The sequence below is a fragment of the Schistocerca cancellata genome, chromosome 6 (genome assembly GCF_023864275.1).
Source record: "Schistocerca cancellata isolate TAMUIC-IGC-003103 chromosome 6, iqSchCanc2.1, whole genome shotgun sequence".
Lineage (NCBI taxonomy): Eukaryota > Metazoa > Arthropoda > Insecta > Orthoptera > Acrididae > Schistocerca > Schistocerca cancellata.
In genome coordinates, this window is record NC_064631.1 from 95,121,394 (window position 1) to 95,193,482 (window position 72,089).

General features: G+C 43.8%; 1 protein-coding gene across 1 annotated transcript; it reads right to left on the reverse strand.

Moving 5' to 3' along the window:
• Positions 1 to 12,982: 12,982 nt before the first annotated feature.
• Positions 12,983 to 30,104, reverse strand: LOC126088167 (vasodilator-stimulated phosphoprotein-like). Its single transcript, XM_049906290.1, has 3 exons — positions 29,968 to 30,104; positions 18,472 to 18,641; positions 12,983 to 13,218 (listed from the first exon to the last, which is right to left on the reverse strand). Exons 1-3 carry the CDS (start codon positions 30,102 to 30,104, stop codon positions 12,983 to 12,985), a joined length of 543 nt encoding a protein of 180 aa, XP_049762247.1.
• Positions 30,105 to 72,089: the final 41,985 nt, after the last annotated feature.

A 72,089-nucleotide genomic window follows, 5' to 3' on the forward strand; every position in this document is an offset into this window, starting at 1 on the left:
ACGGACCAGTAATGCATGTTCCGTAGATTCACTGCCCCGTGGTTTGTGAAACCCGCTTCATCGGTAAACAGGTAGAACTGCAACGCATTCTCGGTTAATGCCCATTGACAGAACTGCACTCGATGATTAAAGTCATCACCATGTAATTGCTGATGTAGCGACACATGAAACGGGTGAAAGCGGTGACGATACAGTATGCGCGTGACACTACTTTGACTCAGTCCACCGGCTCTCGCAATGTCCCGTGTACTCATGTGTGGGTTCATGGCAACAGCAGCTAACACACCAACTGCACCCGCTTCTCCTGTGACGGGCCTGTTACGGACCCGTTTGCGTGCTACGACCATACCTGTTGCATACAGTTGGCGGTAGATCTTTTGCAATGTGCGGCACGTTGGATGCTCTCTGTCCGGGTACCGTTCTGTGCATACACCGTGCAGGCTTCAGCTGCATTTCGTCGACACTCGCCATAGATGAGTATCATCTCCGCCTTTTCACAGTTCGAATACACCATGGTCACAGTTCCTACAACACTACACTATCACAGACGTCTGGTAACACGGTGTACTACAGTTGGTCTGCGTGCGGAGACGAATGCAGAATAACAATAGCAGCAAGCGCTGCATGCGGACACTGCGACAGCTAGACCAAACCACAACAGTGCACTACAGCCACACTCGTAAACACGGTCGTCATCGTAAACACGTCCCTGCAGATGCTGCTCGCCGACCGTGGCCCGTGTTTGTTACAACACGCAACTGAACGTCGGAGGTTTCAAGCGTCAACTTTAGGTTATCTCCGGATGTAATTAACACTTTACAATGCAACAAACGGCACTGATTTGTTTATATGTTCAGATGTGCTAACAAAACTAACGTGGTTCCATTTAAAAAAACGTAGGTTTGTGTTAAAAAACATACTTCCGTGTATTTTTGGTTTGTATTCAACAATTACACTAGCCCCTCTCCTCACGTTCGGTCTGTGGAATCGGTTCGTCAGTATTTGATGTGGTTTACGAAATTGTTTTTCTTTTCTGGTTCGTACCTGTTCATTAATATTCTAATTAATCAGCTCTTGGTAGTAAATATAGCCGTAACAATTGTACTAAGGCACAGGTTGCCGTTAAACAAAATAGGGACCTTGTGGTTAGATTTAGCTGTTAACCGGTTCAATTCTTTGATTGTAATTTTTCTTGGTCATTAGTTATAATCTGAACAACCTGTTGTATTAAGTTGTTCGTTTCTGTATTTGAAAGGCCCGGTATTATTGGTTTCTTTTAGCTGGATCTTGTGGTTCCGTCGAGTGAGTTCTCTTGTAATAAGTGTTCACAAGTAATGTTTTAAGACGTTCCTTCAGAGCGGGCTTAATAACTGACAATCAGTTTAACTTTGAAAATATTAACAGAAAACTGTCATCAGGGCTTTAGTCAAGATAAAATTGTCAGAATGGACGGGTCGGGATCCAGTCGCACCTCTGTTGCCGATTGAATTTAAGAGAACGGTTGCTTTCAAGTAAGCCGTATCATTGTCATATTGTTTGCTAACATGTTTAACCTTTAAGCACAGGTGCGCATCTTAAAGCTAAACCTTTCGAGATAGCTTTCAAATTAAAAGTCAAGTCATCTGTTTTAAATAATTGAGTCACTCTTGTCATCGGTGGTGCGTATATAGTTCTCATGTGTTTCACAAGGGCATTTAATAAGAGAGACTGTGATCAGCGTGGAAGTAAACACCGCTGTTTCACCGGACAACGGGAGGACTGCAGGTCCGGCCGTCTTGTGATTATTGTCATATTGTTTGCTGTTTTGCAATACAGCACTTCAGTGTTATTTTGCAAAGATTAAAAGCTTATTCAATTTAAGGTTCAAGGTCAAAAGAATGTTCCAAATTTGTTCATTTTGTTAAAGGAAATTTTCTGGTTAAAAGCTTCGATTATCTGTAAAACGCAGTATATACGTTGTTAAATAAACAGGTTGTGTGAAAAGAAAGTGGGTCCTCCCATGTTTTCCTTACTTCCAGTAAGTACCTGTATATTGAGTAAGTAGTAAAAGAAACAAAAGAAAAATTAGGAGTAGGAATTAAAATACATGGAGAAGAAATGAAAACTTTTAGGTTTGCCGATGACATCGTAATTCTGTCAGAGACAGCAAAGGACTTGGAAGAGCAGCTGACCGGAATGGACAGTGTCTTAAAAGGAGGATATAAGATGAACATCAACATAAGCAAAACGAGGATAATGGAATGTAGTGGAATTAAATTGGGTGATTAGATTAGGAAATGAGACGCTTAAAGTAGTAAATGAGGGAGGAAAATAACTCACGATGGCCGAAGTAGAGAGGATATAAAATGTAGACTGGCAACGGCAAGGAAAGCGTTTCTGAAGAAGAGAAATTTGTTAACATCGAGTATAGATTTAAGTGCCAGGAAGCCTTTTTCTGAAAGTATTTGTATGGAGTGTAGCCATATATGAAAGTGAAACGTGGACGATAAATAGTTCAGACAAGAAGAGAATAGGAGCTTTCGAAATGTGGTGCTACAGAAGAATGCTGAAGATTAGATGGGTGGATCACACAACTAATAAGGAGGTATTAAACGGAATTGGGCAGAAGAGAAATTTGTGGCACAACTTGACTAGAAGAAGGGATCGGTTGGTAGGACATATTCTGAGGCATCAAGGAATCACCAATTTAGTATTGGAGGGCAGCGTTGACGGTAAAAATCGTAGAGGGAGACCAAGAGATGATTACACTAAACAGATTCAGATGTATGTTGCAGTAGGTACTGGGAGATGAAGAAGCTTGGACAGGATAGAGTAACATGGAGAGCTACATCAAACCAGTCTCTGGACTGAAGACAACAACAACAACAACAACAACCATGTATCAGGTGGTAACACAGCACAGTCTAGCGGCGCAGAAGGCACAGGTGCGCGGCTGCATGGCGCGGGACATCGGGAGAGATCGGCCCGCGGCGGGTCGGTGCTAAAAACGCGCGGTCCGCAGCTTTTGTTGCGAGCGTGTCGGCGGCGGGTGGCGCGACGGTGGCGCCGCTCGGCGGCGCTAGATTAAAGCGGCGGCGGTTAGGCCGGCAGCGGGAGAAGCAGCGGCAGCGCACAATGGGGATTGCGTGACAATGCGGGCGGCGCGCCATCCATCACCGCGGCGCCAGCTAGAGGGTCCTCCACACCCACCCCCTGGCGTCACGGCCGGCCCGCGCGTCCGTCTTGCAAGGGCCCCGACGCCGCCCCTGTTGACTCGCCCCAACACGCCTCCCCGTGTTACGCCATAATAGCCTCATAGATAGTGCCACCGCCCACCACAATGGCAGCCTTGTAACAACAATATTCCGTGCCGTGGCGCACGGGCCCCCCTTACAGTCTTGTCGGTGTGTCAGATCAAACGCCCCCTCTTTACGCAAAGTGATTAAACGTGGCACACGTCGTATCACCCTGGAGTTTGGACTTTGTGTCAACACATGTACATTGCAAGTGAAAGGGTGTGTGCTGTTACTATTCTGTATAAACGATTTAGTAGACAAGCAGTGACCGCTACACCTCCACCGGAATCGATCTCAAATGTATAAAACAGCTTTGAATTAAGTTATTTGTTGGAAATCGCTAAGTGCTCACATTACGAAACAATTGGAGACTAAGCTCTGGGTAACTTGTGTCCCACTGAAGAAAACATACACTACTGGCCACTAATATTGCTACACCAAGAAGAAATGCAGATGATATACGGGTATTCATTGGACAAAAATGGTTCAAATGGCTCCGAGCACTATGGGACTTAACAGTTGAGGTCATCAGTCCCCTAGAACTTAGAACTACTTAAACCTAACTAATCTAAAGACATCACACACATCCAAGCCCGAGGCAGGATTCGAACCTGCCACGGTAGCGGTCGTGCGGTTCCAGACTGAAGCGCCTAGAACTGCTCGGCCACCCCGGCCGGCTATTCATTGGACAAATATATTATACTAGAACTGACATGTGATTACATTTTCACGCAATTTGGGTGCATAGAACCTGAGAAATCAGTACCCAGAACAACGGCCTTGATACGCCTGGGCATTGAGTCAAACAGAACTTGGATGGCGTGTACAGATACGGCTGCCCATGAAGCTTCAACACGATACCACATTCATAAAGAGTAGTGACTGGCGTATTGTGACGAGCCAGTTGCTCGGCCACCATTGACCAGACGTTTTCAATTGGTAAGAGATCTGGAGAACGTGCTGCCAGGGCAGCAGTCGAACATTTTCTGTATCCAGAAAGGCCCGTACAGGACCTGCAACATGCGGTCGTGCGTTATCCTGCTGAAATGTAGGGTTTCGCAGGAATCGAATGAAGGGTAGAGCCACGGGTCGTAACACATCTGAAATGTAACGTCCACTGTTCAAGGAGCCGTCAATGCGAACAAGAGGTGACCAAGACGTGTAATCAATGACACCCCATATCATCACGCCGGGTGATACGCCAGTATGGCCATGACGAATACACGCTTCCAATGTGCGTTCACCGCGATGTCACCAAACACGGATGCGACCATCATGATGCTGTAAACAGAACCTGGATTCATCCCAAAAAATGATGTCGTATCCTCTGAACGATCTGCCGTGCAGTGATATAATTTTGCAGGTGTATTCACTGGTAATGTGCATACCGGGTGCAAAATGTGTTGCGAATAGTCAGTATTACAGAAATGATAAATTTAAACGTCTTGCCTGAATCTCACGCTTGCGCAGTAAGCGATAAACATTTTTCCTTTCATTATGTGCTGGGGAATGACACTAAGAAAAAGCTGCGAGAAGATTCTGATTTGTGTGTAATGTTTGTTGGAAACTGCTAAGTGTCCTCTCTTAAATGTTGGATAAATACAGTCTCAGAAATTTGCGCCCCATGAGTTGCGCTGCCTGAAGACATATGCGCTGTTTCTAACTTTAATATTTCAACCTCTAATCCGTAACGAGCTGTCGTGCACAGTGACCGTAGACTATAAGGAAGGAGACGCACACAGCAGTCAGTCGCAATTGCGGCCTTTAACGTAAGAGTATCGCTCTTAGTAAGTAGATAACGATAGCATTTTAAATTCAGTGTGTAATTGTGGGAAATACTGAAAATCAAATTTTTTGTTGTCGTTACAAGCTATTAGACAGCCAACCTGTTGTTTAGTAATATAGAGCTGGACAGCGCTGCTGCATTGTTTTCAGATGGTGCGTGCTGTTGTTTACCGTCTAGTGACGTAGCAGGACATCAAAACGAATGACAAATTGATTTATACTATATATGTGTTTGATGCAAAAAGTGGCAATTGACTCCAAATAAGAAAAAAAAAGTATGTGGTCCTCCACACAAGGAGTAACAAAACTGTTACGCAAAGTCCAACAAAAAGCATCATCCGATTTAAAAAGAAATCATAACTATTATGTTATTTGAGATATGTGCACGAATATTGTACTGTTGGAAAGAGCAAATTCTCGAGTTTTACACGGTTCGCCCTTGGCTGCAGCAGTATACGCCCACTTCAGTACTAATAAAAATCAAAAGATTACTGAACGATGGATTGGTATCACTGGGCCAAATGATTTAGCCTTACATCACTAGCCTCCAAGGTGACAGAACTCAGCTGCATGCGATTATTTCTTGTGCAGGTTTATAAAAGACTCTGTTTGTGGCCTCCGTTACCAACAAAAATGGATGAACTGTGACATCGCATAACAGCAGCTGTTGGAGCTGTAACTCAAGACATGATCGCTGCATTATGGGAACAATGTGAATATCGCAATGACATATGCCGTACATCTCACCGGGTGCATATTGAACGCCTGTGAAAAGATATGAAAAAAAAGTTTTTCGTTGAACAAAAAACGAAATTATTGTATGTATTTATTAGTTTCACAAATATAGACGTGCCAAATCGGATGATTCTTTTTGATACACCCTGTATTTCCGTTGCACGATAAACCACACAAATTTAATGATTGTCAACTGAACCTAGAGATTGCATTTACAAAAAATTAAACTGAACCATCGCATGAAAATGTTGTGAGGAAGGCTTTTCATTGGCGGTACACTTAGAAGATGCAACAAATCGGCTAAAGAGACTGCCTGCAGTACGCTTGACCGTCCTCTTTTGGAGTACTGGTACGCGGTATGGAATAATTACCAGATACATTAACAGAGGACGTCGAAAAAAGTTCAGAGTAATGCATCACGTTTTCTACTATCGCGAAAAAGGACAGAGTGTGAGAAATCATTAAAAGGAATGCGTTTTTCATTGTCGCGAGATCTTTTCAGAAATATCAATCAACGAGTTTCTGCTCTGAATGCGAAAATACTTTGTTGGCTCCCATCTACACAGGGAAAAATCACCATCGTGTTAAAATAAGAGAATTCAGAGCTCACGCGGTATGTTTGGGCGTTCGTTTTCGTGACATGCTATTCGAGAGTGAACAGTCCGCCGCTCGTGGTCTCGCGGTAGCGTTCTCGCTTCCCGAGCACGGGGTCCCGGGTTCGATTCCCGGCGGGGTCAGGGATTTTCACCTGCCTCGAGATGACTGGGTGTTTGTGTTTGTCCTCATCATTTCATCATCATCCTGGAAAGTGGCGAAATTGGAATGAGCAAAGATTGGATAATTGTACGGGCGCTGATAAGCACGCAGTTGAGCGCCCCACAAACCAAACATCCTCCATCCATCGAGAGTGAACAGTCGATATATAGTCTGGAAGCGGTAGCATAAACCCTCTGACGAGCACTTCAGTAGTCGTGTACATGTCGATACGATTCATCGGTGACATTCCTGTCCTCCGTGGATGTGAGAACGAATTAGAGGACTTCTTGAGGAGGGTACCTGTTTTATTACTTGGCCTACGGCACGAATACATTAATTAGAAATCAAAATTACACTATTGCGCCGTAAGATAAAAAATAGGGTAACAACATATCAAATAACGTATTACTGTAAAGTAAACATGTTTTCACTGTTCAGAAAAAGGAAAACTTCGCTAATTTGTAAACACAAAAGCAACAATTAAATTTTTCTTTACACAATTTTTTTAGAAACAGGTTTGCAAAGTAATTACATTTTGAGATACAAAGAATTCTATATTCAACCAATCAAATGATGATTACACTTTACTCGTATGCGCGTGGTCACGTCTTGAAACTGTTAACTAAAATAAATCTTATCACATACCTAAGGACTAACTTATTTTTTAGTGAAAGACTAGTAATGGTTCTAGGTAAAGTTATCCTAAACTTTGTCAATTATGAGCTCAGTTATTGCCTGTGATGTTGGAACTTAGTAAAACCGAAGATTAAATGTTTAATATCTTAAGGTCTGTATTATTGAAATCATAACTGTGATTTACGTATTTTTATTTGTCGAGCTGCTAGGGTTAGTGAAAGAAGTTACTTTGGTAACAAGAATGAGCATGTTTTTCGTGCTTGAAAGCGCCCCTGCATATTCTAGCTGTCGCCTTTCACACAATCTAAAACTAATAATCGTCCGAAGATGATGCGGTATAAATGCTCGCACTTCTTGTCACTAATGTCCCGGATCATGCCCTATTGGATTTTTGCCTGTGGGGGATACTTGGATAGAGAAGTCAAGAAGGGAAAGGAATCACAAGAAATTACTTATTGTTTCGGTTATAAATAGTAATGCCATCATAAAAGAAAGCGATGACGACCTCAGAAGAGCTACACATGGTGATTTCAAGAGGAACTGAAAGTGCGTTCAAGTCGTAGGTCGAATTTATGAAAATCAACTTCGAACTCAATCACTTGGAATTGGTTAACACCTGGATTTGTTTTGGTTACATTCTAACAGCCATATCTGGGTTTGGTTTGAGGGTTGTTTATTGTACGATGACATTCAGTTTACCGTGAACACGAACCAGGATGTTTATTGCAACATTAACGATGATTAATGATTGCTGCCGATTCGACACCTTCGCGACGACTATGCGGAAGAGACTTTCGTCTACCAAGACGACAATAGATGTGGGCGCAGGGCCGCACACAGGTGTTCCTGCATTTTCGAACACTCAGACCTCGAATGGCTTCCTAAATTGCCTATCAGTAACATAGGAAATGTCAGGGACTGTAACAGCTAGTGAAACGTGGTAATCAACACTCCCTTCCACCGCCCCTTCCCCCCCCCCCCCCCCCAAATCCCCCTGTCCCCGCTGTTTGGTAGCTTGTTGGGTTTCGATCCCCAATGACTGACCCGATATGACACACATGTAGAGAGTTGTTGACTCTATTACTCGCCGGATTGAGGCCACTGTCAGCTCTGGATGTGGCGTTGCACATGTCATAATGTCGGAGATGCAAGCTTCGTTATCAGCCAGGATGGTCGCTTCTGTCCCAAAACTGCATTTGCAGGACGATGGGTTGTGTTCTCTTAATACCAGGGCGAGCATGGAATTAGGAGAGCTCAGTAACGACCTTCTTTTTCCTGCAAGACTACCCTACAGAGGTTGTTAACCATTCTCGGTGGCGTGTACGGTTACCCCGGGAACGGTTGGTACTCCAGCGTAATCCCAGGGACGCGCTCGGCTCGCGACAACTGCTGCTCTTCTGACGTTAAGACAGGCGACTCCGTCAGCCAGCGGACTTACGCGGCAGAGGCTGTGAGTAGCAGATGCCCTGAGCTCGAGATACGGAACCATCAATCTAGCGAAGGGTTGCAGACCGGCGGATAGGCTCACGATGCTGCTGTGCAGAGTTCGAGCTGCGTAGTCCACAGGGTACTGTCGGCTGGCGTGGAGACTGTTATTACGCCGACTGTAGTTGGATCTGTCACGGAACTGGACGTTATACGAATACAAATGCTGATAAGGGCTGAGCAGCGAGTGTTTATAGTCGCTCTGCGAAACTGTGTTGTGACAAGAGTCCGCCCGTGGTGGCGAAGGTGACCACCGAAGTGCAGTGTTTTGTCACAAGAAGTGGAAACTGGCCCACCGACACCGCAAATTAGCTGCGTTGCAGGGTGCTGTACCAGCAGCATTTTGGCACGTGGCAACAGGATTTCGCACATGTTGACAATTGTGAACTGTAGTTGTTGCTGCAACATTCGCTATTGGGGTTGGATCTCTTTGGGACCACTTTTTGTCCAGTGTGTGATATTACGTATTGATAGCAACCCCAACAGGGGTCAAAGTTGGCAACGGAATTGCACGTTTCAGGCAGACGCCGGTAGTGGGCCTGCGGAACCTGGCGGACTCAATGGAGCACGATCGCTAACCCACGCCTCCGGCAGCTCTGGAATACGACCGACCTCTGCCGCCCGAATATAGGACGGCCGACGACAGCCAGACGGCTCTCTCGCACTTGCAGCCTCTTAGCAACATGACGCTATACAGACGCCATCTAATCGCGGCTCTGACACTGTCAATCGTACTTCACATCAGAGAGCCTCTTCCTTGTTGACAATGAGAGCTGAACTCTATTTCTTGCGGCATTATTTGCAATGAGTCTTTATGCGCCCGAAGAAATACAAGTTAAGTAAATTTTCTGTGTACTGTGTTACTTGTTTGTTAATCATTTCTGTTCCTGTCCTGCATTCCTAAGAGCACAGCTGCCACACAGAACGCGTACCACGCATAACGGATCACTTTTCCGCTTGCCGTTGGTTTGAATAAAGATACATCACAGGCATTTCACGGAAAATAGTTCCAAATAATTTTCCCTTTTATTTATTGTTCGTTTTCTTTTCTTCTTTTTTACTAAATTCACTCATCAGACATACAATTAGTATTAGAGTAATAGGGACAACGTTATACTTTGGAAAACATGCGTGTAGTAATTTTCTGTGAACATGGGCAGATACTCGTAAATGCAAAATAAAAATAATAATCGGGTTTCTAACATAGGGCACAAAATTGTAAGGCCGTGACGGTAACCACTGTGCCACCGCTTCGGCTGGATATTTTACCCGCTGGAAGGCACTTAGACAGTCGTTTTCTAAGAAACTCGAGTATCTAAAGGTAAGCTGTGACACATGTTCGTTTATCCTGAGCTCTCTTCCACTGAGTGAAGTTTCTGGGAAATCGGGTTATGGCACTTGCCACGTTCTCCTCGTAAACGGAGCGAGGGAGGAAGAGAGAACGAGCTGGAGAAGAGGAGACTGACAGGGAGAGGGGAGCAGAGGAGGTGTACAGAGAGTTGGGTGAGGTGGGGACAGGTAGAGGAACGAGGAGGAGGAAATATACGTTGAAAGGGGTTGATGCAGGACGCGTGGAGGGGGAGAGGTGGGAAACGAAGAGAGGCAGGAGGATATGGAGAAACGGGGCAGAAGGAAAATGTGGTCTGAGAGAGGGGTCGAGGAGATTAACAAAGAGAGGGGAAGGACATGGGAGGGGGAGGACATGGACATACAGAGAAGGGAGGATGAGGTGGTCAGAGACAAGGGAAGGGAGAAAGAGGTGAACACAAAGAAGAGGAGAAGTCTACAATGGGTGTATTGAATCAATATCCGAGTGATACTGTGGCAAAAAGTATAGTCTCTATACATATAAAGCAAAGTGTCTGTGGCACATATCTGGCATCTCCTCCCAAACACCAGGATCGATTTCAATCAAATAGGTACAGGAATATCAGGCCTCACTATCAATGCTGTGGATTTTATAATCTCCATGATCGAATAGGATTAGAGGAGATGGAGAAGTGGGAGAAGGACAGCAACAGTGATGGGAGGATGAGGGGATGCTCAGAGATACAGACACTGAGGAGCTGGTCAGAGACAGGGTGAGGTGGTAGTGGGCATTGAGCGTGAGGGGAGAAGAGGGAGGAGAGGATATGTGTGTAATGTCTGTGTTGAATGCATCCGTGGGCAAAGCTGCCCTGACTCTGCCCATCGTCTATTGTACCCAATCTCACTATCTGCATTGTGAAGTGATGTAGCGAAAGGATTGGTGAACCCAACCTCTGCTGCTGTGTAGGTTGCCCAGTAAGGCATGTTGGTAGTGTGGAATGAGTAACAGTCTACTTAATGATCCATCAACGATGAGGCATATCCATGGAGTCGAAAAGTACACCACCGTAACTGGCATCGTACATTGCATATGGTTGTGTTGTACTGCCCTCTCCTCAGTGATCCCGTGTGTCTGCGATGGCACAAATATCAAGTTCATTACAATTATTACATACGCCAATACAGCCCTATAACTTCAATGCCAGAGACGTGCAATATGCACCACTGGTCCTTAAAATTGCTACACCAAGAAGAAATGCAGATGATAAACGGGAATTCATTGGACAAACATATTAGATTAGAATTGACATGTGATTACATTTTCACGCAATTTGGGTGCATAGGTCTTGAGAAATCAGTACCCAGAACAACCAACTCTGGCCGTAATAACGGCCTTGATACGCCTGGGCATTGAGTCAAACAGAGCTTCGATAGCGCGTACAGGTACAGCTGCCCATGCAGCTTCAACGCGATACCACAATTCATCAAGAGTAGTGACTGGCGTATTGTGACGAGCCAGTTGCTCGGCCACCATTGACCAGACGTTTTCAATAGGTGAGAGATCTGGAGAATGTGCTGGACAGGGAAGCAGTCGAACATTTTCTGTACCCAGAATAGGCCAGTACAGGACCTGCAACATGCGGTCGTCCATTATCCTGCTGAAATGTAGGGTTTCGGAGGGATCGAATGAAGGGTAGAGCCACGGGTCGTAACACATCTGAAATGTAACGTCCACTGTTCAAAGTGCCGTCAATGGGAAGAATAGGTGACCGAGACGTGTAACGAATGGCACCCCATACCATCACGCCGGGCGATACGCCAGAGCGTTCACCGCGATGTCGCCAAACACGGATGCGACCATCATGATGATGTAACCAGAACCTGGATTCATCCGAAAAAATGAAGTTTTGCCATTTGTGCACCCAGGTTCGTCGTCGAGTACACCATCGCAGGCGCTCCTTTCTGTGATGCAGCGTCAAGGGTAACAGCAGCCGTGGTCTCCGAGCTGATAGTTCATGCTGCTGCAAACGTCGTCGAACTGTTCGTACAGATGATTGTTGTCTTGCAAACGTCCCGATCTCTTGACTCAGGGATCGAGACGTGGCTGCACGATCCGTTACAGCCATACAGATAAGATGCCTGTCATCTCGACTGCTAGTGATACGAGGCCGTTGGGATCCAGCACGGAGTTCCGTATTACCCTCCTGAACCAACCGATTCGATATTCTGCTAACAGTCATTGGATCTCGACCAACGCAAGCAGCAATGTCGCGATACGATAAACCGCAATCGCGATAGGCTACAATCTGACCTTTATCAAATTCGGAAACGTGATGGTACGTATTTCTCCTCCTTACACGAGGCATCACAACATCGTATCACCAGGCAACGCCGGTCAACTGCTGTTTGTGTATTAGAAATTGGTTGGAAACTTCCCTCATGTCAGCACGTTGTGGGTGTCGCCACCGTCGCCAACCTTGTGTGAATGCATCTTCTTCCTGTCGATTAAATTTCGCGTCTGTAGCACGTCATCTTCGTGGTGTAGCAATTTTAATGGCCAGTAGTGTATGTGTCAAAATCGTATGCAGGTGAAGTGGGGAAATTCCATTTTCCTCTCTCAAGACAATTCTGAAACCATGTGAATTTTAACTTCAGGTTTCTCAAAACAGTAATGTCACCACATGTCATAAAGAAAGCATGTAAACCGTCTGAGGATGAATCACAACGATTCGAAACCTGTAACCGTACCCTATGAATAAAGGAACTGAAAGTAATTTTGTGGCTGGTGGCTGTCCCAACACCATCAATAAGAAGTGTACTTATGCCCCTTCGATTATGACCACACATCTACATTCACATGCATATGCGGAAGATATTTGGAGCTGGCTGTGATTGGACTGGTTTCAGTCTAAGTACAGTTGCGTGCGCCGTACAAGGATAGGCACTTCGTGAACAGCGCGAGATTCGGCGCACAGCTGAAGAAGAGTCGGCGGCCGGCGACATTAAGTCGGTCTGCGGCTGCTGGCTGCGGGTTCCCACGGCTGCGGAGTGGCGGCCGATGTCGCCCGCCGCGCGTTAGCCGCGCCGCGACGCTCCCGCGCCTCGCCACGCGCCGGCAGCCGCGACGCAGCGCAGCGCGCGCCCCGTCTTCCCACGTGCGACGCCAGGCGCGCCACTGTGCCCGTGGCAGCGTCGCGACAGCCCCGGGCTCCCGCCACAGCCGCTGCGGGCGACTGCACTTGGGATGGCCAACGTCATACGCTGAGCAGACCGTTAAAGCCTCTTTCACACGATCGATTTTCCCGTCTGAGAAGGATCTTCAAACTTATCTCGTCAAAGCTTGAGAAGTTCTCAACTAATCGAAATACGCTTACGGAACAAAATTAAGGGGACCACACCATGGTTCAGGTCTAAACCATCGATTTCCTGTTTTCATCATACTTCGACAGATTAAGGTTTTATTTAAGTACTCTAAAAAGGATTTTGCTGAAAAATTTTTTTCGAGCATTTAAAGAGCATTTTCCTACCATGTTTGTTTATGTGCCACGCCCACTTTTCTGTCACCCACTATTCCACATATATTTTAGATCTTTATATCCCTAACGTGCAATGTAAGGGACTTCTTTTTATTTTACTCCCGAGTGTGTTGGCTATCCTTGGAATGCAACGGACGGTATTCTTTTGTTTCTGTTGTTTGTAAACAACGCGCTTTAAAACACGCGGTTAGTTTTGCTCACGTGTGATTGCGAGTAGTTGTTGTAGAAAACTTGCTAGTATACTATGGGCAGGCAATTAGGAGAAATAAAAAATATCTGGAGGCAATGAAGAGAGATGTTTGGGCCATATTCTTCCGTACGTCCTCTACTGATGATAAGCCATGTCATGAATTGTCTCCATCAGGAGAAAATTCGTGGTGCAAATACAATAGGGCTCAGGAAACTGGAGAATTTTATTCTCACCAGCATTCTCTTCCTGATGCTGTTATTGCAGCAATTAAACCTATTTTCAGAGACTTCTCTGATCCTGACCTTCTAAGGAAATGTATGCATTGGCAGACACAGAACGCAAACGAATGTTTCAACAGCATAATTTGGAACCAGCTTCCTAAAACTGTATTTGTAGGCATGCATACAATGAAACTAGGAGTTCATGATGCTGTTATTACATTCAGTTGTGGTAATATTGGAAATAGTTGGATACTGAAAAAGCTGGGAATTAATCTTGGTGAAAATATGATCACTGGACTGCAACATTGCGATAAAATGAGGATAGCCAATTGAGACAGGTCTGCATCTAATATGGCCAAGAAAGCAAGACAAACATCAGGAAGGTGAAAAAGGAGCTGTAAGACCTGCTAGAGCCCAAAGAAGGGCCACCATATGCAGCAGGACAGTTGTAATTAACTGTAAGTAACAAATTTCAGAAGTTTTTTCCTTAAAGTCAATTTCCCACAAACTAAAATTTTCAGTACATATGCCCCATTATATCAGAAACTATCAGATAAATGAATGAAATTTTCAGAGACTCTGCATAGCATAAAAAGCCACCTCTCATAATACATTCATTAATATTTTCATATTAGGAAGTTCACAAAAAATATTGTCTGCAGAAAAAAACTTAATAAAAATGTTCAAATGTGTGTGAAATCTTATGGGACTTAACTGCCAAGGTCATCAGTCCCTAAGTTTACACACTACTTAACCTAAATTATCCTAAGTACAAACACACACACCCATGCCCGAGGGAGGACTCGATCCTCCGCCGGGATCAGCCGCACAGTCTATGAGTGTAGCGCCTAATACCGCTCGGCTAATCCCGCGCGGCAAAAAACTTAATATTTTTTGTTAATAAATTTAAGAATGTATTTCTTAAAAACTATAAAATGGATGAAGTATATTTTAACACAGTTGAATCTATTAGCATCATGTAACACACCTCTATCAAATAGTTTCTTCAGAAATGGGTCAGATACTTGCCTAAATTAACATGGGTTAGATAGGCTGGGTGTGGTCCCCTTAATGCAGAGTAATGAAAGTTCGGGAATACATTTGTCTTGGTAACATGTTTAGTGATTAACATTGCAAGGGCACAGGTTAATGTAAGTGCGAGATAAAAAATCGCAAAAGTGAAATGCTGATACATTAGTAACCGGTGTAACCGCCAGAATCTTGAATACAAGCACGCAAACCGTGCATACACTGTGTTGTACTGGTGCCGGATGTTATTTGTGTAATGTTCCACGCCTGTTGCAGCTCGTTGGTCAATAAAGGGACTGAATGGTTGTGGATATCTCACTGGAGTTGTAGTCCGATGATGTGCTCGACTGAAGACAGATCTGGATATCGAGCAAGCGAAGGCAACAAGTCGACACTCTGTAGAGCACTTTGGTTTACAGCAGCGGTATTTGGGGGAGCGTTATCCTGTTGGAAAACACCCCGTAGAATGCTCTTCATGAATACCAAAACAACAGGTCGAATCGCCAGACTGACGTAATGGATTGGCAGTCACACGAAATCGCAACTCAGACCGTAACTCCACGTGTAGGTCTTGGGTGTCTAGCACGCAGACAGCTCGGTTGCAGGCCCTCAACTGGGCTTCTGACGAACACACGGCCAACACTGGCACCGAGCCGGAATCAGCTTTATCAGGAAACAAAACAGATCTTCACCCTGCCCTCCAATGAGCTCTCGCTTGGCACCACTGAAATCGCAAATTGCGGTGGTTGTAACATTATGTGATTGTCTTATCATTTTAAATCATTCACTAATCGAGCAGTCGCTCGGCAACAGCTACAGTTAGCAAATAATGTTGCGAGAATGTAAAAGGTGAACGACCTGTGACGTAACTTGTTTATTGTCGAAGCGCCGTCAGAGATGCAGTGAGTTATTGACTTTAAAAACCGCGGCGCGAGAAAACGGACAGAAGAAGAACACTTTTACACATTTTTTTTTTTTTTTTGAGGTACGAGATATTCTCGATGAACAGTTACTCATTCTTCTCTTGTCTTCTGTAACTTGTGTCGGACGCGCATGTCTTGCCGCCGTATTATTATTGTTAAAATTAATATTGTTCTAGTGTAAAGTAAATGTGTAATACTAAAAGTGCCTAGCAGTAGATTTATTGTGCGACGTGTATGTGAAAACGTCAAAGGAATTGTTTTCATTAAGAGAAGAGCCAGTCAAAACGGCATCCATGTTAAATCCGTCATTGCAATGTAAGTTTGTCTATTACTTGCCATAAATTCAGAGTTAAATGGAACTGGTGTATGGACTATTCATTTATTATAGAATCTATGTCGCACTTCTTCATGAAATTATTTAATTTTCTATATGTTTCTGCCAAATAGAGAGTTCACAGTCACGAATTCTTTCGTCGAGTTCGGACGGAAGTTGCATGCGGCGAAATATTTTCTCCGCGCCATATTCTACTGGTAAATGCATGATAATCTACGGTCCCTTAGGAAATTCATGTTGAGCTATCCAAAATAATTATATTTTGAATAGGCATTTACTCTCCTCTGCAATGCAACTTCCGACTGATCAGACGATAAAAGAAGAATCAGCCGCACACGGTCGGCGTTCGCAAATATGTTTCCACCGCTGATTATAGCTATATGTTACAGCACAAAAGTAACATATTGTTATAATTAGAGACTACGAACGGGGACATTTATAACTATATGTTTATGTATACACATTACGTAAACATATCGTTATATGGTCTGGGTCAGTGGAAAACACGCTACAGGGCGTCTGGCTCGGAGCTGACCTTGAAGAAACCGATTTTTAACAGTTCGTTGTGGCACCGGGGTTCCAACTGCTGCTCAAATTGCTGCTGCAGTTGCAGGCTATGCTTCAGAGCCACAAACCATACACGATAGTCTCCCATCTCGGTAGTATCACCGTACATTATCGTGACCACCGCTGCCAGCAGCACGTGCAGTGGCTACATTCCTGCCAAGTCTTTCTGCAGTATCGCAGAAGGAACATCTAATTTCTCTTAGTCCTATTACAAGCCCTCGTTCTAACTCAGTGAGGTGTCCACAGTGACGTCCTTTGTCACCTTATAGTTATGCTTGACTAACATCGAGCCGGCCGTTGTCGCCGAGCGGTTCTATGCGGTTCGGTACGGAACCGCGCTGCTGCTACGGTCGCAGGTTCCAATCCTGCCTCGGGCGTGGATGTGTGTGCTGTCCTTAAGTTACTTAGGTTTAAGTAGTTCGAAGTCTAGGGGACTGATGACCTCAGATAGTAAGTCCCATAGTGCTCAGAGCCATTTGAACCATTTGACTAACATCGACTAACCACGTCCAATCTTAAAGGTAACTAATGCTCATGACCATTACACCGCGTATTTAAAGCAAATCTGATTTGCATCCTCATAATGGTGCTACTAGCACCCCTTTTAACCGTCTAGCACGAAATTTGAATAGACCTCATCTTTCAGATGCAAAGAGATTCTTACCACCTTTCGCTTATGTTGCACAACTCCTTTTTGAAGCTGCGATTTTTTTTCGTTCAGAATATTTCATTTATCTGTTACCAAACGACCGTCTGCAGCAATATATCTATCCAAAGGTTCGTATCGCATTGTTTGCTGCTTAGAAGCTTCGGAAAACGGTATTTTTATGCAAATTTTTCATTATTTACCTCTTAGCAAGTATTTGAACGCCGTATCGCCCAAGAATGTTCTGAAATTCACATGTGGTATGGGTCTGTACAGTCTCTCTAATTTTTCTTAATTATAGGCCGGCCGCGGTGGTCTAGCGGTTCTAGGCGCTCAGTCCGGAACCGCGCGACTGCTACGGTCGCAGGTTCGAATCCTGCCTCGGGCACGGATGTGTGTGATGTCCTTAGGTTAGTTAGGTTTAAGTAGTTCTAAGTTCTAGGGGACTGATGACCACAGATGTTTAGTCCCATAGTGCTCAGAGCCAATTTTCTTAATTATTATAGCTTAGTGACTTTTTTTTTCTTAAATAGGAGACAGTTTTGCGGGGAGATACGTCTGCTGCTTGAGAACAGACAATGTTCTGCACAGCCGAAAGTGAGAACTGACATTGCCCATTCAGCACTCGCTTCTGTGCTGCTGACGGTGATAGTCCAGCGCGCTAGCTTTTGAAAGCGGACTGCATCAAATTCAACTGCAATCCTCCGCACGCTACAGTTTTGGGAGGAGCAGCCCCCTCAGTTTGGAAACAACGCGGTCTGTCGCCGCCTCGTGCAGGAGATGGCCGTACGCCGGTGATTCTGCTTCCCTTTTCCCACGGCGCCGGCACTTTTAGTGTTTTTTTTTTTTTTTTTTTTTTTGCAGAATGCTTTCTCGCGCACACTCGCGCGCCGCCAGACAGATTGCGACAGCAATTACGAAGACAAACTGAATCACTGCTCACTTAGCGAGCGCGCCGCGACGAGGGCGCAATAAATGATCTAATTATTCTCGGCCGCCCTCTGCCGTGAGTCAGCGCGGGTAACGAGAGAAAGGTCGCAATTACTGCCCCGTGTTATGCCTCCCAAAGGAGGCGGCGCTCCTTCCAGCAGAGCGCGCGCGCCGGTCCGGAACGCCGCTCCCTCTTCCCATCTGTGCCCTCCGCCTCCTCCTCCTCCTCCTCTTCCTCCTCCTCCTATTTCGCGGTCCACTGGTTGGTCAGCTGCCGCACACCGCCTGTCACAAGGCCGCTCCGAGCGCGTTAACTAGCCCCGCTAAGTTGGTAAATATTCAGCACGCCGTTCATTAACGCTCGTTTACGTCTGCGGCTACGGGTCCGAAAATTTCCGGATCGCTTCTTTGTCCTACAAGATTGGACGTCTGCTGGCCTGGAAAAACAACGTTGCTGATTGCTGAATCCTGACACTGACGAACACGGAATGCAGGGCGAGAAGAAAGGGAACCGACAATGTGCCCTACCCATAGTCCATCATCATCACCATAACTACCATCAGCCATTTGACATCTATTGCGGTAGAAATGCTTTTTCCATATATCGTGGTGTTCAGTGATACACACTGAAACCTTCCCGTCGAATACGCAAAAGAAATAAAGATTGAACTTAATGCGTTTAGACGACAACCTTCCCCTCTAGAATCAAATAATTTCATTACATGGGAAGAAAAGGAACTGAACTTTTTGTGCCTTGCAGTTTTCCTGCCTGGACTTGCTTTTGACACCCTGTCTAATCTGATAGTCTTTAGCGTACACAATATTGTATGCCTTGTGCCTTTATTGGGAACAATATTAATGTGACTGATCAAAAGAAGATTATTTCGACGTGAGCACATAAGCTTACGCCGTGGCGCTTCGTACTGGTTGTCTATGCAGTGAACCTGAAAACATACATATATATTTTCCTTACCTTTTATTTTACTGGGTCGCCTCTGGATGACGTCATCTGACTGTATGTCTCAATATACTCACTCTGATCTATTGTTGATAATTATTTGGGTTGGCATTCATTTACTAGGATTGCAAGTATGTGAGCTACAACTGTCCTTATTATTCATTTACTTTTTTGATTGAGTTACTGTTGCAACATACAACGTCATTATTAAATTTAAAAAATTGAGAAAACTCAACAAAAGTTAAATGTTGTAGTTATTTGGTTCGACGAAAAATAATACGATATAGATTAAGATAAACTGATCTGTTCTCAAAATGATTTAATATAATTTTAACTCTTTATAATGATTCAATTTCTTTAGTTTGGGGATCGTTTACATAAAACAGATTAAAAATGTAACAACGAATTTACAATATGCAGTTAGCGCTTAAATAACTTTGATGTCTTAATGACGTCGATTTTTAATAATTCATAAATGATTACCAATTATACAATTATAGTATTCTTCAAGTAGTACATAGCTGGTGGTGAACAGGCGCACCGCTCTGTCTCTACACACAACTTCACTGCACACAGGTTGACTCCAGAGTGTTCTATCGACAATGATGCGCGCTTCTCGCCACGCTCCCTATGTACCAATGCGCGGGCTCTCCCGCCAACAAAGAGCTTGGTGCGGATACTTCACTGTCACCATCGATATGCAAAGAACTTAAGTAAATTGTACAAAACTTTTTTCTTAACATTTATCTTACACACCATAATTGTTATTTACCACTGCGCCATCCGGACACTGTGTGCAGTGAAACTGCAAGGACTATCTTCGCACGTCTCCCATCGGACCCAAATTCTCAGTTTATCCACACTCTACTAATGTAGTGTCCCTCTCGCATTATTCTCCTTACTCACGGCATTTCGCCAATTCCCGTAAGGGTTTGAGCGTGGTTTGTATCCACAATAAAGGGACCATTGACCGTCCTCGCCTTAATTATACACTACCGTTTGTGAAAACTGCGACACGAAGAAGGAAACGCATGAATTCAATTAATTTAATACCACAGGTTAGGTACATGACAAGTAACAAATGATTACCTTTTAAAATCTGTACATGTCCTATGAGAACTACTATTCATTATGTCGTGTGGCCACCATGCGCTGCAATTAGAGCTGCTATACGCCGTGGCATTGAATCAATAAGATTCTGAATACTTCCTGAGGGATTTCCCTCCACGCAGTTGGTATCAGAGCCCGCAAATCCGTGACACCAGTTACTGGAGGACCGTGACGCACCAGGTGCCGACCAATAATATCCCAGACATGTTGGGATGGTTCCTTTGAAAGGGCACGGCCGATTTCCTTCACCATCCTTCCCTCACACGAGCTTGCGCTCCGTCTCTAATGACCTCGTTGTCGACGGGACGTTAAACACTAATATCCTGCTCCTCCTCCCACACATGTTCAATGGGCGACATGAAGGCCAGGGGAACAATAGTACCCGTCGCTCTTCGAAGAAGGCCTGTACATTCCTCGCAATATGTGGCAAGGCATTCTCCAGTTGAAATGTGGCTTGTGGAGATGCCTGAAGCAGGGGGAGTACATCAGGTCCCACAACCTCCGTTTGGTACCGGTTGCTGTTCATAGCGCCCGCAATACGTTGCGGTTGTTGTAACCAATGGCACCCCAAACCATCACACATGGTGTTTCTCCGCTATGTCGCTTCACAATGCAGCCTTCCATGTTGCGCTGACCACTGTACCGCCGGACACATATGCGGCCATCACTCTAAGACACGTTGAAGCGGGACTCATCCGAAAAGATTACAAGTCGCCACTCAGCACCCCAGTGACGGTGTTCACGTGGCCACTGCAGTCGAAGGAGCTTGTCACTTCTGGACAATGAAAGTCGACGTAATGGCATGCGTGCAACCAGTTCAACTTGCAGCAGACGTCGTGAACCGTCGATGCAGACAAGTTCACACCTGTTGCAGTGCTCCAGCAACGAGCCAACACTGTGGGTGACGCTGTACGATCCATAATGGCCATGCGGACAAGATGACGGTCATCCCGTGCTGTGGACATGTTCCGTGATCCAGTTCTCGCTCGTCTCTGCGTACGACTTTTCCCATACGCCACACTGTCGTAGCAGCATGCCCTGTGCGAGCCAAAATGTCACGGTATGACAACCCCTTTTCCCGGAGACCGATCATTCTGCCCCGTTCTAAATCGCCCACATGCCGATATGACGTCGACGAGGCATCTAGCACTCACTGTATTGTTTCCACCTTGTGTGACAGCCTTCTAGGCGCTACAGTCTGGAACCGCGTGACCGCTACGGTCGCAGGTTCGAATCCTGCCTCATGCATGGATGTGTGTGATGTCCTTAGTTTAGTTAGGTTTAAGTAGTTCTAAATTCTAGGGGAATGATGACCTCAGAAGTTAAGTCCCATAGTGCTCAGAGCCGTTTGAACCATTTTTGAACAGCCTACAACACGAGGCGCAACGCCGATCCTATCGGACCGACACGAGAGGGTTGTGCGCAGCCTACGTGTACCTAATCACGTTGCAAAACGCGTCACGTATTGCTTGTACACCCTTCACCACTTCCACCAAGTGTCGCGTCATTCGGGTAATTCCTTCTCGGTGTTGGACTTTTCACAAACGGCAGTGTATATATTGTAAGTAGGCTGTTTATGTTTTCTTATTGGCAACGTTACGTAGCGCTCTGTATGAAAATCACTGGCTGTGCTGTGTGCAGTCTGTGGCTAGTTTGAATTGTTGTCTGCCATTGTAGTGTTGGGCAGCGACAGCTGGATGTGAACAGCGCGTAGCGTTGCGCAGTTGGAGGTGAGCCGCCAGCAGTGGTGGATGTGGAGAGAGAGATGGCGGAGTTTTGAAATTTGTTATACTGGATATTATGAACTGCTGTATATATTATGACTATTAAGGTAAATACATTGTTTGTTCTCTATTAAAATCTTTCATTTGCTAACTATCCCTATCAGTAGTTAGTGACTTCCGTAGTTTGAATCTTTTATTTAGCTGGCAGTAGTGGCGCTCGCTGTACTGCAGTAGTTCGAGTAACGAAGATTTTTGGTCAGGTAAGTGATTTGTGAAAGGTACAGGTTAATGTTAGTCAGGGCCATTCCTTTGTAGGGATTTCTGAAAGTCACATTGCGTTGCGCTAAAAAAAAATATTGTGTGTCAGTTTAAGCACAGTCTTGTATAAATGTTCAAAAGGGGACGTTTCATAATATGTGGTGCCTGTTCTATTAGACATGTGCAAAAGAAAAGGTATTACACACATATATAATATTTGCCTTATTGTGTTAAACTGTAAGTGTACGATCATATCACTTAATCAGAACAATATGATAGGAACTTAAATTTTTAAATCCGGACAATAATTACATGGAACATGAAAATCACACTTTTGTTGTCCTTGTTGTCTTGGTTGTGTTGTTGTCCAGGTGGAGTTTTAACCATTCATCATACTAATATAGATAACCCATTCTGCTATTTATCAAGTCAAAGCGCGCAAAAGTCTGCAATGGATAATATACACTTTTCTTGGTTTCGACCGTTCAGACTGGATGTTTATGAAAAACTTACATTACTGTCCCCTTGCGTTTACACAGTCCCTAATTTGTAAGGAGTCTTACGGCTGTTAACTTTGTTGAACGACTACTGAGGTTACTGTGCATCAAATAGATACGAGTATTGGAACTTTAATAGTGACAACAATTTACTGACAGATCGTGCAAAACAGATACGTGTTTCAAAGGTTACTGATCTTCAAAGTAGTCACTAGCATTGTGTATAACCCGTTACCAGAGCTGTGGAAGTCGTAAGATACTCTTAGCTGTGCCAGTTGTGTTGACAGTTCGAGCGGCGCGGTCTATTGCCCGACGAATCTGTAGCAGTTCTGAAGCGAATGCCGTGAAGTGTTTCCTTCAGTTTATAAATCGAGTTGAACCTACGAGGGCTTAAGTCAGGGGAGTGCAGTAGGTGGTATAGCACTTAGCAGCCCCATCAGTGAAACAAATCAGTAACAGCTTGCACTGTACGCGCTTGGGCATTGTCCTGCAAAGTGATGGTCAGGTGCTGCAGAAAGTGTCATCATTTCTGTCGCTATGCTGTTCATTTTTGGAACACAATCTACGACCAGCTGTCAACACAACTGGCACTGCTAAGAGTATCCTACAACTTCCACATCGCTGGCAACAGGTTATACACAACGCTGGTGACTACTTTGAAGGTCAGTACAACTTTGAAACATCTATTTTGTACAAACTGTAAACAAATAGTTGCCACTATTAAAGTTCCAACCCTCGTATGTTCTGAACGGGTTATGCTTTGAGCAAATATAATTTCTTTCTTTTCTAACCAAAGATGTTTCTGTGAAATTTTACCATCAGTGAGTCTCATCTGTTTTTGTAAATATTTCATAATGCTGCTGATGTACGAACAGTTGTTGATCATCTGCCGTGCAGCTGATATTTCGGTAAAGTCAGACAGTTTCTGTGGTTTCCACTTTGTCAAGGTTATATGCAACTGTACCGAAAAAACACACTGTAATATTGTTTTGTCTTACGGAAGAACAGTTTAATATTTCGCACCGTGCATGTAGCGTGGCATCTACATGTCTTCTCGTGTGTTACATGCGTTTACTGGCAGAACTAGAATAAAAAGTGGAAAAGGCCTTATTACAATATTCTGGATCCAAATTGTAACAGCAAAATCCTGGTAAAAATTTAAACAAGAAATATTTCCTAAGAAAAGGGACACAGTGTAACACTCGAAAGCAACAACAAGTGTGATGGTATATGAAAGTTAAAGCTGATCTAGAGGAAATAGGGAGACAACCAGAAGACGCACAACACCGAAGGATCTTCAGAACAACCGTAGTGAGATTCGTCTCTGGCTTAAACCAAAGAAACAACAAATGAGAACAACTGACGTAAAGGTTGTATGATTGGCATTGAAAAGATGCTATTGCCCTCCTCTTCGCCCACCTCCACCCCAGCTCCTCTTGCTCAATCATCGCATATATCATTCTATCAAGGGAGACACGCTTCTTCACACTTCTACTCTCTGAGCCTGTGGCTAGCGTGGTGAGGCACTAAGTTCTTTAATTGAATGCAGCTTCGTGGTAGTTAGATAATCTGTCACTGTTATCCTTAACCGTTAGCTGTAAAGGTAGCGTAGCGGAGTTCGGTGAGGTCGCAGCAGCCAATATGCATAGCCGAAGACTGCACAGGTTGGAAAGTGTGTAGAAAACAAATTAACTTTGTTGATTTTGTTGTTTGCAATTTTTTAAATTTGTTGTACTGAACATACAAGTAGTGCACGTATGTTAAATTTGGAATGATAAGGTCTACGCAGTATCAGAGAGGAGAAAATTCCATCAATGCGTTCTCAGTTTAACAAATCTTCTATTCAAGTTGCGTTATTCACTTTTTAGAGGCAGTGTTTCTACTTATTGGTACTTATTCCTTCAGACTAGCAGAGCGCTAAGCGCATACTCACCTTCTATAAACAAAACAACAAACTATATATACAGGGGTTGGACAAAATGTATAAACACCAAAAACAGCAACATATTAGAACGCTTACTAAGGCTTGGGAAAGTCTGTGACATCCAAAACAGCTTGCAGTCCTATCCGAACGAATACACACAAGTCCTGTATGGTTTTGAAGCTAATCTTACATCTTTCTTCTCGCAAAATAGTGGTACGTTCAGGTAATGATGACTGAGGCAATCACGCACCGTTCTCCCAAAAGTAGACCACGAAAGCTCAATAATAGTCAGATTTGACGACTGTTGGGCTCAGACAAGAGCGACAAATCATCCTTGTACTTACAAAATTAGTCATACACGGTATAAACGGTGTTAAAAGTGCCCTGTCGTCTTGGAACCCAGCGTGACTACTGCGGAAGCAAGACTGTGCCATGGGATGAACACGATCAACCAAAATGACCACATACGAATAATATTTGGTGGTAATGGGACCTTGCAGAGTAGCGAAGTGGCCCATGTGGTGAAAAGACATGGTTGCCCAAATGGTTAATGAAACCAGCCTGCCAGCCGCTGTGGCCGAGCGATTCAAGGCGCTTCAGTCCAGAACCGGGCGGCCATTACGGTCGCAGGTTCGAATCCTGCCTCGGGCATGGATGTGTATGATGTCCTTAGGTTAGTTAGGTTTAAGTAGTTCTAAGTGTAGGGCACTGATGACCTCAGATGTTAAGAGCTTGGAGACATTTGAACCATTTTTTGAACTCAACCTTATCTGACTCTTGGGACATAAACGCGGCCAGAAGTTGGAAGCAGTGTGAAATAAGACTATTTCGACCGACTGACGTTCTTCCATTGCTCCAAAGACCAGGGATTATAGCTTCTGGAACACGTCTAGCTAATACGAGCAGTTGCATCTCTGATGAGCGGTTTTGGACATCCGGCTCGTCCTGCATTTCCAAGGTTATGGAGCTCACTTCACGTTGTTTTTTTGGTGACAGGGTACGCGAGTGTGACATTCTGTTCTGCAATGACTTCTGCAGTTGTCGTCGTCCTATTCTTCGCCAAAATCCTCTTCAGTGACCATGTGTCACCATGAATCACACCCAAACCTCCAGATGCCAGACACTCAGATCGGTACCAAACGTTGAATGCCGATAGAGTATCAACCAAATATCTGATTCTGAAAGGTCTCTGTTGGATTCCTTTCATGTTAATTTCTAAAATCTGTTGTCATTTACGGCATAAATTCCTCTTCTAAATTTACTGTGGTGTTTCTGACTATCTGGGAGGAGACTGAGCAGTGAAACGTGTTACTTTTACACATAAACAAGAACGATCTGTCACACTACTACACTTTAAAACACAGCTTATATGTAATTCATGTCACACAGTCTCATACGAAACCTACATCCGCTTTCTCTTATATGCTGTATATAATAAGATACTGTCATCCCCCTTCCCTTCTGTGTGAGAGGATGAATGAGCAAATGTATTTCTAGTTGCATGCTTGAGGGTAGCAGACAAGCCTGTCTGCTAGAGAACAGTAGGACCAACTTCGGAACAGGTAGCTACGCTTTCAAAAAGCAAAGAGGTTTCTATCCTTAGTATGGTCCTGTCTGTCCCTTGCCATGTTGGTATAGGAAGCTGCCCCTCTGGCCACTTCCGTTTGTAGTGGGGAGCCACCCTCAGGAAGGGACCAAGTCTGTCTGTCCGTGGCGAGCGTCTGAAGTGGTAAGATCTCCGGCTAAGCGCGTGTCTGCTAAGTCCGTAGGACAATGGATTTCTTAAGTTCAGCCTAACTGAAAATTTAATCACCTTTAATTCAGGTTTAGCTCTAAAATATCTAATGTTATCTTAAATTGCAGCGCAGTGTAATTCTCGTGTGAAGTTCAGAATATATTCCGGTAGTTGCTTTGTCACTACTTTGTGAGTAAAGTGGAACCACGTGTTGATCAGTAACTCTAACTAAGTTCATCAATCTTAAATGCGAATGTGCATGAGATTATAACGTCTCGTCTTGACAATATTTTTCAATATAGCGACTTTTCTTTATGTTCAACCCACGTGGGGTGTACTTTGTGAAACCAGTACCACGTGCTTATACAATTGTTTGACCCATCAGGTTAATAGTAAGACAATAGTAACCAGTTCGGGGTTTTTCTTTTGTAAATTGCTTTCCGATCTAATTTATTTTAATTATCAAAATTATTGTGGAGTTGGTAGTGGTTAATTTTCTGTTGCATATGTTTCAACGTTCTTTGTGTGTTGTTTTATGAATGCAGTGTTGTATGCAGTCTCCCAGTCTTGGCTCCATATTTGATGTGTTCCGTAAGATTACAATCTCACATTTTCACAATCCTAAATAAGGCACCAGTTTAGTTAGGAATCAAGTTTAATATGCTGAAATTTCAATGATCAATGTTAAAATAAATTTCCAAATATAAACTGATTTATTTCTATTTATTTAAATTCTCTTTTATATATATATCACCGGTTGTCGTATGACTATTAAAAGATTATAATTAATGTTGGTCTGGTTGGGAATTTGGTAAGCTAGACTGGATACCTGGTGAAACAGTTGCTCAATAATGCAAGGTTAACTTCCCCAGACAGCTCACAGCTTTTAACCCGCTTTTATTGTCGATCAGCACCGCTTTCATAGCAAATTAAAGCAACAACGTTAGAATGCATTTCGTACTACGTGCTGTCGTCCAGTAGAACGGGCGTAAACGATAATTAAAAGTAACGTCAGAACTGCGGAGCACAAGAAAAGCGTAACTGTGAATACTTGTATACCGTAGCTTCTGTGGGGAAGTTGGTAGAGCTCTGGATCGTCGTAAAAAAGGTCCTGGGTTCAAACCCCAATGAGGACTTTTTTTACTGTATTATGCGTGAAAGTGTCATAAGAGACAACATGTTTAGGCCACGTAAAGTGCTGTTTGGAGTTTACAGTGACGTTCTCTTGGCAGTCTGTATGCGAAGAAGTGTGTGAAGCAAACTGCACATAACAGTTTCACGGGTAAACAGTTAAAAAATAATTGTCACCAGTGGAGTTTGTACCACCTCAAGCCATGCCAACTTACACATTTTCTTGTGCTTCGTAGTTCTGGTGTTTCTTTCAATTACCGCTTATGCATGTTCTACTGGACAACAGCACATAACACGAACTAAATCGGAGTTTTGGTTTACCTTTGGTAACAAACTGAGTGTCTGACATCTGCAGGTTTTGCTGCTAGCACCAACTTCCGTCCGCGTAGACACTTAGCGATTGATCTTGTTCCGCTTTCCCCGCATGCGGTCTAAATCTCGATTGCGGTGCCTCACGGAACACTTCGACTATCTCGGTTGCGGAAGCACCCATAATGGCTGGTCCCGACGGAGGCTCAAGTCCTCCCTCGGCTATGGGTGTGTGTGTTTGTCCTTAGGATAATTTAGGTTAAGTAGTGTGTAAACGTAGGGAGTGCTGACCTTAGCAGTTAAATCCCATAAGATTTCACACACATTTGAACATTTTGAAGTACCCACAATACGACCACCAACAACTTGCCCACGCTGGAATTCACTTAGCTGTGACATAATGCACTCACAACTGCACGGAGCACTGTTCTGACCTAGACTGACACCTACAACGCACTGAGGACTTTGCAGAGGTGCCCTTCGTGGACAAATACAACAGCGTAAGCTGCAGGTCAGCATCTTCATTGATGTTCAGGTATTTATTTATCACAGTGTTTACATTTTTTTTCAGCCCCTGTAAATCTCAGTTGTTTAAGGGGCTCCGGAACGCCCTATACTTGCAATGTTAAAATAACGCTTATAAATTACATCTTTCCTCACAAGGTATTTGAGGTAGGAAGTTGAACTTTTTACAGATTATTTATTGGAATATGGGCTACAACTTAACACAGGGATTTTACAAAATTTTAGTTCAGTTATTAAAGATGATTTTTTTTCAATTGTAATGAAAATTCACAACATTTTTTTGCAATTTTTTATCTATATATTCAAAAATATACAGTTTTTTCGAAAAAGGCTGTGTTAAATTATGCAGAAGGTTCTGTGTAACATTTACTGAAAGTTTGAAACAAATATGTTTGGAAGATCCTTAGAAAACATGTAATTAGTATGAGAAAATAAAAGTTTTGGGAATCGAGCGACAAAGATTGGATTAGCGTTTTAGTGCATTCCAGGTCCATAGGATGGATTATCTTCATCCTCTGCAAACTCCTCCTCCAGCTTCCTCTTGTTCCTCCTCCTGTTTACTCTTCCTTGTATTTCTAGACTCTTTACAGCCCTGTCTGCAGCCCGAAGGCGTTCCTTGTCTAAAGCAAGCATCGCTCGTACCATGTTAGAACCTATCTTCATTCCCATATTTCTAAATACCTTGCACCTTACAATGTTGCCATCATTGAAAGTCGCAACAGCAACTTTACTTTTACTCATTATTATACTTCAACAAAACAGAGACTCAAGAAACAGAATTAATTACGAATATTTTCGAGATAACGACAGAGTAAATAAACATGAAACAATCGACAATCACACCAGCGATATATATTGAACATCACAGGTTAGCCACAACACATACTTTATCTCACATCACTAAAATGTACCTGATGAACACGGACGTTAATAGTAACACCATTTGACAGCAATTTAACAGCGCCACAGTGGGTCACGCCCATGTAGAACACTTTTCAAAAAAAAATTTAAATATAGTTGTAGTCTTCGGAATTGAATAAATTATATATCTATTAAAAGGTAATAGTCTGCAGATTCAGAAAACGCAAAAAAGTAAAAATTGAACTTTTCATGATTTTGAGCCTTTCCGGAGCCCCTTAAGCCAGTGCAGGACGAAGAGCGGCCGTCTGCCTGTAGAAGCGCAAGAGTCCGTGCGACACGGAGCTCGAGCAATGCTGCTCCCTGTTTCTCTGTCCCCCGCCCGTGACGCTCAGAGGAGGCGGTGGTGGGATTCGCTCCACGCAAGCGGGCGTCGGACGCCGCCGCCTTTGAGCGCCCACCCCGTCCCGGCCCGGCCCAGGTGTCTGCGGTCTCGCGTTACTAATGCCCCTTCCCGGGCGGCGGGATTTACAGGCCGAGCCGGCGCTGCCGCGCGAATTCTAATTCGTGGGGCGCCGCCGCGGGGTCTGGGGCGGCGGCGGCGGCGGCGGCGGCGGCCCCTTAATGAAACGTCTCGGCGCCACCTGCCGCTGATTTGCGGCCGCCGCCGAGCGGTGAGGCGGCGCGCCGGCCCTAACCGGGAACCTCTCCAGGCGCATCCCTGGCAAGTTCTTAGCGGCTCACCGGCGCCGTCCAGCCGTAGGACACACGCCGCTCCCACCACTCGTAGCGCTCCATGTCCTTTCGTCCCAAGATGACTCCTCTCCTGTTCATTTCGAAAACAGGCTGCTAAACCATAATGATTACCCCAGATATCTAGGCGTCACCTTTGATAGAACCCTAACATTCAAGGAACACCTACGTAATACAGCCGCAGAACTTAAAACTCGAAATAATATCATACAGAAGCTATGTGGGACTACGTGGGGCTCTTCCGCGGCTGTACTGAGATCTTCGGCTCTGGGACTTGTCTACACAACAGCAGAATATGCCGCACCGGTATGGCTAAACAGTAAACACACAGGCTTGATCGATGCTCAACTAAACTACACAATGAGGATGATATCAGGAACAATAAAGCCAACGCCTTTACACTGGCAAGACCTGAGTCGAAACAAGGCCCCCGGAGTAGACAACATTCCATTGGAACTACTGACGGCCTTGGGAGAGCCAGTCCTGACAAAACTCTACCATCTGGTGAGCAAGATGTATGAAACAGGCGAAATACCCTCAGACTTCAAGAAGAATATAATAATTCCAATCCCAAAGAGAACAGGTGTTGACAGATGTGAAAATTACCGAACAATCAGTTTAATAAGCCACAGCTGCAAAATACTAACACGAATTCTTTACAGACGAATGGAAAAACTAGTAGAAGCCGACCTCGGGGAAGATCAGTTTGGATTCCGTAGAAATACTGGAACACGTGAGGCAATACTGACCTTACGACTTATCTTAGAAAATAGATTAAGGAAAGGCAAACCTACATTCCTAGCATTCGTAGACTTAGAGAAAGCTTTTGACAATGTTGACTGGAATACTCTCTTTCAAATTCTAAAGGTGGCAGGGGTAAAATACAGGGAGCGAAAGGCTATTTACAATTTGTACAGAAACCAGATGGCAGTTACGAGAGTCGAGGGACAGGAAAGGGAAGCAGTGGTTGGGAAGGGAGTAAGACAGGGTTGTAGCCTCTCCCCGATGTTATTCAATCTGTATATTGAGCAAGCAGTAAAGGAAACAAAAGATAAATTCGGAGTAGGTATTAAAATCCATGGAGAAGAAATAAAAACGTTGAGGTTCGCCGATGACATTGTAATTCTGTCAGAGACAGCAAAGGACTTGGAAGAGCAGTTGAACGGAATGGACAGTGTCTTGAAAGGAGGGTATAAGATGAACATCAACAAAAGCAAAACGAGGATAATGGAATGTAGTCGAATTAAGTCGGTTGATGTTGAGGGTATTAGATTAGGAAATGAGACACTTAAAGTAGTAAAGGAGTTTTGCTATTTGGGGAGCAAAATAACTGATGATGGTCGAAGTAGAGAGGATATAAAATGTAGACTGGCAATGGCAAGGAAAGCGTTTCTGAAGAAGAGAAATTTGTTAACTTCGAGTATAGATTTAAGTGTCAGGAAGTCATTTCTGAAAGTATTTGTATGGAGTGTAGCCATGTATGGAAGTGAAACATGGACGGTAAATAGTTTGGACAAGAAGAGAATATAAGCTTTCGAAATGTGGTGCTACAGAAGAATGCTGAAGATTAGATGGGTAGATCACATAACTAATGAGGAAGTATTGAATAGGATTGGGGAGAAGAGAAGTTTGTGGCACAACTTGACCAGAAGAAGGGATCGGTTGGTAGGACATGTTCTGAGGCATCAAGGGATCACCAATGTAGTATTGGAGGGCAGCGTGGAGGGTAAAAATCGTAGGGGGAGACCAAGAGATGAATACAGTAAGCAGATTCAGAAGGATGTAGGTTGCAGTAGGTACTGGGAGATGAAGAAGCTTGCACAGAATAGAGCAGCATGGAGAGCTGCATCAAACCAGTCTCAGGACTGAAGACCACAACAACAACAACACCTATACTGAGCAACATTCCCCCACCGAACCTGCGCAGAGAGAACGCTCTCTTACGCGAGTATGGAAAAGTGCTGAACAACGAGAAACTGCCGATCCATAAGGATGTTCCTGCCTTGGAGATGAACAGATTGCGCTCCAGACACCCCTCTTTAAAAAAGGCAAAAAATACGCATCCTCTCAACCTGGATTATGGCAACCTCTGGAAAACGCGGTGGAGAGAATCTGTGCCCCAAAACCTGCAGAATATGCCATGTATCAACGTCCAACCACCAGGATTCAATTTGCCAAGGAAAACTTGGACGACTTTGAATCGAATTCGGACAAATAACGGCAGATGTGCAGACAGCCTCCACAGGTGGGGTAAAATCACCACCCCGAGATGTGACTACGGTGCGGACCGGCAGATGATTCGTCACATAGTGGAAGACGTTTTGCAGGAGACCCCAATGAGTTTCTGACCGCGACTGAAAGTGCAATTGACTATGTCACAAATCTGGATGTTTGTTTGTGAACTTTCGTTTGTTATATACACTATTTTAAATACTTTTATATCTACAACTATATGTTATACACTGTGACTACTCTTTATTTCTGTGTCTTATGATTTTCATGTCTTTTTTTATATGATGTGTTACATGCCATAAGCTAAATAGAATAAATCCTCTTCTTTCTTTATTGATCATTTCATTTCTTTCACACAGGAGCCGCAGTAGCAGCAGCCAAATTGCTGTTATTCAGCCAGATGGTCAAAGTACATACAGCATTCTCATGAAGTCCATGTACCGCTCTTGACTTGGTACAACCGGGGAAATAATTAGCTGTTCATTCGTGTCTCTGCTTCGCAAGGCCCCCATCTCATAACCTTGCTTCTTTGCGAGAAACTTTGATTGTGATCATGCAGTGTAGGCTTTCACTACCGGCGTTAATTGCTCTTGAAACTTCTGGTCTGACAGGCCGTGGCTAATACGCTATGTGATCAAAAGTATCCGGACACCTGGCTGAAAATGACGTACAAGTGCGTGGTGCCCTCAATCGGTAATGCTGGAGTTCTATGTGGTGTTGGCCCACCCTTAGCGTTGATGATAGCTTCTACTCTCCCAGGAATAGGTTCAGTCAGGAATTCTTGGGGAATGGCAGCCCACTCTGTAAGGAGTGCTGTGCTGAGGAGAGGTATCGATGTCGGTCGGTGAGGCTTAGCATGAAGTAGGTGTTCCAAAACATCACAAAGGTGTTTTATAGGATTTACGTCAGGACTCTGTGCAGGACATTACATGGATGTTATTGTCGTGTAACCACTCCACCACAGGCCGCGCATTATGTGATCCATCCCTGTTGAAAGAAGCAACCGCCATTCCCGAATTGCTCTTCAACAGGGGGAAGCAGGAAGGTGCTTAAGACATGAATGTAGGCCTGTGCTGTGTTAGTGCCACGCAAAACAACAAGGGATGCAAGCCCCCTCCATGAAAACACGACCACAGCATAACACCATCGCCTTCGAATTTTACGAATGAAATGATAATTAAATCAAGACCCTAAGCTGTCGACAGGCGTTGATACACATCAACGGGGACAGTTGAAACTGTGTGCCCCGACCGGGACTCGAACTCGGGATCTCCTGCTTACATGACAGACGCTCTATCCATCTGAGCCACCGAAGTCACAGAGAATAGTGCGACTGCAGGGATTTAACCCTTGCACGCTCCCCCCGAGATCGACATTCCCAACTTAATGTCCACACACTACATTCATAGTGCCCCTGTTCATTACACTCATTACTCGCGGCAGACAATCTTACCGACTCCCGTAAGAGGTGGCGCAATGAGTGTGCATCCAGCATAGAAGAAGAAAGTCAGTGGCTGGTTAGCCTTAACTATATGAAGATGGTATCTGTTTTTTCGGCATGTCTTCATATCCGTATTTTACTGTTGGCACTACACACGCAGACAGATGACGTTCACCGGGCATTCGCCATACACACACCCTGCCATCGGATCACCACATTGTGTACCGTGATTCGTCACTCCACACAACGTTTCTCCACTGTTCAATCGTCCAATGTTTACGCTCCTTACACCAAGCGAGGCGTCGTTTGGCATTTACCGGCGTGATGTGTGGCTTATGAGCAGCTGCTCGAACATGAAATGCAATTTTTCTCACCTTCCGCCTAACTGTCATAGTACTTGCAGTGGATCCTGATGCAGTTTCGAATTCCTGTGTGATGGTCTGGAGAGATGTCTGCTGTTACACATTACAACCCTCTTCAACCGTCGGCGGTCTCTGTCAGTCAACAGACGAGGTCGGGCTGTACGCTTTTGTACTGTTTGTGTCCCTTCACGCCGGTTTGAGTGGCCGAGCGGTTCTAGGCGCTATAGTCTGGAGCCGCGAGGCCGCTTCGGTCGCAGGTTCGAATACTGCCTCTGGCATGGATGTGTGTGATGTCCTTAGGTTAGTTAGGTTTAAGGAGTTCTAAGTCTAGGGGACTGATGACCTCAGATGTTAAGTCCCATAGTGCTCAGAGCCATTTGAACCATTTTTTTGTCCCTTCAAGTTTCCACTTCACTATCACATCGGAAACAGTGGACCTAGGGATGTTTAGGAGTGTTGAAATTTCGCGTACAGACGTATGACACAAGTGACATCCAATCACCTGATCACGTTCGAAGTCCATGAGTTCCTCGGAACGCCCCATTCTACTCTCTCTCTATGTCCAATGACTGCTGAGGTCGCTGATATGGGGTACCTGGTAGTAGGTGACTGCGCAATCCAACCTAATAAGAAAAATGATTGTTTTTGGGGATGTCCGGATACTTTTGATCGCTAAGTGTAAGTGAAAATTCAGACTAACGTTTCGACTCCGGCTGTGAGAAATGTCCTCAGAGGTGAAGCTGCAAATTGTAATCAGAACTCGAGGGAGTGCCAAATATAGGCAGTGAAAACGGTACCACAGTCTATCACGTGACGCTGGCTACGAGACTAGATCTAGCAGTGCCAAAACTGCTCATTGAAAGTACCTGACCGTCACTCTGTTTGTGCGAGGTCGACATCCGTATTTTATCTATTTTGACACCTTCCTCTTTTCTGTTAAAATTATTAGGGTGTTTATAAATCTCAATAGCCTCTGCATGGTAGTGCGATTTTTTCGACATGACGCTCGTCTCACTGTATTCTGCCGCGGGGTAGCCGCCCCGTCTGATTCGCATTACCGCAGTTCGCTCGGCTCTCTCCGTCGGAGGTTCGAGACCTCCGTCGGGCATGTGTGTGTGTGTGTGTGTGTGTGTGTGTGTGTGCGTGTGTGCGTGTGTGTTGTCCTTAGCATAAGTTAGTGTAAGTTAGATTATGTAGTGTGTAAGCCTAGGGACCGATGATCTCAGCAGTTTGATCGCCTGGGAACTTACCGGGCCGGCCGAAGTGGCCGTGCGGTTAAAGGCGCTGCAGTCTGGAACCGCAAGACCGCTACGGTCGCAGGTTCGAATCCTGCCTCGGGCATGGATGTTTGTGATGTCCTTAGGTTAGTTAGGTTTAACTAGTTCTAAGTTCTAGGGGACTAATGACCTCAGCAGTTGAGTCCCATAGTGCTCAGAGCCATTTGAACCATTTGAACCTACCAGAAATTTCCAAAAAAAATTTTTCACTGAATTTTCTTTCATGATTAACCTCTTGGCGCACATGGGCGATTTATCCATATGTCTCAGGTGTCAGTTCCTCTAATGTTCAACTAAGGTGTGAACACTTCTTTCCGTGGTATCAATATACACTAGCCCACAACTTCAAGGAATTTTATATGTACCCGGTTTACTCAAAGGGTACCTTCTAAAGCAACTATAATAATACCACTGTCACCGTATGCATTCGTTCCTCTTGTACACCCACGTTTTAAACCCCGATCTGGTTTATTTCCTATTACTCTTAGCCCATGAAGTCTCCTTAAATTTTCCTTTCCCCAGAGCTCACTACATCAGAAAATATCTACTTTTTTAGATTTATAAATTCTGCTTTCATCTGCCACTATTATTTTTGTTATTATCGTCACAATTATTGTCATCAATATTATTATCGTTGTTGTTATTACTAATGTCACTCACAGTAACTGCAGTTGCAGTAGTAGGAGTAGTACTTTGTTAGTTCATAGACAGTGTAACTTAATCACATCGCCATTTCAGACACTCAGATCATTTTAGTACTACTTGTAACATTAAAATTACAATTTTCTTAGGTGACAGTGTAGCGGATACTGTATGTGTGAAAGCTTTGTCCGATGTAAAGAGAGGGCCTGATGGCCCTTAGCAGATCAGGTCAAATAAAAAAATAAACACATCATTTGATATTCTTAAAAATTCTTTTATTTTCCCGTTGGGTTTGCAAATACTTTCAACTCTGTACCTGCCCAATGCGATTTGTATTTTGCTAATAAGCGTAAGGAAAACTTTCCTGTTGGGTACACTTGTTTCTCGTTGAACCTGATTCTCTCTCTAGGGCAAAAATCTCGATCTTTCTCGTTGTTACAATAACCATTCTTCTTAAGGTCGACCATAGGTGGTTAACCTCGTTTTGAACTAAACAGTTCACAAATTTTAATAACCCCTTCCACCAATGTTTTTATAACTTCCCTTTTTTGTCTGGGGTGGAGGCTAGAATTTTTACGAGAGTAAAGTGGTGGTCGTTCAATCGGTATCAGATGCTATAGGAACGGCCTAGCCCTTTACAAAGAGAATTACTGTTGAAATTTCGAGAGTGTAAGTGTCAAGAAGAACCGGGCAACTTACTACTTTCTCCCACATACGTCTCACGGGGTGTCCAGGGAGAGGAAATCACAGAAACTAAAGACCATATGGAGGCTTACCACTCTCGAATGCACGAGAGATGCGCGGAAATGATAGTGGGAAGAGAAGTTCCTCCCGACACACAAGGGAGATGACGTGGGATTCGTGGACGTAGATACAATGTGTTTCTATACGTCTGCAGGGAGATTATCTTTTGATCGACACTAAACTCGACAGTGAAAAATAAATCACTGTAGCATCATTTTTGTGGGTAAAGCCATTCTTCTATTAATTTCTGTATTATATTTCTCTTCAGTGGAGAATAGATTAACGTAGTTGGGTGTACCCTTCCCCATACGTTCTTGCGTAAGCCGAGGTCGCAAACGCAATCATGTGAGGTAGCAGGTGGTTAAAATCTTCATCGCTACTATTTGGCCGGCAGTTGGAGGTTGTGGCGGGAAGTGCATGATCACCATCTTTCTTCAGCATTCCATGAAGTACTGTTTGTCAGTGGTAAGCTATGCCCCGACCTCGTGTTTAGACCACTATCTTCGTTCGCCGTAGCATGACACCAGCACGATACCAGGCATGTATTCAGTTTTCGGTTCAGGAGAAAGAAGGGGGAATTTACTCAATTTGTTATAACTCATCCCTGTCCCTACAATTGTAGCGCCGGCCAGATTGGCCGAGCGGTTCTAGGCGCTTCACTCTGGAACCGCGTGACCGCTACGGTCGCAGGTTCGAATCCTGCCTCGGGCATGTATGTGTGTAATGTTCTTAGGTTAGTTAGGTTTAAGTAGTTCTAAGTTCTAGGAGACTGATGACCTAAGATGTTAAGTCCCATAGTCCTCAGAGCCATTTGAACAAATGCAGCTTGTTGTCTCCCCCACTTGTAATATACCACAGATGCATGGGATTTCCATAATAATATCAATAAAATATATAAAATATTTTAATACAATGAGATAATTTGTTTCCATCAGTGCTGAGTATATCGTTGTAGCATAACATTCAGTACGCTGCACATCAGAGAAATTCGGAAGATAACGAACATTCGTCCGTAATTTGGAGGAATCTTTTTCATGTGGTTAAGATCTATAGTAACTACTGTGACGTCATAATATGTAGAATGTCAAATCCTCTCGTTGTATTGCGAACAGAGGCATGCAGACATTGGCGTGTGAGTACGCACAGGGTGACAATTATTGAACTATATGAAAGAAAAGCATAAATTAGTTACAACCTACGACGTGCACACACTTTATTCAACATGTAAATGTAATTCAGATATTCGAATTTAGGTTATGACATGTTCGATATGCCTGCCATCATTGGCGATGATGAAGAGTAGACGAATAGAGAAATTCTGCATGACCCGCTGAAGTGTCGGATTATCGATGATGTCGGTGACCTCAGGAATGGCTGTTTTCAGCTCTGCATGTCGTTGTTCATGCTGAATGTAGATTCCAGCTAGATATTGAAACGTCTAATTATATTTTATTGTACAATCAATTTTACAACACAAAAGTAAATTTCGAAGATAAACCGCAACCGTCGGAACAAAAGACTTTACATTTACATCGTAAATGAAATGTAGAATGGAATGTGTCGGTTTTTCATGGCAAGAATAGCCACATTCCATATTTGTCGATTACAGCGCCATCTACCACGAATGGCACACAATAGTTTGAGTCAATCGTACGTAATTTTTGGCGTAGAATGCAATAAGAATATGGGTTTCCTGTATGAAAATACAAAGTTGCCGCGTCCATGCAGGAGAGGTGGATAGCAACGGCCAGCTGTAGCACAGATAAATAGCAGTACAAAATTTTTCCCTTAAAACACTTTTTTCGTACGATACGTCGTTTTCGAGATTTTTAGTTGTCTTAACTTTAAACAAACACCCTGAACAGGTACATATTGACCTTCTGTTATGCGTTTGTGGTGTTCCCTCTGTCCTTTGTTCTGTAGTATTTCCTGGTTGAAACACCTGCTGTACATTCGATGTCCGATGATGCCACGAACAAAGACACATTAATATCTTCAGATAAGTTACCGTTTTTCTGGAGATTACGGAAGAAGTAGCAGTTAGAATTGCATGTCCAATAGTTCAACATAAATATTAATTGACCATCTGCTCTTCATTGAATATTCGTTTACACGTGCTTTGTAATAAATGGCACCCACCGGCTACATACATAGGGTGCCGGAACATAAAAGCTACATTTTCATCACAGAAAAATCGCTGGCTCATGTTTTGAGAAGATACTGTATTTAGACCACCAGTTTCGGCATTTGATCAATGCAATCTTCAGGCCCTTATGCTCTCTATGTGTAGACAGTCAGCCATATCTATACTTGCATAAGCGGAGCCATCAGTATGTGGATTCTGTGGATATCTTTTTGAAGTGCTTTCTTGTCAAGTCTTCGAAGTGAACAGGAAAACTAAACTAAATTAAGCTCCATCAGAACAAACCATGACCGGCCGCCGTGTCATCTTCAGCACACAGGCATCACTGGATGCGGATATGGAGGAGCATGTGGTTAGCACACCGCTCTCCCGGCCCTATGTCAGTTTACGAGACCCGAGCCTCTACTTCTGAATCAAGTAGCTCCTTACTTTGCCTCACAAGGGCTGGCTGACTGCAGCGCTAGGCAGACCGGATGGTCACCCATCCAAGTGTTAGCCCAGCACGACAGTGCGTAGCGTCGGTGATCTGACGGGAACCGGTCTTACCACTGCGGGAACGCCGTTGGCTCGAAGTGAACACTCCGAAAACAAATTCACTTAATTCAGATACTGACGGCTCCAGTTATGCAAGTATCGAAATGTTGAATTGTCTATAGCAGTGGTTCCAAACAGGTGGTCCGCGGATCCCCGAGGTCGGCGAGCTATGCCAGAGGGGTCCGCAAGATGCTATTACAATAAAATATATATTAAATATATTTCGTACGATAACAGATTTTTTTGTTTTGGCTGCTTCCTGCAGGAGCAGTTTTAAGCTCAATATTTTTTTCAGTAATGAATATGTCAATGTTTTTTCTAAGTACCAAAAATAGAAAACGTATAACAAGAGTCTTAATTTGGCTTTTTTAGGTACTTGATACTATGATATGACAAGGTACCAATCATGCTCGATGAGCGGGTTCTCGCGTCCGTCGCCCGTCGTAATTTAATATATTATTATTATTATTATTTGATTGTTGCCGACCTACGTGGTGGGCCTTAATAAAAATAATATTTCATTCGATTTTGATTTACGATTAATTGCTTTCCTTAAGTTGTCCTTTTTAACAATATTAATCTTAAATTATTTGTTACGTTAATGAACGTTAGACTCGCTGAATCTTAAAACATGAGTATATAAGTTGAACAATGTAATAAACTTTTCATATTAATTTCCTCGGCTAGCCAGCTCACTTAAAAGCAAAAAATCTTTAGTTATTAATTACAATTGCGGCCCACACATGCGCGAGAGTATTAGTTGTTACCTCCATTAACCATTGTATTGTAGTCGGAGTCCTGGCTCTGGCTCTCGGCTATGGTACTGAAAATAAGAATCTTAAAGCTACGTATTTTCTGCAACTTCGTGCGGCTGTGGAGAAAAATAAATATTATGTTAATGGCGGGCGAGTTTTTCGCTTCCGCTAATTTTTCATAAGTTAATATCGCCACGTAATGGCGTCGTTGGCTGCATCGGCCGCTGCGATTGTTGAACTGTAAATTACTTGAATGCAGGTTAATTTAAGGAAGGCGGACATGAAATCGGGGTCACCTCTTACAAATTAAAAGTGCACAATAATATTAAATCAATATATTATCTGCTTAATTCGTACCAATATGCTCACATTTGCCAGCACTCGCAAGATGTCCGTCTACACGCAACCAAGACAAGAGAACAAGTGACGACGACTAAAAAATTAACAAAAGAGCGTATCTTGTCGTCTCTTTAGATCATTTTGTTATATTTATTTGCCCTCGAAACTTACACAGAGAAATTATTATAATATAGAGAAAAATGTGTGTTCGCCTGAGCGGCTAGTGTCCACTTATTATTCAAATTTTAAATGTCTCTTCTTTATAAATACTGTTTTTTAAGTCTTTTCGTAATATAGCACTGGGGACGCTATAGGGTCCTCGAGAAAATTTTGTTGGGAACCCCTGGTCTGTTCATAGCGGCCTGAAGAAGGCATAAATGAGACGCCGGAACTGGAAACACACGGCTGTTAGGCGTTTTTTCTGTAGTAAATATTTGACCGGCCGTTGTCCTTTACCCAGTGTGGATCAACAGAGATGAAAACCTACACGGCTGTCTGGAAAATTTTACTCGATGCGAGGTGCGCTTCCCTGCTCTCTTTATCAGGATGTTTTCTTCCACCCCGTATAATCCGCCGAGAGGTGGCGGCATCGTGTAGCTGTAGCATACACAGTTGCAGGCTCGGAGACGCGGGCCGGGCCACGCTGGAGATGTACGTCCGGACTGGCTGGGGGACGGGGCTGGGCGGTGGTGTGGTGTGGAGTGGTGTGGTGTAAGCGGCGCGCTGCGCCACGGAGAAGCGGCGTGCCTGCACCGCTAACGGCCCGGCTCAGCCCCGCCCCCCGTCGCAGGTGAGTTGCGAGCTCCGGGGTTAATCCGGTCGCCCGCCTCTGGCGAGCCCCCCCCCCCCCACCCTTCAAAACTGCGCATCCTCTCTCCTCATCTCTCTTCCCTCACCCCCTCTCACCCCCTCCTCCCTCCATCTCCACGACGGCGCGAGAGCTCCGAGTACACAGCCGCGCCGCTCTTCCCGGAATTTCCCACGCGTGTGCGGCGAAAGCCGGGCCAATCTCTAGTCGGGCTTAGGCGCCCAGCAACAAGCTGCCAAGTGTGCCCCACACCCCGGACCGCCGGAGCTGCCGCTGCCTCGTCTCGCCGTAGCGCCGTACCATCCTTCTGCGATCTGCTGGGCGCGCGCGCGTGTGTATGTGTGTGTGTGTCTGTGTGTGGTGAGTGAGTGAGTGTGTGTGTGTGTGTGTGTGTGTGTGTGTGAGCGAGCGCGCGCGCGCCTGTGTGTCGGAGGTGTGGAAAAGAAGGAGCCGAGACAGAAAGCAGACGACGTCGGGGGTCTTCTTGTTGCCTCGAACCGGCAGCATTCTGCGTTCGGTTATTACTGTGTGTGGTGGATAAGAATATTCTCAGCGAAACTCATTTCCCTTCAGAGGGCGGCGTACTCGCGTTCCGACTTTTTGGTTAACAGCGGCATCGATTCGGCAAAGCAACTGACATCTTTTCGAGAGACGTGTCCAATATCTGTGAAGTGGTGAACGGAGATTGCTTACTTCGCGAGGTAAATTCTTCGGTTCAGGTGTGGATTCTTTCTGCACTGTGTTATCCTTCGAAAGATGCCACAGTGCAAATGAAGTTCTGACGTTCTCTACCGTCAGGTGGTGCAGTGTCTGTGCGTGTTAAAGAAATGGTTGTTCCTTATGACGGCAAGGTAGACGTTGTGATTAGAAGTTGAAACAGCGAGACGACTACATAAAAATTATTTCTTAACTGCTTCGCGGCAAAGTTTCTGACTCCTCTTATGAGTGTTTGCTGCTCTGAAACTGAAGTATAACTCAGACCTCCATCTGGAAAAAATGGCTCTGAGCACTATGCGACTTAACTTCTGAGGTCATCAGTCCCCTAGAACTTAGTAGCGCCTAGAACCGCTCGGCCTTTCCAAGGTGATTACGCTGTTCTACGTTCTCTTTTCCAGATGGCCGGCCGGGGTGGCCGTGCGGTTCTAGGCGTTACAGTGTGGAACCGAGCGAACGCTGCGGTCGCGGGTTCGAATCCTGCCTCGGGAATGGATGTTTGTGATGTCCTTAGGTTAGTTAGGTTTAATTAGTTCTAGGCGATTGATGGCCTCAGAAGTTAAGTCGCATAGTGCTCAGAGCCATTTTTTCCAGATGGAGGTCTGAGTTATACTTCAGTTTCAGAGCAGCAAACATTCATAAGAGGAGTCAGAAACTTTGCCGCGAAGCAGTTAAGAAATAATTTTTATGTAGACGTCTCGCTGTTTCAACTTCTAATCACAACGTCTACCTTGCCGTCATAAGGAAAGTAGTAAAGGAGTTTTGCTATTTAGGGAGTAAAATAACCGATGATGGTCGAAGTAGAGAGGATATAAAATGTAGACTGGCAATGGCAAGGAAAGCGTTTCTCAAGAAGAGAAATTTTTTAACATCGAGTATAGATTTAAGTGTAAGGAAGTCATTTCTGAAAGTATTTGTATGGAGTGTAGCCATGTATGGAAGTGAAACATGGACGATAACTAGTTTGGACAAGAAGAGAATAGAAGCTTTCGAAATGTGGTGCTACAGAAGAATGCTGAAGATAAGGTGGGTAGATCACGTAACTAATGAGGAGGTATTGAATAGGATTGTGGAGAAGAGAAGTTTGTGGCACAACTTGACTAGAAGAAGGGATCGGTTGGTAGGACATGTTTTGAGGCATCAAGGGATTACAAATTTAGCATTGAAGGGCAGTGTGGAGGGTAAAAATCGTAGAGGGAGACCAAGATATGAATACACTAAGCAGATTCAGAAGGATGTAGGTTGCAGTAGATACTGGGAGATGAAGAAGCTTGCACAGGATAGAGTAGCATGGAGAGCTGCATCAAACCAGTATCAGGACTGAAGACCACAACAACAACAACAACAACAACATGCTGAATGCTTCACTGTGAAAAAAAAGCCCCCCTTTTATTATTAATGCTTCTTTCTTCTTCCATTGCCGCGCGGGATTAGCCGAGCGGTCTCAGGCGCTGCAGTCATGGACTGTGCGGATGGTCCCGGCGGAGATTCGAGTCCTCCCTCGGGCATGGGTGTGTGTGTTTGTCCTTAGGATAATTTAGGTTAAGTAGTGTGTAAGCTTAGGGACTGATGACCTTGGCAGTTAAGTCCGATAACATTTCACACTCATTTGAACCATTCTCGTTTCATGACGTTCTTTCTTCCCCCCCCCCCCCCCCCTCACCTTCGCAGCTGTCACAGCTCTTAGTTTGAAATGAATTTCTGTGTAGTTTATCTTGTTGTTCTCCCCCCCCCCCCTTTTTCCTCTGCTTACGTAACAGTGATTTCTAATTGTGGTATTCTGCATTAGGTGTGGAAATATTACTTTTCCTTTAACGACTCTGTGCCGCCTTCAGCTTTGTGTTTTAGTTTATTTATGCCCTATAGAGCGATATCGGCGCCAATTTTAAGTTCCATGGGGCGTTCATGTCAACCTCAACTGACGCATTACTGGTTGAAGCTAATGAACCACCGTTGAAGTTGCGACGAATATACCTCTGAAACAAAAATGCTCCTGCGGCCCTGCACGAAAACATCTGGAAATCAACATCCTACTGTGTGGGCACAGGATATTTGGCTAAATAAGTAATTTCCACCCCTCGCTGCTGAATATTTGAAGCCGAAAGGTGTGGAAAGGTGTTCTTCTACCGCAGTGTACAGTAAACGTCGACCCTGCAGACAGATCCCAGGAACAGTTTAACGTTTCAAATACAGGATGCATCTAACGCAACGGCAATGGAATTCCTGTTTCACTGTGATGATGCGTGCGGGGCGTACAGACATGGGTCTAGTGGCGGCGCCAAGGGAACCTATTGGGTATCCCGAAGCAAACAATAAGGCCTATACAAGTTGGAACGACACTCCACCAGTATGACACTCGAGCTAAGTGCCATTTCGGAAGCCCTACTATTCGCACAGATCACCACAGCAAATACAGTAGCCATAATGTCTGACAGTATGACCCGCCTCCATATCTGAGTGGTCAGCGCGGCAGAATGCCATGCGCTGGGCCCGGGTTTTATTCCCGGCTGGGTCGGAGATTTTTCGCCGCTCTGGGACTGGGTATTGTGTTGCCCTCATCATCGTAATATCCTCATCGACATGCAGGTCGCCGAAGTGGCGTCAACTAAAAAGACTTGCACCAGGCGACCGATGTACCGGACGGTAGGCCCTCGCCACACGAAATTTCATTTCATTCGGATAGTATGTCAGCACTACAACTGATTATAAACCATCATAATAATTGTATGAAATTACATCAATAGAAGTTCAAAAAACACCTCTATCAGCTCAACTTAAACGCCACTGTTTTATGTGTCTGCGGAGAGGAAGAAGATCAAACCATATACTCCTACAAAGTCCATAACACACAAACGTACTTGAAAGTAACTGTCGATCTCTTGGTCCTTAGTTCCCAAGCAGCCTGCAATCCTTTCCAGCACCCAATTATATAGCAACGTATAAATAACTGTACGAGTTCATCAACAGTGCCAACATCTGGATATAGCTCCCTGCGCTGATAATCTAATGCCTTTGTAACTGGAATGCCAGGCGAAGTTCAAACCTCGATGATCTGACTATATCATCACTTGCTACTCAGCAGGATGTGGAACTCTCAGCATGAAAATGTATGTCACTACATATCTCATATAAGTATGTATCTGAATACTGGTGTATCTAAACAAATGGCTGTAATACCCGAATGTTGTTCTTGTATACTGTTCTCATGTTCTGTCTAGATGTCACTTTTAAATCTGCCCATATATTCAATTATCTGTCCCCATCTTTTGAAACAGTTCTTACAGGACATACAAAAGAACATTTTATTGCTAATTTAAATACACAGAGATTGATATGGGTGAAATTCAGAATATCTCAGATGTGTACCTACGACGATTTACCGTTTTTCATTGTGTTACCAGTAGGATTTGTACACTCATTTCAGTATACTGCACATGCAAAATTTGTTGTATGTCGAAATCTGTCTTTTGTTTAGCCTATGTAGCTTCACACCAGGGTACGACAAAGCAGTGTACACTCTGAATTGTCAAAAGAAACTGTAGTACAACATTTCCAGTGTTGAGATGAATGTATGGGTACGTTTCGAAAGCCAATAAATTGAGACAATTTACCATAATTACTGTTTGACCATCACAATTCTGTGATGACAAATACAGGCATACTGATATGTTGTATAGCCTAGACTGCACCTCGAGTGCTGCTATGAGATTTTACTATTGTATGTTGTTGTAACGTAGTGAGATGTAGGGGTGCTAGTTGGAGCCAAACTGCAAACGAATGAGATTTGAAATGGCGTAGTGCCGAAATTGTGCCAATTCTGCATAAACAAACCAGAATTATGTACCTGAAATGGGAATGTAATGTTTTAAGAAATTCATGACAGTTGTGATCCGGACTTCAAAGAATATCTGACAATACGCTTGTCGAATTGAATCTTAGGTAAATATGCAAAATACTTGGTTTGACGTAATAGCCCTAATCGTTATAGGACAAAGAAATCGACAGAGTAAAAATCGAAAAGCTGTCAATTCAGCCTCAGTCCCTGCTGAATGTGTCACGCGGGAGTTTAGGCAATGCGCCCGTCTTTGTCTCTCGCGTCATGCTGCCAGTTCGTGGCGTCCAGCAAAACCTTCCGCCTGCAGGCGCGCGTGTGTAGACCACCTCCCCCCTCCTCCCCCCCCCCCCACCACACCTTTTTTCCTCTCTTTTGTTTCGCAAAACGTGCCCTCATATTTCTTCGGGTAATGTTTTCACGGACCATAAAACAATTTCGTGATATATATGAGTCTTTCGCTGCAATTGTAAATTTACTTCCCCCTCGCCGCTGTGTCCCATTGTTGCCGCACATTCCGGGCTCGTAATCGCTTAATCGCGTTTCGCGACAAATGAGCATCGCCAGTTATCGGCAGGGCACCGTGTTACCGAGGTCATTAAAAGGCTGCGAATACACACCGCCCCATTGTCTTGTGCACGGTTCCGAACTCGATGAGGCATGTTTCCACACGGCCTTGGCGAAAGGGACTTTGCAACGGGTACAGCGACACAACCTCGTATATACGACTGTATTAACACTGAAACTGTTTTAGTGAAAACAATGAGATTACTGATAACCATACTGTAACGATGTATCATGTGCGCAGACGAATAAAAAAAAAGAACATCTGAAGTCCGCGATCAGTGCTGGAGAATCCCACGACCCCTTCCGAATGCTGTGTCGTAAGCTGTTTCTGCATCTACATCTATACTCTGCAAACCACTGAGAAATGCACGACGTCACATTGTACCAGTTACTAGGGTTTGTTTTCGTTCCATTCATGTACGGTGCGATGGAAGTACTATAGTTTAAATTCCTTCGTGTGTGCTGCAATTCATCAATCTTGTCCTCACTATCGCTACGGAAACGGTACACAGAGGGTTGCAGCATATTCCTGGAGTCATTATTTAAAGCCGGTTCTTGAAAATTTGTAAGTAGGCTTTCTTATAATAGTTTACGAGTTCGATTCTCCGTCCGGCACACAGTTTTAATCCGCCAGGAAGTTTCATATCAGCGCACACTCCGCTGTAGAGTGGAAATCTCATTGTGGAAGCATCCCCCAGGCTGTGGCTAAGCCATGTCTCCGCAATATCCTTTCTTTTAGGAGTGCTATTTCTGCAAGGTTCGCAGGAGAGCTTCTGTAAAGTTTGGAAGGTAAGAGACGAGGTACTGGCACAAGTAAAGCTGTGAGGACGGGGCGTGAGTCGTGCTTGGGTAGCTCAGTTGGTAGAGCACTTGCCTGCGATAGGCAAAGGTCCCGAGTTCGAGCGTCGGTCCGGCACACAGTTTTAACCTGCCAGGAAGTTTCAGTTTACGACTATCTTCAAGAATCTGCCAATTTAGTTTCTTCAGCATCTCTGTGACATTCTCCCACAGATTAAGCAAACGTCTGACCATTCGTGCTGCTCTTTCTCTGTATTCGGTCAATATTCCCCGTTAGTCCTATTTGCTACAGATCCCACACCCTTGAACAATATTCTAGGATTGGCAGCACATTTGATTTGTCGGACTGGTTGCATTTCCCCTAGCATTCTACCAATAAATCGAAATCGACCACCTGCTTCATCCATGACTGAGCGTATGTGATCATTCCACTTAATAACCCTACAAGTTGTTAGACCTAGATATTTGTATTAGTTGACAGATTCAAACTGTGACCCGCTGACACTATAGCCATCGGATACTTCTTAACATTTAAAACAAGTGCCACTTCGAAATATTATCGAACTGGCTGGATGTTTATGCTTCTTCTTTCAGGCAGTACTTCATTACAAATAGCTGCAACATCTGCAAGAAGTCTGAGGTTAGCGTCAATCTGAACTTCCAACGTACAGTGTTGTTTATCTGGAATCACTTTATGGCTCCGAATTCGTAACTTTTTGGGTCCACGGCTCCCTTGACCTGAACATAAATGTTAGTGCATAAATTCAAGAGCCGCCACGCAAGTCGGGAACGACAGGGAAGAGAAAGCTGTGAGAAGAAGTCAGCCAATCGCACCCTGACCGTCCCCCCTTCCAGATGACTTCCAGATGATGATGATGATGTTTGGTTTGTGGGGCGCTCAACTGCGTGGTTATCAGCGCCCGTACAATTACCCAATCTTTGCTCAGTCCAATTTCGCCACTTTCCTGGATGATGATGAAATGATGAGGACAACACAAACACCCAATCATCTCGAGGCAGGTGAAAATCCCTGACCCCGCCGGGAATCGAACCCGGGACCCCGTGCTCGGGAAGCGAGAACGCTACCGCGGGACCACGAGCGGCGGACCCCCCCTTCCAAGACGACAACGCGTTAGCAGCGGTCCCTATGTGATATGAAGAGGACATAAGCGCCGCGGCCGACTGGTGCGGCCCATTTGGATAGCAGCGTCAACGTTAGTCACGTCGATAGCAGCTTCTACTTTAGCCAGGTGGATAGCAGCTTCAATGTTAACCACTTCGATACCAGATTCAATGATAGCCATTTCGTCAGGAATTTCTATGTAGCACGGAGTTGTATTTGTCTATTCTAAAGAAGACTGATTATTTTGTGTGTCGCCCTTTGCTTGCGACACATATCAAAGTAAAGTATTGTATCTTGTCTTAGCGTAATAACACTCATTAATACGAGTTGTTTGTTTGTCCAGCGAACTGAGTAGGCAGGATTCTTAGACACAACAAGAAAGACCCGTGGCTACTTTCACCCGAGACACCTGACTCGAAGTGTTGAATCAGTATTCAAACAACGGTGCCGCCCGGCCTCCGTGTCATGCTCAGCCCTGAAGGGTCACCGGATGCATATACGGAGGAGCCTGAGGTCAGCACCCTCCCCCTCCCTCCCCACCCTCTGGCCGTTGTCAGTTTTCGTGGCCGGTACCGCTACTTGTCAATCAAGTAGCTTGCCAACAGGACTCTGCAGGTCCAGCCGGTGACCCAATCAAGTACTATCCAAGCCCGACAGGGCTAAACTTCAATGATCTGACGAGAACCAGTGTCACCACTCCGGAAAGGCCGTTGCCATCAATAAACTTAAGTTTCGGAAAGAAATGAGTAACAGATGCACGTCATTGTGCTTGTCTGTAGAGTCATTTAACTAAGTAACGAAGTCACTACGAACTTCGAATTTCTCATCCAACTCATCATTAATGTCGTCGAGCATGTCGAGTATCCAAGGACTAACGGTGTCGTTTGTTTACCGAACTACCGTCACTTGGCATTACAGTTTTAGTAACTAGTTCTTTCAAACAGATGACTCACTTTGTTCGTTCTTCATTTTCAGCAGTAGTACATGTAAAACTGGAATTTAAGTAACTGTCGTCATACTTCCGGAATTTTAGTCCATTACTGTTTTTAGAACTGCATGATACATTTGAAACATCACGTATAGGTTTACGTTTAAAAATTTGTTCATAGTGGCAGAGGAAAACAAATGACAGAAGATAGACAACAATCAAAAACGATCTGCATTTGATAAAACTAATCTGCAAAATTACCGTTTCTGAATAAAGACAAATGAGTTACGTAGTACGATTCGATTGCTATCTAACATGCTACCATAGTAACACTTACTTTCCAGCCCGCTAGATGTCACTACTAGCGCACTCATCTTCTTTTACTCAGAAATCAAATAAACCATATTTTCACGAATCCACCGCGACGGCCTTACTTGTAAGATCGCTAGGCACCGTAGCAAAACCACTGCTTTATGGCATGTACCAGCAGTGAAGCTCAGCAAATTGAGCACTTGATACGACAGTCACAGTACAGTCACTGAGTCGCGTATCTGCTTAAGTTTGGTACAGGTGGACAATCTTCGTGGGACCTCTTCTTCCGACGATGAGACAGAGGTTTGTGGCACTGTTGTCACGATGTTGATCACGTCTGACACATTTCATGTAACTGAAGTTCTCTTACAGGGCTCTTTCCAGTGCCACAGAAAGAATGTGGTTTCGTTTAATAATTTTGGTGGCGAAACTGAAAAATGGTATACAGAAATATTTTCTTAATCAAAACAAAATAAAAGACTTTTTCTGAAGGAGAACCGAGGCTCCTCATTACTTCCACACTATTGGAATCTATGAAATGACGAGTGTCTAGGGCAGGGTGTATACAGGCGAAACGAGAAGGACTGTAAAAGATCATTTTGTGGAACACTAACGACACACGCGGTTAAAACGAAATTTGAATCCAGTGGTAGTTGATCTTTAGCAGCTACTCACGGCATTGATTTCAACGACGTTACGTGTGCTGGCTAAAGAAACCAACATTATAGAAGAACAGTCTGAGAAGCGATTGTGATTTACGAGAAAGAATGTAACTTTAATACAGAGGACACCTGTAGCCACCAGGCTTCCTGCCATCAAGGAGCTGAATATTCAGCCGCGATGAACGAGTAGTTCAAACAACGTGCAACAATATTTTTGACAAACTTTCTTTCTCTTACTCTGTCAGTTTCGCTTCTACCCAATGATGCTGGCCCACCAGTGGAAGCTATAGGAATTTTACCCAATATCTCCACTTATTCAACATAAGCACGGAAAAACTCCCTTTTGTAAGAGAAGAACACGACGCTGGTTTTTGACGATGTTCAGCAGGTCGTGGACACAAAAGGATCACGGAAAAGGTGCGAGCGGAGAGGTCAAAACATCGATCATACAGAAGAAATACGACCTGGTCTAACGATCCAGACGATTTTACCCTCAATGACAACGACGATGGAAGTCTGCAGAGTTCCTGTGAACCAGCCAATAATAGTGGCAGAAATTAGCAAACTGCTAAGTAGACCAATAAAATACTACTATTTGGCACATTCCGAATAAAACAAAACTTGATTTTTGTAAATGAAGATCAACTTCGCAAAATTTTGTTTTATTGCAGGATTTCAATCAATTCTCATATCAACGAGTAACAGTTGATAGTTGTCGAATAAGAGCACAATTAATAATTCTTCTGTTGATTACAAGACCCCATTGTGATGGATCTTCCCGGCGAATTAAAACTGGGTGCCAGATTAGGATTCTAATGCAGAGCTTCGGCTTTTACGGTCAGGTTCTGAAGTCGCATCTTGGTCCAGCACTTAGCTTTAACCTTAGAGAAATTTACAAAATAAAGCACAGTCCACCGGAAAGTGAAAGATTCATTCAGGGCCCATCAGGGATATTACATCTCTGTGCCTTCGTTAATCGTGTGAGATGTAGAAGAAATTTTTTTTGTAAAATCTGTTTTACTCGTAAAATAAATTTATTGTTAGTCGACGATACAACTTTAGTGAAATACTGATATATTGTCATGCAGCGACCCCATATTCAACACGGAAATGTGGCCAAGTTGATGCCACAGAGAGGGTGGTGGTATTCTCGGAGACGTCCGAGGTGGTGAAAATATGCGAGATTTACAGGTGGCAGCGAGGTGCGGCTCCTATGCTACCTGGTAGGGACGCAACCGAAGCCAGGATGTGTATGCGATTCGTTGTGATCAGCGGCTAAAACCTAGCCTGTGCTTTGGTGCGGATCATCAGTGGCTGTCCAATCAAACCGCAGAAATGCCGGAATTTCAGAATTGACGAAATACCATTTTAATATTGTGGATGCACCAGTAAAGTCACGTAATATGCAAAACCATAATCAGACGCAGAAACAGACACGCCTTCGGACTTGGATTATCATCATTACGTTCCGTACCATTACCACTACTGAGAGCTTTAGTCTCACTGTGGAACACCTGAACTGTTTATATAAAACGCAAACCTTTCATGGTCCTCTACAGTTCATAATAATTCTTGTCTATTGTTCTTAATAATTATTACTGACTCTGTGCAAAACTTTAATATAATGCACCGGTGAGTGTACATTCCGGCCCAAGGTACTTCGAAGATAAGAGACCACAAACGCTTCATAGGTCACACAGAAAGGGGTAGTTGGCAGTGCCATAATTTCCTAAAACATTGCTTGTACTATTGATCGTGTTAATATCATGGGCTGCTTGTCATACTATCTGTAGCAGTGACATTTCACGTCCATCAGTTTTTTTATATCACGATCTATAATTTCGTACTGTCAGCGACTTCACAGAGATGTATTTCACTCAAGTCCTGTCGCTAATCTTATCATATTTCCTTTTAGACTCTAACTAGTTACTTAGCACCACTAGTCCTTTAAAGAATCTAGCTCCCATATAGAAAACAGCTTCAGACGTGTGATTAATTTACAAATGAGAAAATGTGTTAAATATTTGACGTCAAGCATTGTAAAAGCTTTACGATTGAAGATGCAAAATCCTAATTATGTCGCTTTCATTAGTTTCAGATTATTCACAAAGAGATTAATGAAAAAAGTCAAAACCGAAACTGGTTTAAAAGGTTCAGATGGCTCTGAGCACTATGGGACTCATTATCTTAGGTCATAAGTCCCATAGAACTTAGAACTACTTAAACCTAACTAACCTAAGGACATCACACACACCCATGCCCGAGGCAGGATTCGAAGTTGCGACCGTAGCAGTCCCGCAGTTCCAGACTGCAGCGCCAGAACCGCTAGACCACCGCGGCCGGCCAACCGAAACTGCTAAACCAAAACAATGATAACCGTTTCATACGATCATGTGAGACTTTTTTGGTATATAGTCTCGGGAATTTGCGTTCAGTTTTAAGAAAAACTCTTTTCGCAACTCATTGCTTGTGATGTCATTTCTCCTGAATCATGTGTCGTACAATGATAAAGTTCGGAGGTACATTAACTGATATACGTAAACTATGTGCGGAATATATTGCGAATAGAGTTAGTAGCAAATAAGTAATAAATTAAAACGCCAAGCCTCATGCTCAATTTGTACTACTCGCACATGAACACCGAAAATGTAATCAGCAAAAAACTTTGTTACTTTCATTGTTCTGCGGAGGAAGTCTGAGAGAGAATGTTTCGAAGAGGTTTGAAGTCAAGTGTAAAGTTTGTAGGAAGTCGCTAACTGCTCTCATTCTCAAATACTACATGAATATGTTCAGAATAATTTGTGCGACGTGAGTCACACAGCCAAAAGATATATACAAAGTTTCTAAGTGTAATATTTGACGTATCCTGTGTAAGTAGGCTGTTTAGGTTTTTATATTGGTAACGCCACGTTGCGCTCTGTATGAAAATCACTGTCTGTGCAGTGTGCAGTCTGTGACTGGTTAGCACTGTTGTAATATTCGCTATTGTAGCGTTGGGCAGTTGGCTGTTAACAGCGCGTAGCGTTCCGCAGTTGGAGGTGAGCCGCCAGCACTGGTGGTGGATGTGGGGAGAGAGATGGCGGAGTTTTGAGAGCGGATGATCTGGACTTGTGTCCATCAGAGACAGTAAATTTGTAAGACTGGCTGTCATGAACTGATGTATATATTATGACTTTTGAACACTATTAAGGTAAATACATGGTTTGTTCTTTATCAAAATCTTTCATTTGCTAACTATGCCTATCAGTAGTTAGTCCCTTCAGTAGTTAGAATCTTTTATTTAGCTGGCAGTAGTGGCGTTCGCTGTATTGCAGTAGTTCGAGTAAAGAAGATTTTTGTGAGGTAAGTGATTCATGAAAGGTATAGTTTATTGTTAGTCAGGGCCATTCTTTTGTAGGGATTATTAAAAGTCAGATTGCGTTGCGCTAAAAATGTTGTGTGTCAGTTTAGTGTTGATCAGGATAAGTAAAGAACGAAATGTCTGAGTACGTTCAGTTCTGCTTAGCTGTTTGAAAATCAAATAACGTAAGAGGTATATCAGCAGAGTAATTCAATAATTTTTCTAAGGGGACGTTTCACCTGTTAAACCTTTGACGTAATTTTCCACCTTTTAATGAATAGGTGGTGACAGAACTTTAAATTTGTAAAATTTGATCAATGATCGTATCAAATATGGCCTTAAAGCTGCTAGATAGCCAACCGTTTTTTTGTAAATTAGTGATAAGGTCTTATGGGAGCAAACTGTTGAGGTCATCGGTCCCTAAGCCTACACACTACTTAATCTAACTTAAACTAACACACACCCATGAGCGAGGGGAGGACCTGAACCTCCAAAGGGGGGGGGGGGGGGGAGCCTCACGGATCGTGAGGCGCCTCAGACGGCGCGGCATAGCCAACCTTTAATCCTCAATTGAAATTAGATAAGGTGTATCGGTTCTCCTCGCCATGCTTTAATATCGAAGTAAGGTCTAAAACTTCGACCAACTACAAAATTCTTATTAAAATTTCTCATTGTGATGAAAATCTCCCTCGCTGTAACGGGTTTTTATCAACTTGCGGAAGAGGTGTGTCGTCAATAATGGTGGTGTAATCTGTAGGGCAGACACGAAGGAGAGCCCGCGATGTCTCTACCCTCTGAAGCATTAATATCCTCAGAGCCTCTAAGTCTGTTAAGTAGCCAGCCAATGTGGAACGTTAGACAGGAGAGAGCACGGAAGAGGGGCGCGTGGGACGAGCAATAAAAAGCGGCAGCTGCCGTGTGGCTGCTGGCTCTGTAACAATAAACGCGGGCGGACATTGCTGTTTGCACAGTGGCTGCGCCGGCCTCCGGCGTTCGCCGTAGCCGCGGGAGAGGCCCAGCACAGTAGTCCCCCTGACACGCAGGCTGCCCCGCAGAACACGCGACGCGGCAGTTCACATTACATCCGGACACCGCACTGGGTACGGCGTGCCGTGGGGCGTGCTTTTTCATTATACCCGTTCTACTTACGAATGGCATCTGGAGAGAACGACCAACTTCCGTGCGACTATACTAGTTACTCGTAATCTCTGTTTCAGCTACGAGTAGATCAGCGTACGTCCTTATTGCCAACCGGGTACTGAAATTAAGGGCACTTCGCCGGCATATTTACTGAAGCACGTGGGCCACGGTGTTCTTCACACGGCTAGTCTTCTTTATTTTGTGAAGAGGCACAAGATCAGTTCATATTAGTGAGATATTTTCGCGAATTCTCCTGTTTCATTTTCTTCATCTCCGAGTAGCTGTTACTCTGAAAATTTCCTCCCGTACAGCTCTCTCCAGTACCATGGAAGGTATTCCTTGATGACCTGACACATGTGTTATCATTCTATTTCTCCTCCTTATCAGCGTTTCCCACACGGTTCACTCCTCACTGATTCTGCGGAGAACATCCTCATTCGTTGTGTATTGTATCACCTGTAAAGTACTCTCTAGGATTTTTCCAACAGTAGAAACTCCTCGTGATATGCAACGTCTCTGTTGTAGCAATTGGACATTGTATACCATATTCGTAACGCTCATATGCATACCACGAGGAGTTTTAATGTTGGAGACATCCTATGGAGTATCTTCCGCGTGACACATTATATCCTTCCACATATGTCTCGCGAAATGACCGCCATAAGAAACTAGAGCTAATACGGGAGCTTACAAACAATCATTCTCTCCACGTGCCATTCTCGAGTGGAGCAGGGACGGCGTTGAATGATCTTGGTACTATCTACAACAAGCTTTATGGAGCTTTCGATGTTATCTCTTGTGAACAGTAACACCCTTATAATAATCCTTAGACTCAAAATTAATACTGCATCTGCCAATATCGTCTGCATATCGTAATTCTGAAGCTTATTTTTTTTTCTTCGCTAAGCGATCCAGTGCACGTAAAAAAATACCTGTCCACTTAGGGGAAAAAGATTGCCATCCTTAGTGGTGTATAGTATGCGTGCCACACACTCCGATATTTTGCGATAACACACTAACAGCAAGAATCATTTGGTAGTTAGTTACATAATTTTTTTATGTGATACTAGTAGATACATGTCCTGGGAAACTTTCCTATATAAACAGGGCACGCGATGTCAATTGGATGTATTTAATTTCCCAAAAAAAAAAAAAAAAAAAATGGTTCAAATGGCTCTGAGCACTATGGGACTTAACATCTATGGTCATCAGTCCTCTAGAACTTAGAACTACTTAAACCTAACTAACCTAAGGACAGCACACAACACCCAGCCATCATGAGGCAGAGAAAATCCCTGACCCCGCCGGGAATCGAACCCGGGAACCCGGGCGTGGGAAGCGAGAACGCTACCGCACGACCACGAGATGCGGGCTTTAATTTCCCACCATTTTGGTGTGTCCACTGTTATGTCATAGTGTAGCATTAATCTTAAACAGACTGATAGTGATATCGTAGTGTGTTGGTCACACTGAGTCGTAAATTGTACAGATTATGTGATAAAATATAGCAAAAAGAGCTCCTGGGCAGTCCTAATTGAGTAATAAATAGAGATAATAATAAACTGAATAATCAGCTATAATAGAATAAGTCGGTAATGATCATAATAATCAGGACATTGCCCCTTTTAATTTTCTGCCATTTATACACAATCCATTTGGCCTAGAGGAAGTGGTATATACTCACTGTAACACTGAGTCACAGAGAACGCAAGTGATGAGTCTGTCTGAAGGTTAGCATGCCTAGAGAACTGTGGTGTGGGGGACGAGGGGGGGTTGTGATCTGACAGCCATTTTGGCTGACCCAGCATGCTGATGAATAAGACACTACTGGGTTGAAGAAGTGTGGGAAGGGAGAGGTGGAAGGCGGGTGGGGAGAGGGGAAAGGAAAGAAAATACAGCAACTATGCAGAGTGGGCCAGTCTGTTGCAGAGATCTGACAACTACACAGAACTGGGCAGGACAGGCTCTGTCGCATTATTAAAGGCATTTCATCCAGACATGTCTGAAACTTATCAGCTGTTTTTAATCTTGAACTTGAACATGGCTCTTCAACCAAAATCACGACAGTAAAGTAAATAACAAAAACTTAGTAGCACATGGAGACAACGAATTGATTTAAATGGTGTGACTGTGGTCCCCTAGGACGTAAAATCAGTTGCCAATCTTTATAGAATTAATAAAATAATGTGCCTTTATTTCGCATTTTTGAGTTTACAACTAAAATTGCTAACAATGTGTATTGGATAAGAGAAAAGTAATTACACTATTTGCGTTGTGCCTAGTTTTACAGAAGAACTCGTATCGCAAACAACAAAGGTTAGAAAAGTTGTTGGTTAACAATATGTTAATACGCTAATTATATGCAGCATTAAAGTGGCCAGTGTTAGTTAATACGAGGTGTAAAATCACAGACTGGTTATCAGGAACGTTTTTTGCTTTGAAGAGCAGAAAAGCTGTACGTTAGCAAGATGATAATAAGCTAATTATATGCGGCATTGCATGGGTGTATGTTAGTTAATACGAGACACAGGGGCACAGGCTGGTTATCTGGAACGACAGGCTGTCAACGTTTTTGCTCTGCCGTATAATGCGAGCGATAAATATTTTTGTCATCCGTGGACATCCGCGTGAATTAGCCGTTATTACTAGCGACAGCATCAGTGTGATTTAGTGACGTCGGTCATAGGGCGGACATGATTTCATCCCGAAGTTTGTTGTGGGAATATTTCGATACATGTCCTGAAAATATCCGAAACATGCACATACAGAATATTGCAGCGCATCTACTGTCGACTGTTCGGTGCCTGCAACTGACTTTCCCTGTTCTGCTGCTGGAAAGGTTGCACCTTAGAATTTAAAAGCTGGAAGCAATTTATAAAAACGTATGAATCTACAAGACTACTATTTTTCTCCGAGGTTCTGCTACCGCTGTCATGTATTACTGCGAAGAATGTAACGTTGACAAAAACTTACAAATTACAAATATGTGTTATTCGGAAGAAAGGAAGAGAGATGAGTTTGCAGAGTTTTATTTCTTGTTGACATGTCATTCCCCGGCAGTGCTCGAAGCTGATGCCGTGGACAATCCCGTGCGCTCGGTCCAGTGCTGCGGTTTCCACTGTCATCCCAAAATAAACAGACAGTTATGGGGCCGGTATGAGAAAATAACAATGACCGAGGATCGTTGGGTGGTGTTTGTGTACTTGTAATTAAACCAGCTAATTGGCAAGTAGCAGGAATTACAATGCGCCTTTACCAGTGGGTCAACATTGTTTTACAAATACACTTCGACGTTATTAGACAGTCGTCAGTCGATACAGCATCTGAATCGTGACACCCACGTCATTTTCCGCTCCGATCCTGGTCACTTCAGTCCGCTTGCCGGATGTATGTGACCAATAGGTAGTACGTGCTTTACAATGATAATTTATTTCTACTGTCCAGATACTCCGGTTCACAGAGCACTAGCAAAACATCGAATTCTCACTTCGTTGATTTCTAAAAGGGGAGTTCGTATACGAGCATTGGAGTAATATAAGGGTCGATTTCTCGTACGCCTAAGATACACCATATTTGTTTCTCGTTCTTTCCTTCAGTGAGAGGGCGGAAGGAATTTGACAAGAGTTTAAGTCGATTCTTTATTATTAGAAATACCACTAGAATTGGGCAACAGTGGACAAGAAAATTGAAATTTAAAGAAATTATTTACGTCACAATTTTGTTATTTCCATCACCCGGTTTGTTCAATGACTAAGAATTCGTAACGAACAATCCCGTAACTACACAAAAGAAAGACGAAGGTGTTGTATTACATATTATAAATATCATTTAGGATCTTGTGCTACGGTAGAAATCCATTTACGCACAACTTTAAAGTGACTGCTTACCCACTCACGTCCACACGACAGAGCTCCGTGAAGTGAAAATCAGAAGCTTTAAATGTCAAAAAGACACGAACTTTTATATTTGCATTCTGATACTGGCCCAAATAAACACCAAGCAACGTACCCCTGCTGGAAATTTCGCGGTTCTCCCAAGGTTTGTTAAAGATTATTTAACGAACTTGTACAATTTTGAATTAAATTCAGTATTTCACAACGACGTTAAGATATATGCCGGTGGTCAAATAAGTAATGATACAAATTTCTCGAGGATGTTTGTGGTATTCAAAGAAGAAGTAGCCGTATTAACAGACAACTGTAATCACTTAAGAACGACGAAAGTTTTGTTAACAAGCATTTATTGACATTTGGGATGAAGAAATGAGGTTTGAGAAAATGACTTCAGCGTCAAACGATGAATGTGGTATAATGTGATCCTTGCAAGACAGTTAACGATTCTTTTCCTTTGTAATGTGTAGGGGCGCAACTGGAATGACCATCCATTTCGTGGGAATTGAATCTCCTGTGCTCTTCTCCGGACACACAAACACCTTGGCTTATGCTGCTCCAGTGAACAGTGTCCATGATCGTTAAGATGGGATTATTGGTGAATGTTCGAATGAAATACAGTGTTAGCCCGTGCCATTACTAAACCCTAAATAAATACAAAGCCGACGTTTCGTTCTCTTTTGCAGTGTTATTCAGGCCGATTAAATTACTGCCGTCTGGGTAGGCGTTCCCTATACAACCAGAATTTGATTGCTTATCAGGTTACAACCTATACCACATTGTGCTATTTTAAGAATAAACTAGCATTACGGTTCCGCATCAAATCTTTAAGAACAAATGAAAATTTGTGCTGGTCCGGGACTCGAACCCACGTTTCCCGCTTGTCGTTAGCGGACGCCTAACGACTTTGACTATCCTAGCACGCTTCTGAAAGTAGCACAATCTCCATTTGTCGTGCTGTCTACGTTACCTAGTGCTTGCAGTATGCTACGGTATTTTAGTGCGAGCACAAGGGAGAGTGGACACAAAGACAAATTGAGATTTGAGCAGCTCCTGGAAGTGTGTCCAAACAGCCGAAGTGGTGAAGATGATTGCTCGCGAGCGGCAGGAAATCCGGTTTCAAATTCTAGTCCGGCAAAAATTTTCCATTTTTTTCTGAAATATTCTGCAGCTGATGAAGAATTATAATAGCAATATACGAGTTCATTCATAATTCAGCGCTGCTGTTGATAGTGAGCATAGTGTCTCAGACACTGCTCTGTAACCCTTATAGTATGTCACTGGACAGTCGGAAGTCAAGACGGGTGTGGCGGGGTGGCTGCTTGGTACGATATGGTCTGTGCTATTCTTGCAGCAGAGGCACGCACGAGTAAATTGGCAGCGTTATTCTGCAGCAAGACGTCGATGCTACAAAGCTATGAGGAAGAGCGAAGTTGAAACAAAGGAACAGGAGAATAAATCCCTGTTGCACGCTTACCTTAAGTGAAACGAGTCAGTGACCGTATAGTTGATGTTGCACCATGGATGTGGCCGCAATATTCGCATTCCTAGAAACTTTGCCCCCCCACCCATGGACCATGCCGTTGGTGGGGAGGCTTGCGTGCCTCAGCGATACAGATAGCCGAACCGTAGGTACAACCACAAGGGAGGGGTATCAGTTGAGAGGCCAGACAAACGTGTGGTTCCTGAAGAGGGGCAGCAGCCTTTTCAGTAGTTGCAAGGGCAACAGTCTGGATGATTGACTGATCTGACCTTGTAACAATAACCAAAACGGCCTTGCTGTGCTGGTACTGCGAATAGCTGAAAGCAAGGGGAAACTACGGCCGTAATTTTTCCCGAGGGCATGCAGCTTTACTGTATCATTAAATGATGATGGCGTCCTCTTGGGTAAAATATTCCGGAGGTAAAATAGTCCCCCATTCGGATGTCCAGGCGTGGACTACTCAAGAGGATATCGTTATCAGGAGAAAGAAAACTGGCGTTATACGGATCGTAGCGTGGAATGTCAGATCCTTTAATCGGGCAGGTAGGTTAGAAAATTTAAAAAGGGAAATGGATAGGTTAGACATAGTAGGAATTAGTGAAGTTCGGTGGCAGGAGGAACAAGACTTCTGGTCAGGTGACTACAGGGCTATAAACACAAAGTCAAATAGGGGTATTGCAGGAGTAGGTTTAATAATGAATAGGAAAATAGGAATGCGGGTAAGCTACTACAAACAGCATAGTGAACGCATTATTGTGGCCAAGATAGATACGAAGCCCACACCTACTACAGTAGTACAAGTTTATATGCCAACTAGCTCTGCAGATGACGAAGAAATTGAAGAAATGTATGATGAAATAAAAGAAATTATTCAGATAGCGAAGGGAGACGAAAATTTAATAGTCATGGGTGACTGGAATTCGAGTGTAGGAAAAGGGAGAGAAGGAAACGTAGTAGGTGAATATGGATTGGGGCTAAAAAATGAAAGAGGAAGCCATCTGGTAGAATTTTGCACAGAGCACAACTTAATCATAGCTAACACTTGGTTTAAGAAACACGATAGAAGGTTGTATACATGGAAGAACCCTGGAGATACTAAAAGGTATCAGATAGATTATATAATGGTAAGACAGAGATTTAGGAACCAGGCTTTAAATTGTAGGACATTCCCAGGGGCAGATGTGGACTCTGACCACAATCTATAGGTTATGACCTGTAGATTAAAACTGAAGAAACTGCAAAAAGGTGGGAATTTAAGGAGATGGGACCTGGATAAACTGAAAGAACCAGAGGTTGTACAGAGTTTCAGGGAGAGCATAAGGGAACAATTGACAGGAATGGGGGAAAGAAATACAGTAGAAGAAGAATGGGTAGCTTTGAGGGATGAAGCAATGAAGGCAGCAGAGGATCAAGTAGGTAAAAAGACGAGGGCTAGTAGAAATCCTTGGGTAACAGAAGAAATATTGAATTTAATTGATGAAAGGAGAAAATATAAAAAAAATGCAGTAAATGAAGCAGGCAAAAAGGAATACAAACGTCTCAAAAATGAGATCGACAGGAAGTGCAAAATGGCTAAGCAGGGATGGCTACTGGACAAATGTAAGGATGTAGAGGCTTGTCTCACTAGGGGTAAGATAGATACTGCCTACAGGAAAATTAAAGAGACCTTTGGAGATAAGAGAACCACTTGTATGAACATCAAGAGCTTAGATGGAAACCCAGTTCTAAGCAAAGAAGGGAAAGCAGAAAGGTGGAAGGAGTATATAGAGGGTCTATACAAGGGCGATGCACTTGAGGACAATATTATGGAAATGGAAGAGGATGTAGATGAAGATGAAATGGGAGATACGATACTGCGTGAAGAGTTTGACAGAGCACTGAAAGACCTGAGTCGAAACAAGGCCCCCGGAGCAGACAACATTCCACTGGAACTACTGACGGCCTTGGGAGACCCAGTCCTGACAAAACTCTACCATCTGGTGAGCAAGATGTATGAAACAGGCGAAATACCCTCAGACTTCAAGAAGAATATAATAATTCCAATTCCAAAGAAAGCAGGTGTTGACAGATGTGAAAATTACCGAACAATCAGTTTAATAAGCCACAGCTGCAAAGTACTAACACGAATTCTTTAGAGACGAATGGAAAAACTAGTAGAAGCCGACCTCGGGGAAGATCAGTTTGGATTCCGTAGAAATACTGGAACACGTGAGGCAATACTGACCTTACGACTTATCTTAGAAGAAAGATTAAGGAAAGGCAAACCTACGTTTCTAGCATTTGCAGACTTAGAGAAAGCTTTTGACACTGTTGACTGGAATACTCTCTTTCAAATTCTAAAGGTGGCAGGGGTAAAATACAGGGAGCGAAAGGCTATTTACAATTTGTACAGAAACCAGATGGCAGTTATAAGAGTCGAGGGACATGAAAGGGAAGCAGTGGTTGGGAAGGGAGTAAGACAGGTTTGTAGCCTCTCCCCGATGTTATTCAATCTGTATATTGAGCAAGCAGTAAAGGAAACAAAAGAAAAATTCGGAGTCGGTATTAAAATCCATGGAGAAGAAATAAAAACTTTGAGGTTCGCCGATGACATTGTAATTCTGTCAGAGACAGCAAAGGACTTGGAAGAGCAGTTGAACGGAATGGATGGTGTCTTGAAGGGAGGATATAAGATTAACATCAACAAAAGCAAAACGAGGATAATGGAATGTAGTCGAATTAAGTCGGGTGATGTTGAGGGTATTACACTCCTGGAAATTGAAATAAGAACACCGTGAATTCATTGTCCCAGGAAGGGGAAACTTTATTGACACATTCCTGGGGTCAGATACATCACATGATCACACTGACAGAACTACAGGCACATAGACACAGGCAACAGAGTATGCACAATGTCGGCACTAGTACAGTGTATATCCACCTTTCGCAGCAATGCAGGCTGCTATTCTCCCATGGAGACGATCATAGAGATGCTGGATGTAGTCCTGTGGAACGGCTTGCCATGCCATTTCCACCTGGCGCCTCAGTTGGACCAGCGTTCGTGCTGGACGTGCAGACCGCGTGAGACGACGCTTCATCCAGTCCCAAACATGCTCAATGGGGGACAGATCCGGAGATCTTGCTGGCCAGGGTAGTTGACTTACACCTTCTAGAGCACGTTGGGTGGCACGGGATACATGCGGACGTGCATTGTCCTGTTGGAACAGCAAGTTCCCTTGCCGGTCTAGGTATGGTAGAACGATGGGTTCGATGACGGTTTGGATGTACCGTGCACTATTCAGTGTCCCCTCGACGATCACCAGTGGTGTACGGCCAGTGTAGGAGATCGCTCCCCACACCATGATGCCGGGTGTTGGCCCTGTGTGCCTCGGTCGTATGCAGTCCTGATTGTGGTGCTCACCTGCACGGCGCCAAACACGCATACGACCATCATTGGCACCAAGGCAGAAGCGACTCTCATCGCTGAAGACGACACATCTCCATTCGTCCCTCCATTCACGCCTGTCGCGACACCACTGGAGGCGGGCTGCACGATGTTGGGGCGTGAGCGGAAGACGGCCTAACGGTGTGCGGGACCGTAGCCCAGCTTCATGGAGACGGTTGCGAATGGTCCTCGCCGATACCCCAGGAGCAACAGTGTCCCTAATTTGCTGGGAAGTGGCGGTGCGGTCCCCTACGGCACTGCGTAGGATCCTACGGTCTTGGCGTGCATCCGTGCGTCGCTGCGGTCCGGTCCCAGGTCGACGGGCACGTGCAGCTTCCGCCGACCACTGGCGATAACATCGATGTACTGTGGAGACCTCACGCCCCACGTGTTGAGCAATTCGGCGGTACGTCCACCCGGCCTCCCGCATGCCCACTATACGCCCTCGCTCAAAGTCCGTCAACTGCACATACGGTTCACGTCCACGCTGTCGCGGCATGCTACCAGTGTTAAAGACTGCGATGGAGCTCCGTATGCACGGCAAACTGGCTGACACTGACGGCGGCGGTGCACAAATGCTGCGCAGCTAGCGCCATTCGACGGCCAACACCGCGGTTCCTGGTGTGTCCGCTGTGCCGTGCGTGTGATCATTGCTTGTACAGCCCTCTCGCAGTGTCCGGAGCAAGTATAGTGGGTCTGACACACCGGTGTCAATGTGTTCTTTTTTCCATTTCCAGGAGTGTAGATTAGGAAATGAGACACTTAAAGTAGTAAAGGAGTTTTGCTATTTGGGGAGCAAAATAACTGATGATGGTCGAAGTAGAGAGGATATAAAATGTAGACTGGCAATGGCAAGGAAAGCGTTTCTGAAGAAGAGAAATTTGTTAACTTCGAGTATAGATTTAAGTGTCAGGAAGTCAGTATTTGTATGGAGTGTAGCCATGTATGGAAGTGAAACATGGACGGTAAATAGTTTGGACAAGAAGAGAATAGAAGCTTTCGAAATGTGGTGCTACAGAAGAATGCAGAAGATTAGATGGGTAGATCACATAACTAATGAGGAGGTATTGAATAGGATTGGGGAGAAGAGAAGTTTGTGGCACAACTTGACCAGAAGAAGGGATTGGTTGGTAGGGCATGTTCTGAGGCATCAAGGGATCTTCAATTTAGTATTGGAGGGCAGTGTGGAGGGTAAAAATCGTAGGGGGAGACCAAGAGATGAATACACTAAGCAGATTCAGAAGGATGTAGGTTGCAGTAGGTACTGGGAGATGAAGAAGCTTGCACAGGATAGAGTAGCATGGAGAGCTGCATCAAACCAGTCCCAGGACTGAAGACCACAACAACAAAAACAACAGAAACTTTGGCTGTATAATTGTTTTACTGTAATGGGCCTAACACTGACTAGGACTGATGCTAGCTGTTGGACCTAGTGCAGTTGTGTTGATGAATGCAGTATTGTTACGACATTTGAAGTAGAATGAAAGGTATATAATTCCTAGAAAAAGACGAAGATTAGAGTTTAACGTGCTGTCGACATGGATGTCATTACAGATGGAGCACAAGCTCGGAATACATACACGCATGTATGCAACCCAGCCCGTCTCCAATGCGGGTGTATAACCACGAATATATTGGTGAGGAGTTCAAAAAATGTGTGTGAAATCTTATGGGACTTACTGCTAAGATCATCAGTCCCGAAGCTTACACACTACTTAACCTAAATTATCCTAAGGACAAACACACACACCCATGCCCGAGGGAGCACTCTAACCTCTGCCGGGACCAGCTGCACAGGTGAGGAGTTAATATGGTCTTCGAACGGTAAGTTTTCGATCACTCCTCCTATTTTTCCCACCCTGTATAACTGTATGCAGGTATGATTAACGATTTTCTTCATTTGACAGTGTTTTACACTACTTTGCAACTCATTCTTCTGACGATTTACGTCAAATCTGTGTCACTGATGACTGCAGACAGGTTTCAGAAACTGAAATACCAGTAGACGTGTATTACCGTGCAATAGCTCTTTGAGACGTCACACCCAGGACTTTTGTGCAGTGGAGACCAAACATCTTGCTTACCTGTAGCCGTACCTTGTCAGCGGCCGCGTCTCTTCGAGCACTTCCCTACTCCCCCTCCCCCCTCCCTCACTAAACAAGCTCTCTAATCACAGCTGGTTGCTCGCCGTGGGGCGCCGCGCTAGCTTCAGTGTCACGCAGAGGGGCGCAGCGCTTTGGCTTGGGTTGCCGGCTTAAGATAATTATGTTTTAAGGCGGAGCGCTCAACTTCCAAGGCTGGTCTATCGCTTTCACGTCGCCCTAATTGCCGGAGATGTGCGCCTGCTCAACAACACTGGCGACCGTGATGTCATTACGGGAGCAACTCGGTAAAATTATATCCATCCTGCTGCTCTGGAATCTGGTAGTGATTAGCTGTATTTTGCGTAATTATTTACAACACACACAAGGACATAATACAAGGCTAACGATATGTGGGGAGATGAGCTCTTGTTTTTTAGCAATGCATTATTTCGCGGTGACCAATGGTGGCTGAGAGTCCGAAGGAACAACGAAAGATTGTCGGCATTATGAATATGGTCTAAAGAGGTGTGGAGGAGCAACGCAAGGACTGACCCCTCAGGAAATTTTAAGCTATTCTGACTGGAACGTTACTTCCATTCTTCCTTTTCTAGCCTTTATTCCATCTAGTACGAGATCTGCTTTTCGAGGATTTGGCAAATTTTCTTGAATTACTAGCCTTTTCCCTGTGGCTACACCTGAGTATGAGTTCGATATGTACATAGTGAACACACCTCCTGCTCCCTCCCTCTGCGTCTCCCTTTTCCTACCTCCGTCTGTCTGCCTCATCCTCCCATCTCTATCTATCAATCTCCTCCCTACTCTCTCTGTCTTTTCATCTCTTTTCCCCCCTTTCTTTGTCCATTTCCTCTCCCTCCCTCTCTGACCGTGCCTTTCTCCCCTGTTCCTCTGGACATCCCCCTCCATGTCTGCCTCCCTCTTCCTTTTCCACCTGCTCACTATGTAAGTAGGCTGTTTAGGTTTTTATATTGGTAACGCCTCGTAGCGCTCTGTATGAAAATCACTGGCTGTGCTGTGTGCAGTCTGTGGCTAGTTTGCATTGTTGTCTGCCATTGTAGTGTTGGGCAGCTGGATGTGAACAGTGCGTAGCGTTGCGCAGTTGAAGGTGAGCCGCCAGCAGTGGTGGATGTGGGGAGAGAAATGGCGGAATTTTGAAATTTGTAAGACTGGTTGGGAAAGGAGTGAGACAGGGTTGTAGCCTCTCCCCGATGTTATTCAATCTGTATATTGAGCAAGCAGTAAAGGAAACAAAAGAAAAATTCGGAGTAGGTATTAAAATTCATGGAGAAGAAGTAAAAACTTTGAGGTTCGCCGATGACATTGTAATTCTGTCAGAGACAGCAAAGGACTTGGAAGAGCAGTTGAACGGAATGGACAGTGTCTTGAAAGGAGGATATAAGATGAACATCAACAAAAGCAAAACGAGGATAATGGAATGTAGTCAAATTAAGTCGGGTGATGCTGAGGGAATTAGATTAGGAAATGAGACATTTAAAGTAGTAAAGGAGTTTTGCTATTTAGGGAGTAAAATAACCGATGATGGTCGAAGTAGAGAAGATATAAAATGTAGACTGGCAATGGCAAGGAAAGCGTTTCTCAAGAAGAGAAATTTGTTAACATCGAATATAGATTTAGGTGTCAGGAAGTCGTTTCTGAAAGTATTTGTATGGAGTGTAGCCATGTATGGAAGTGAGACATGGACGATAACTAGTTTGGACAAGAAGAGAATAGAAGCTTTCGAAATGTGGTGCTACAGAAGAATGCTGAAGATAAGGTGGGTAGATCACGTAACTAATGAGGAGGTATTGAATAGGATTGAGGAGAAGAGAAGTTTGTGGCACAACTTGACTAGAAGAAGGGATCGGTTGGTAGGACATGTTCTGAGGCATCGAGGGATCACAAATTTAGCATTGGAGGGCAGCGTGGAGGGTAAAAATCGTAGAGGGAGACCAAGAGATCAATACACTAAGCAGATTCAGAAGGATGTAGGTTGCAGTAGGTACTGGGAGATGAAGAAGCTTGCACAGGATAGAGTAGCATGGAGAGCTGCATCAAACCAGTCTCAGGACTGAAGACCACAACAACAACAAGACTGGATGTCATGAACTGCTATATATATATTATGCATTTTCAATAATATTAAGATCCAGTAAATAATAACTATATGATGTTCTTAAAAAAAAACGAAGGAGCACAAGAAGACATTTCCCTTCACAGGAATTGCATACGGAATTTTCTTTTCAACTACTTGGTAATTTGTTCGGTAGAATAACTTCTTGTGGTGCACCACTTTAATTACATAGTCATTAAGATGTGAATAGACATTTCCCTTATCTGCATTGTTGTCTTTAGTGTACTACTTTTTCTGCTTGTGGGTTTGTCATGTTTAGATGTAAGTTATTACATTTACTGCTGCTTGCTTTGCCAATTTGCATTTTTTGTCATTGCTGTTTGTTTTAATTGTTTTGTGCTGCTGCATTGCCTCGTCCCTTAGTTTAGCATCTGAGCTCAGTAGATTTAAGTTAGCTTAAGATGGGGTAGGCCATATAAGAGAACAAGTTATGATGAATTGGAAGAAATGCATTGAGAAGCTATAAGAAAATGGTTTGGCCAAAAAAGTATTTTGAAAGAGGATATGAACAAAAAAAAGTAGGGTTTAGGGACAACAGGTCTAAGTAGGATTTTCTTGGAAATAAATGATAAGATAAGATAATGGAAAATAAATAATGACGTAAGAAATGTGTGAACATATAAATACAGAAAGCATGCTTGGATAGAATTTTTTTGGTGGAAACAAATGTTGAAATAAGAGGAAAGATATATGGAATGAAGTTATGGGATGGACTGCAGTACCAAATGTACACTGAAAACAAACCCTGCCCTTTCCTCTTGTGTTATTCTGCTATGTGTTTGTGTACTCTTGTATATTTGTGTTTTTCCTGTCTTTATGTGTTTAGCTGATATGAGTTATGTTGTGGAATTTTTCTAATAATATGTTATTTACCTTGTAAAGATTCTTGGACATTATTTATTCTGTTTTGTTTTAATGCTCATGTGTGAAGTTGATGTTTCAAAAGTTATTCTGATCTTGTATGTCATAATTTCTGTAACACTGGTGTATATGTTTATTTCTATTGTTTTGTAAAGCCTCTATTACTACAAATGTTATCTGCATTATTACGTTTTTAATGATGTATTTTGTACCTTTGTTATTGTATTCTTATGTTATAAAATTGTAATTGACACCGGTTCATCAAATTAACTAACTTGTAAGTTACATTTCACTGCACACGTTTCTGTTGGTCATAGTATATGCACAATATGTGAGAAAAAAGACGACTGTTAGTGTTTGCACGTGTGTTAATAATTCAGCATGGGACTGGATAACAGCATTGCTGGTTCTAAGGACAATTCCAAAAACTTTGTGAGTGCACAAGTGGTGGTTTATGGACTTGCTATATTCTCCGCAAGACTCTTCGATGGTGATTGTGCACCTGCACAGTCGCAACAGATGGCTGCTGGCCGTCTCCACAAGGACTACAGTGGATCTACACCTTTGATGACTCACCAATACCATTATTTCTACAAGGACTGCAGTGGGTCTGCACCTCTGGTGGCCCACCAATACCGTAATCTCTTCCAGGACTACAGTGGGTCTACTCTGTGATGACCTACCTACCAATATTCTTCAAAACTTCGACTGACTCTGCTGTGGGTTTGCTCTGTTGTGGCCCATTACCTGTGTGCATGTCAAGATTCAGCACTGTCTTTCTGTTGGAAGGACAACACTACTTCTTCAAGACTGCATAGAAATCCACTACTTCTGTGTGCATTTTCTTTTACTGCTCAGACTTTGGGAAAAACACTGCGCAATTTTACTGTGATGACCAATCTGGACTGTCTTTATGGACTGTGAGAAAATTTTAGCTTTTGACCAACATTGTATCAATAAGTTTGTGCATTTGATTTCTTTGTTATTGTAACTACGCAAAAAGTTTTCAAATCTGTATTGGCCACTGCCCAAAACAATTTGTAAAATTTTTTGTGGGGAGCATGGGGGCTATGTAAGTAGGCTGTTTAGGTTTTTATATTGGTAACGCCTCGTAGCGCTCTGTATGAAAATCACTGGCTGTGCTGTGTGCAGTCTGTGGCTAGTTTGCATTGTTGTCTGCCATTGTAGTGTTGGGCAGCTGGATGTGAACAGCGCGTAGCGTTGCGCAGTTGGAGGTGAGCCGCCAGCAGTGGTGGATGTGGGGAGAGAAATGGGTGAATTTTGAAATTTGTAAGACTGGATGTCATGAACTGCTATATATATATTATGATTTTTGATGACTATTAAGGTAAATACATTGTTTGTTCTCTATTAAAATCTTTCATTTGCTAACTATGCCTATCAGTAGTTAATGCCTTCCGTAGTTTGAATCTTTTATTTAGCTGGCAGTAGTGGCGCTTGCTGTATTGCAGTAGTTCGAGTAACCAAGATTTTTGGGAGGTAAGTGATTTGTGAAACGTATAGGTTAATGTTAGTCAGGGCCATTCTTTTGTAGGGATTTTTGAAACTCAGATTGCGTTGCGCTAAAAATATTGTGTGTCAGTTGAAGCACAGTCATGTATAATTTTTCTAAGGGGACGTTTCAACTACTCCTCTACACATTCCACCTGCCGTATGTGTCTCCCCCTCCTTCCCTCTCTCTGTCCACTTTATCCTCCCCCCTCGTTCTGTCCATCCCTTCCTCTGTCCACCTCAAGCTGTCCCAAGACAAAGTCATCAGCACGTGTAGCCTATGCAATACTGTTCATTAAAACAGGCAGACACTACTCCCATATCACTCCTGTCATGCAGGGAAGGATGCACATCACACGCATAAAAATAATTTATTTGCTCCTGATGTACTCGCCGTCATACTAAGCGGATCGATGAAGCTGCCTGGCTGTACGCCAATACCACACTATTGTCATGGATAGCGACTTTTCTTGCCATAGACATATGGGCTGCCCTGCAAAGCATGTTGATTTGGCTGCCCAATACTGTTACGACACAACGTCCCCATCATGGACAACAGCCTATATCCAAGCCGCTTGAAGGAACATGTTTTTGCACCTATCTCTGGTGCTATTGCGGCTAGGAGATTATAAACCCCATAATGCTCATACTCAGTGGGTCTCTTGTCTCTGTTCCAGATTTGGTTGAAATCGATCCAGCAGTTTGGAAGAGATCCTAGACATACGCTCTGCTTTATAGGAAGGGCTTATTTCATTAATAGTACAAGTCCATTGTTGTTCATTCTGAGATACAGAGTCCTAAAGTTAAATGAGCGCTGAAAAATCTGCATTTGAGATACCAGAAATGTTCACGTATATATACCTGAACATTTCTGATATCTCAACTACAGATTTTTCAGCGCTCATTTAACTTCAGGACTCTGTATCTCAGAATAAACAAAAATGGACTTGTACCACTATAAGCCCTTCATATATACAACAGATTTAGCTGTATGGCTTAAAGCGTTTCACAACATCACGTTGCAACGACAACCTGTAGGAGAGAAGTCATGTGTGTCATCTGTCTGGAAACCATTTAAATTTTGTTCCGTGTGTTACCATGTTTCAACTGCTTGTGTATCTTATTCTCCGAGGCAGCGTTTGTAGAACAGGTCAGAATTTCCTTAAACAAGCGTGGGAAACCGTCTAAAAATCACACTGTTGTACCAGTCTGCCACATGGATTCAGTACGGAGCTGGCTCACTTGTACTTCTCACTACCTAGTGCACTGCGCACTGAGCAGGTGGCCCAAGCATTCATGGCTCTGAGCACTATGGGACTCAACTGCTGAGGTCATTAGTCCCCTAGAACTTAGAACTAGTTAAACCTAACTAACCTAAGGACATCACAAACATCCATGCCTGAGGCAGGATTCGAACCTGCGACCGTAGCGGTCTTGCGGTTCCAGACTGCAGCGCCTTTAACCGCACGGCCACTTCGGCCGGCAAGCATTCATACAATATAGGAAGTATATGTGAAAAGCAGCTGTTTCTTAAGCAAACAGATACGTGCACATGAAATCTGTGGCTTTTCTGGATTTGTGGTGCATACAATTTTGTAACATCACATTGATTTGAGGATGCTTTTTGAAAGCTGCGTCTTTGGTTGCAGGGCAAAAAGCAGCGTGTAGTCCTTGGCTGCAAGCGGTGGTAAAGGACAAGTAGGCTGTTTTGAGAAATTACATTGTAAAGTTTCTATTAATTCTCGTAAATAAGATATTTCAAGTATGCCCATAGTGACTGTATATTCAGATAAGTCATTGTTTTTAAATATTTCCATAGTAGTGACATATTTTTAAAATCGTAAACTTTGTCCAA

Bases quoted from the DNA above. Each gene is read 5' to 3' on its own strand.
- LOC126088167 (XM_049906290.1), bottom strand. From the start codon at position 30,104: ATGCGCCTGGAGAGGTTCCCGGTTAGGGCCGGCGCGCCGCCTCACCGC. The intron at 18,642-29,967 runs GCGGCGGCGCCC...GCCTTGTGACAG, and splicing joins CCGCCGCCGCCCCAGACCCC to GCGGTGTGCGGCAGCTGACC. The intron at 13,219-18,471 runs GTAATTGCGACC...GGCCATCCCAAG, and splicing joins GGGAGGCATAACACGGGGCA to TGCAGTCGCCCGCAGCGGCT.